The sequence below is a fragment of the Salvelinus namaycush genome, chromosome 11 (genome assembly GCF_016432855.1).
Source record: "Salvelinus namaycush isolate Seneca chromosome 11, SaNama_1.0, whole genome shotgun sequence".
NCBI lineage: Eukaryota > Metazoa > Chordata > Actinopteri > Salmoniformes > Salmonidae > Salvelinus > Salvelinus namaycush.
The window spans coordinates 41,753,352-41,825,440 of NC_052317.1; the positions used below are offsets into that span (position 1 = coordinate 41,753,352).

Here is a 72,089-nt window from a genome sequence, read left to right on the forward strand (position 1 = left end):
ATAACCAGAGAACGAATCTGGAGACGAACCGACGAACAGACTTTTGTACCCAACGAGGAGTTGAACTTGAGAATCAACTCCTGAATCTCTGTATGAATCATATTGTGCCCCTCTTAGCCCCTCCTCTTTCCTTGGTTCCCAGCGAGCTGATTGGTCAGTCCGCTGCCTGGGGGTTGGAACATAGGGACTGCTGGAGCAGCGCCCCGTGGTGGTGGAGAGAGGAGTAGCAGCCACTAATCCTGGCCCCCCTGTACAGAATACTACGATTACTACCGGCGGGACAGAGACACAACAAACCCTCTGCACCCTCCAACCGACCTGCTATTATTTTATACAGAAATAGAAATGATAACTATATATATAATTATGATTGATTATATATATGTACAATTATACATAGATATATACTGCAGCTTCAAACTATATTGTTAAAATGATTCACTCTCTTTACGTACCGGCATAGAGGAAAGTAAAGAGAGAGAGAGGTAAAGAGAGATAGTGAGAGATAGAAGGAGAGAGAGAAAGTTAGTGACTGTATCTACTGGATTACCATAGCAACCTGACAGCCACACAGAGTTGGGATCAGTTCCATTTTTCAATCCAGTCATTTTTCAGGGAGTGATTTCAATTCACGAATCGAAAATTAATTCATTTAGTTGTAATTTGATTCATTTAGCTGTAATCGACTTCATTGAACCTGGACTTGACCCTAACCCTTGCGGAAAGATAGAGAGCAGGTTATCGTTCTGTTAAAGAGAGTGAGAGAGAGAGGTGTAAAATGTGTAGTTTTGTTAAAGAGCGATGAATAGCATAACCCTAACTGAGGACCACTCCCCAGCCTCCGTCGGCCAACCGCCATCACGCCACACAAGCACATCTTTACCCACAAGGCCGCAGGGCACGACGCTCCCCAAGCCTAACAGGACTGAGTCTGACATGCTGGCTGGAATAAACCACAATGTTCATTTATACCTTGTAAATGCTTAGTGCTGTAGGGGTTTGATCTGTTGTATACGCAGTCTGTTTTCTATTTGTTGATAAATAACTGGAATTTAAAAAAAGATGTTGCTGGGAAAAAAATCTTGAATAAAGTTGAATAATTGTTGTTTTTTGGGGGGGAAAAAATTCCTTTTGTTTGTGATGTTTTTTGTCTCCCTCTCATTAAATAATGATTTGCTCTATTGTTATTGTGGCAGATATGACTCACATTTCACAGGAAATCGCAATACTGTGATCACTAACAATAGGGTCGTTCCACATCAAAACGCACAAGAAACAACATTTCAACACCCCACCATCTGAAATCATTTCTGTCGTTAGTAACAGATAAACAGGACGATTAGCATTCCAGGAAACATTATTTGGTGTAAATATAATTTGATCTCTGAGAAATTAAGCTAATTGATTGCACCCAAAGCAAATCAGGACAAACTGGAATTGTGAGGTTTCCCCGTGCCCTCAATCTATTGGTTTTCTACCCGAAGTTGTAAAGGAAATGATCTATTTAATAAACACAAGAGAACATCAAAATTAATTGTGGCAGTATAGCAGGAACAGTGACGTTGATTTAAAGGGGCTGTGCAGTCAAAACTAGATTTTCCTGTGTTTTTTATACACTGAGTGTACAAAACATTAAGAACACCTTCCTAATATTGAGTTGCCCATATTTCCCCCAATGTTGGCTGGATGTCCTTCGGGCGGTGGTCCATTCTTGATGCACAGGGAACTGTTGACGGTGGATAAACCCAGCAGTGTTGCAGTTCTTGACACAAACCGGTGCACCTGGCACCTACTACCATACCCCGTTCAAAGGCACGTAAGTCTTCTGTCTTGCCCATTCACCCTCTGGCACAAATACACAATCCATGTCTGAAGGGCTTAAAAATCCTTCTTTAACCCGTCTCCTCCCCTTCATCTACACTGATTGAAATGGATTTAACAGGTGACATTAATAAGGGATCACAGCTTTCACCTGGATTCACCTGGTGAGTCTATGTCATGGAAAGAAGAGGTGTTCCTACTGTGTTGTACATTCAGTGTACACTGGAGTTGCTTACCAAGACGACATTGAATGTTCCTGAGTGGCCTACAGTAGTTACAGTTTTGACTTAAATCGGCTTGAAAATCTATGGCAAGATTCAAAAATGGCTGTCTAGATATGACGCTTGAAGATTTTTTAAAAGAGAAATGTGAAAAATGTTGTACAATTCAGGTGTGGAAATCTCTTAAGAGACTTACCCAGAAAGACTCTCAGCTGTAATCGCTGCCAAAGGTGCTTCTACAAAGTATTGACTCAGAGGTGTGAATACTTATTACAATTACATATTTCATTTTCAGTACATTTGCAAAAAATTCAACAACAAAAAATGTACTTTGTAATTATGGGGTATTGTGTGTAGATGTGTGAGAGAAATGGAGGCTGCAACACATCAAAATGTGGAATAAGTCAAGGGGTATGAACACTTTATGTTTAGAAAATCGTTTTGAATGCAGTGGTTATTGACTATTCTAAATGTTAACATATTGCAGTTCACATGGAGCCAACCGTGGGGCAAATATATCTGCTGAAATCCCTACGTACGGAAAATACATCTGAACTTTTCCAAAACGTTGCGTCCTGCTGAATAGAGTACCACAGTGTGAGTCATAATACCCATAAAACCTAGCGGTCAAACAGAGAAATGGTTCCAATCATTTTTCCACCATACATTTTTTAAATACTTAAAATAATGGCTGTGTTTTGTGTAGACTTACCCTGGCGTTACGTTTTGATAACTGTGTAAATCTCTTTTGGACAAGGTCACTGTGGGGCTCTATCCCTGTTGTTGTGCCGGTACGTGACAGATGAAGGAGCTGACGAGCGACTGACTCACCACCCTGTCCGGAGCGCTGTGCTCTGATTGGCTGGAAGTCAACAAGGAAGGCACCAAGGTGAGGCGCAGAGAGCCCCTCCCTGATTGCCTGCTGAGCGCCCCCAACAGCAAGCTGCTGCTGGTCTGGAACCTGTTTGGGGGAGAACACATCCCTGGCGGATTGGACCAGCAGGACGTCCTGGAGAGAAGTCTGAAGCTGTTCAGTGTCAATGCTGCCGCGGCCTCGCTGCGGATCCTACGTCTCAGGAAAGAAACCTTCCTGTGAAGCTGAGACGCCATGCCAGGAGGCAGGCCGAGCCGGACCAGCAGGTACTGTAGTTACACAGTGCTGACAGTTGGTGGCACTGTTACTCTTTGTTGTAATGTGCTCTTTATAACGACTGTCTTGTAATATATACAGAAGTGAGAGAAACACTTTAAAATAACTACAGTGCCCTTAAAGGGGGATGCTATATCTCAATCAACTCCTATTTAACACATCTAAGGAGGTGCGATGTTATTCCCTCTGTACTTTACTACTTTTGACCAGAGTCATAGTGAGTAGTTCGCCATTTCAGACGCACCCTAACAGGTTGTTTTCCCCATTTCGTCAAGTCGAGTCCTGTGGTGGGGTTTGAGACCCTGGAGGGGGGGCCAGGTGGTCCTACGGAGCCCTGCAGGGGGGAGGGAGAAGCGGGGGGGGGAGCTGGCCGGGCTGTGTGTTTCCCCGCTAGGGAGCCCCGGCACGCGCCTCCTCCCGTCCTCGTCCTCCCAACCCACCAACCAGGATGGTACAGATTATTTATTTATTTTATTTAACTTTAAACTTTATTTAACTAGGAAAATCAGTTAAAAACAAATTATTATTTTACAATGACGGCCTACCCCTCCTACCCTCCCCTAACCCAGACGACACTGGGCCAATTGTGCGCCACCCTATGGAACTCCCGATCACGGCCGGTTGTGACACAGCCCGGGATCGAACCAGGGTATGTTGTGACGCCTCTAGCACTGAGATGCAGTGCCTTAGACCGCTGTGCCACTCGGGAGCCCTCGGGAGCAGTGGAGGAGGAGGGGGGAGGAGATGGAGCCGGATGGAGGACCCCTCGGGAGCAGTGGAGGAGGAGGGGGGAGGAGATGGAGCCGGATGGAGGACCCCTCGGGAGCAGTGGAGGAGGAGGGGGGAGGAGATGGAGCCGGATGGAGGACCCCTCGGGAGCAGTGGAGGAGGAGATGGAGCCGGATGGAGGACCCCTCGGGAGCAGTGGAGGAGGAGGGGGGAGGAGATGGAGCCGGATGGAGGACCCCTCGGGAGCAGTGGAGGAGGAGGGGGAGGAGATGGAGCCGGATGGAGGACCCCTCGGGAGGAGATGGAGCCGGATGGAGGACCCCTCGGGAGCAGTGGAGGAGGAGGGGGAGGAGATGGAGCCGGATGGAGGACCCCTCGGGAGCAGTGGAGGAGGAGGGGGAGGAGATGGAGCCGGATGGAGGACCCCTCGGGAGCAGTGGAGGAGGAGAGGGAGGAGATGGAGCCGGATGGAGGACCCCTCGGGAGCAGTGGAGGAGGAGGGGAGGAGATGGAGCCGGATGGAGGACCCCTCGGGAAGAGGGGACCCGAGGGGACCAAGGTGTCCCAGAAAAAATTGGACTGTCAGTTTCAGTTGATCCCGTAATCCTGCATCCAGGGTGAAATTCTCAGGTGGTTTAGAAGCAGGCTGTCCTCAGCTGTGGATCTGAAGATTAAACAGTGGAGGTTTAGAAGAAGCAGGCTGTCCTCAGCTGTGGATCTGAAGATTAAACAGTGAAGGTTTAGACGCAGGCTGTCCTCAGCTGTGGATCTGAAGATTAAACAGTGAAGGTTTAGACGCAGGCTGTCCTCAGCTGTGGATCTGAAGATTAAACAGTGAAGGTTTAGAAGAAGCAGGCTGTCCTCAGCTGTGGATCTGAAGATTAAACAGTGAAGGTTTAGAAGCAGGCTGTCCTCAGCTGTGGATCTGAAGATTAAACAGTGAAGGTTTAGAAGCAGGCTGTCCTCAGCTGTGGATCTGAAGATTAAACAGTGAAGGTTTAGAAGAAGCAGGCTGTCCTCAGCTGTGGATCTGAAGATTAAACAGTGAAGGTTTAGAAGAAGCAGGCTGTCCTTAGCTGTGGATCTGAAGATTAAACAGTGAAGGTTTAGAAGCAGGCTGTCCTCAGCTGTGGATCTGAAGATTAAACAGTGAAGGTTTAGAAGCAGGCTGTCCTCAGCTGTGGATCTAAAGATTAAACAGTGAAGGTTTAGAAGCAGGCTGTCCTCAGCTGTGGATCTGAAGATTAAACAGTGAAGGTTTAGATGCAGGCTGTCCTCAGCTGTGGATCTGAAGATTAAACAGTGAAGGTTTAGAAGAAGCAGGCTGTCCTTAGCTGTGGATCTGAAGATTAAACAGTGAAGGTTTAGAAGCAGGCTGTCCTCAGCTGTGGATCTGAAGATTAAACAGTGAAGGTTTAGAAGCAGGCTGTCCTCAGCTGTGGATCTGAAGATTAAACAGTGAAGGTTTAGAAGCAGGCTGTCCTCAGCTGTGGATCTGAAGATTAAACAGTGAAGGTTTAGAAGCAGGCTGTCCTCAGCTGTGGATCTGAAGATTAAACAGTGAAGGTTTAGAAGAAGCAGGCTGTCCTTAGCTGTGGATCTGAAGATTAAACAGTGAAGGTTTAGAAGCAGGCTGTCCTCAGCTGTGGATCTGAAGATTAAACAGTGACGGTTTAGAAGCAGGCTGTCCTCAGCTGTGGATCTGAAGATTAAACAGTGAAGGTTTAGAAGCAGGCTGTCCTCAGCTGTGGATCTGAAGATTAAACAGTGAAGGTTTAGAAGAAGCAGGCTGTCCTTAGCTGTGGATCTGAAGATTAAACAGTGAAGGTTTAGAAGCAGGCTGTCCTCAGCTGTGGATCTGAAGATTAAACAGTGACGGTTTAGATGCAGGCTGTCCTCAGCTGTGGATCTGAAGATTAAACAGTGAAGGTTTAGAAGCAGGCTGTCCTCAGCTGTGGATCTGAAGATTAAAACAGTGTTCATACCTATCGCATCCCATAAACAATCCAAAGACTTGACTTTCTTGCATAATATAATTGATTTCTTGCTCAGCGTGGTTAGTTCTAGTCAGAATAGCCAGTAGAATGCTCAGCATTGTGACAGAAGACGTTCTGTTAGAGTCTCTGTCTGCTGGTCCTACAGCCTGTATCTCTGCTTCAGTGGTACTGTATGTGACACCTTCAACACCTTCAACACCTTCAAGCCACTAGCTTTATATTTATATTTGTTTTAACCAGGTAAGTTGACTGAGAACACTTTCTCATTTACAGCAACGACCTGGGGAATAGTTACAGGGGTTATAGTTATATCTGTTCTCCTTCACGTATCTTCAATCCTTCTATCCTCCTTCAATACTTCTGCTCCGGTGGTGTTACACTATACATCTACTCGTCTCCTCTCAATCACTGAGGGCCTGATTCAGATTGAAAAGAGGTTGTGAAATGGTGTGAGTTTAGAATTTTCCCACAAAAGCAGGAATGAGAACAACAGGTAGAAGAATGAGAACAACAGGTAGTAGAATGAGAACAACAGGTAGCAGAATGAGAACAACAGGTAGTAGAATGAGAACAACAGGTAGCAGAATGAGAACAACAGGTAGCAGAATGAGAACAACAGGTAGTAGAATGAGAACAACAGGTAGCAGAATGAGAACAACAGGTAGCAGAATGAGAACAACAGGTAACAGAATGAGAACAACAGGTAGTAGAATGAGAACAACAGGTAGTAGAATGAGAACAACAGGTAGTAGAATGAGAACAACAGGTAGAAGAATCAGAACAACACGTAGTAGAATGAGAACAACAGGTAACAGAATGAGAACAACAGGTAGTAGAATGAGAACAACAGGTAGTAGAATGAGAACAACAGGTAGTAGAATGAGAACAACAGGTAGCAGAATGAGAACAACAGGTAACAGAATGAGAACAACAGGTAGTAGAATGAGAACAACAGGTAGCAGAATGAGAACAACAGGTAGTAGAATGAGAACAACAGGTAGAAGAATGAGAACAACAGGTAGTAGAATGAGAACAACAGGTAGAAGAATGAGAACAACAGGTAGCAGAATGAGAACAACAGGTAGCAGAATGAGAACAACAGGTAGTAGAATGAGAACAACAGGTAGAAGAATGAGAACAACAGGTAGAAGAATGAGAACAACAGGTAGCAGAATGAGAACAACAGGTAGTAGAATGAGAACAACAGGTAGTAGAATGAGAACAACAGGTAGCAGAATGAGAACAACAGGTAGTAGAATGAGAACAACTGGTAGTAGAATGAGACCAACAGGTAGAAGAATGAGACCAACAGGTAGTAGAATGAGAACAACAGGTAGCAGAATGAGAACAACAGGTAGTAGAATGAGAACAACAGGTAGTAGAATGAGAACAACAGGTAGTAGAATGAGAACAACAGGTAGTAGAATGAGAACAACAGGTAGTAGAATGAGAACAACAGGTAGTAGAATGAGAACAACAGGTAGCAGAATGAGAACAACAGGTAGCAGAATGAGAACAACAGGTAGCAGAATGAGAACAACAGGTAGCAGAATGAGAACAACAGGTAGCAGAATGAGAACAACAGGTAGCAGAATGAGAACAACAGGTAGTAGAATCAGAACAACAGGTAGTAGAATGAGAACAACAGGTAGCAGAATGAGAACAACAGGTAGTAGAATGAGAACAACAGGTAGTAGAATGAGAACAACTGGTAGTAGAATGAGACCAACAGGTAGAAGAATGAGAACAACAGGTAGTAGAATGAGAACAACAGGTAGCAGAGTAGCAGAATGAGAACAACAGGTAGCAGAATGAGAACAACAGGTAGTAGAATGAGAACAACAGGTAGCAGAATGAGAACAACAGGTAGTAGAATGAGAACAACAGGTAGCAGAATGAGAACAACAGGTAGTAGAATGAGAACAACAGGTAGCAGAATGAGAACAACAGGTAGCAGAATGAGAACAACAGGTAGCAGAATGAGAACAACAGGTAGCAGAATGAGAACAACAGGTAGTAGAATGAGAACAACAGGTAGCAGAATGAGAACAACAGGTAGAAGAATCAGAACAACAGGTAGTAGAATGAGAACAACAGGTAGCAGAATGAGAACAACAGGTAGCAGAATGAGAACAACAGGTAGCAGAATGAGAACAACAGGTAGTAGAATGAGAACAACAGGTAGCAGAATGAGAACAACAGGTAGTAGAATGAGAACAACAGGTAGCAGAATGAGAACAACAGGTAGTAGAATGAGAACAACAGGTAGTAGAATGAGAACAACAGGTAGTAGAATGAGAACAACAGGTAGCAGAATGAGAACAACAGGTAGCAGAATGAGAACAACAGGTAGCAGAATGAGAACAACAGGTAGCAGAATGAGAACAACAGGTAGTAGAATGAGAACAACAGGTAGTAGAATGAGAACAACAGGTAGCAGAATGAGAACAACAGGTAACAGAATGAGAACAACAGGTAGTAGAATGAGAACAACAGGTAGTAGAATGAGAACAACAGGTAGAAGAATGAGAACAACAGGTAGCAGAATGAGAACAACAGGTAGCAGAATGAGAACAACAGGTAGTAGAATGAGAACAACAGGTAGAAGAATGAGAACAACAGGTAGAAGAATGAGAACAACAGGTAGAAGAATCAGAACAACAGGTAGCAGAATGAGAACAACAGGTAGTAGAATGAGAACAACAGGTAGCAGAGTAGCAGAATGAGAACAACAGGTAGCAGAATGAGAACAACAGGTAGTAGAATGAGAACAACAGGTAGCAGAGTAGCAGAATGAGAACAACAGGTAGCAGAATGAGAACAACAGGTAGTAGAATGAGAACAACAGGTAGTAGAATGAGAACAACAGGTAGTAGAATGAGAACAACAGGTAGTAGAATGAGAACAACAGGTAGCAGAATGAGAACAACAGGTAGTAGAATGAGAACAACAGGTAGCAGAATGAGAACAACAGGTAGTAGAATGAGAACAACAGGTAGCAGAATGAGAACAACAGGTAGCAGAATGAGAACAACAGGTAGCAGAATGAGAACAACAGGTAGTAGAATGAGAACAACAGGTAGCAGAATGAGAACAACAGGTAGTAGAATGAGAACAACAGGTAGCAGAATGAGAACAACAGGTAGTAGAATGAGAACAACAGGTAGCAGAATGAGAACAACAGGTAGTAGAATGAGAACAACAGGTAGTTGAATGAGAACAACAGGTAGCAGAATGAGAACAACAGGTAGTAGAATGAGAACAACAGGTAGCAGAATGAGAACAACAGGTAGTAGAATGAGAACAACAGGTAGCAGAATGAGAACAACAGGTAGTAGAATGAGAACAACAGGTAGTAGAATGAGAACAACAGGTAGTAGAATGAGAACAACAGGTAGCAGAATGAGAACAACAGGTAGTAGAATGAGAACAACAGGTAGTAGAATGAGAACAACAGGTAGCAAAATGAGAACAACAGGTAGCAGAATGAGAACAACAGGTAGGAGAATGAGAACAACAGGTAGGAGAATGAGAACAACAGGTAGTAGAATGAGAACAACAGGTAGTAGAATGAGAACAACAGGTAGCAAAATGAGAACAACAGGTAGTAGAATGAGAACAACAGGTAGGAGAATGAGAAACAGACCTTCAGATGAGAACCTTGTAGACACCATCATACCAGCACACTTTATTTGATTTCTTATCTAACTTGAATTTTTCCAGGTTTGAGTTAAATTGGTTTAAACACCTTTTACATGACAATATACAGCTTGGGAGCTGGAGAGACGTTTGCAATAAAATGTCTGTCAGATGTTCTTTGTCACATGCTTCGTAAACAGCAGGTGTAGACTAACAGTGAAATGCTTTCTTACGGGCCCTTCCTAACAATGCAGAGAGAAAAAGAATAGTAAAATAATAACACGAGGAATAAATGAATACACAATGAGTAAAGATAACTTGGCTATATACACGGGGTACCAGTACCAAGTCGATGTGCAGGGGTACCAGGTCATTAAGGTAGATATGTACAGTCTGTTCAGAAAGTATTCACACCCCTTGACTTTTTCAACATTTTGTTGTCTTAAAGCCTGAATTTGTAACGGATAATATTGAGATTTTGTGTCACTGACCTACATACGTTTTAAACTGCTAAGTATGGTCTGAGTTCCATAAGGATTCCAACATGTCCTAAAATATTTCACAACTAGTAATACGTTAGCCTGATATGATCCACTATTTTTAACAATCCTCAGGAACAACCACACTAACATGACAGATGACAGAAAGGCAAAACTAACGATGTAATGGAATGATGCAAAATGTAAGGAAACACTGAAGTCAGTGACAGTTCTAAGTGTATGTGGGTATAAGTGACAGTTCTAAGTGTATGTGGGTATAAGTGACAGTTCCAAGTGTATGTGGGTATAAGTGACAGTGCCTACCGATAGTGGCTAATATTTAACATGATACAAATTGTAAAAATAAAATATTTAAAAAATACATAATTTACAGGACTTTAAGGTGGCACCTTAATTGGGGAGAACGGGCTCGTGGTAATGACTGGAGCGGAATCAGTGGAATGGTATCAAACACATGGTTTCCATGGTTTCCCGGTGTTTGATGCCATTCCATTTGCTCCGTTCCGGCCGTTATTATGAGCCCGTCCTCCCCTCGGCAGCCTCCACTGACATAATTAAAACAGGTAGGTTTAGCGCTGTACTGTCGTTTGTGCATGACTACAAAAGCCTATAGCTTGGCTCTCCAAATGTCATCCTTGCAACTGCGAGTTATACGGCCATCACTTTATAAACTTCACTGTGGAAAAGGTGATATGCTGATATGTTGATATGTTGATATGTTGATATGCTGATATGTTGATATGCTGATATGCTGATATGTTGATATGCTGATATGTTGATATGTTGATATGCTGATATGCTGATATGTTGATATGCTGATATGTTGATATGCTGATATGTTGATATGTTAATATGTTTCAGTTTGCTTCCATATGACTGGTTTCACATTTGGTCTCCAGCGATCGCAAATTCAAATAGATCTGAAACAATTGTCGTTTTTATTTACAATCCCCCTGATCCAAACCACTTACTCATTTACCTCGCTCTTATCCAATAGCTCTTATCAATAGCTCTTATCAATAACTCTTATCAATAGATCTTATCAATAACTCTTATCAATAGCTCTTATCAATAACTCTTATCAATAGCTCTTATCAATAACTCTTATCCAATAACTCTTAGCAATAACTCTTAGCAATAACTCTTAGCAATAACTCTTATCAATAACTCTTATCAATTTGTAAATTACAGTGCATGGAGAATGGTGTTATTTGTATCGGGAAGAAAGTAAATTAGATTCCACTTGGAACTGACAGGTTGCTTGACCTTATTCATCATTTCATTGTACGTAAAGTTAGTGGAATTATGAGGAAATTAAGTCAAGGTCAGAATACGTTATATCTGTAGACACACCTCCGTTTGTTTGATCTCCACCCCCCAAAACGAATAACGGGTGAATAGCACGCTGTTCACATGCTTAAATTCAGGGTCAGAATACGCATAGAGAGGAAAGTGTATAAAATGGGAATTATACAGAACAAAAATGTAAACGCAACATGGAGGGCATCGGCCCACCCACTGAGGAGCCAGGCCCACCCACTGAGGAGCCAGGCCCACCCACTGAGGAGCCAGGCCCACCCACTGAGGAGCCAGGCCCAGCCGCTGAGGAGCCAGGCCCACCCACTGAGGTGCCAGGCCCATCCACTGAGGAGCCAGGCCCAGCCACTGAGGAGCCAGGCCCATCCACTGAGGAGCCAGGCCCACCCACTGAGCAGCCAGGCCCACCCACTGAGGAGCCAGGCCCACCCACTAAGGAGCCAGGCCCACCCACTAAGGAGCCAGGCCCACCCACTAAGGAGCCAGGCCCAGCCACTGAGCAGCCAGGCCCACCCACTGAGGAGCCAGGCCCACCCACTGAGGAGCCAGGCCCACCCGCTGAGGAGCCAGGCCCACCCACTGAGGAGCCAGGCCCACCCACTGAGGAGCCAGGCCCAGCCAATCAGAATGAGTTTTTCCCTACAAAAGGTCTTCATTAGTCTCTCTCCCCCCCCCCCCCCCCCCCCCCCAGACGATCCTCAGGGGAAGAAGCCGTGTGTGGAGGTCCTGGGCTGGCGTGGTTACACGTGGTCTGCGGTTGTGAGGCCGGTTGGACATACTGCCAAATTCTCTAAAATTATGTTAGAGGCAGCTTATGGTAGAGAAATGAACATTAAATTATGGCAACAGCCCTACCACCCTGTAGGTGGTAGGGCCCCTGTAGGTGTTAGGGCCCCTGGCAACAGCTCTGGTGAAAGTTCCTGCAGTCAGCATGCCAATTGCACGCTCCCTCAAAACTTGAGACGTCTGTGGCATTGTGTTGTTGTGACAAAACTGCACATTTTGAATTGGAATTGTATTGTCCCCAGCACAAGGTGCACCTGTGTAATGATCATGCTGTTTAATCAGCTTCTTGATATGCCACACCTGTCAGGTAGACTGATTATCTTGGCAAAGGATAAATGCTCACAATTGTAAACAAATTTGTGCACAATATTTTTGAGAAATAAGCTTTTTGTCCGTATGGAAAATTTCTGCTATATTTTATTTCAGCTCATGAAACATGGGACCAACACTTTACATGTTACGCTTCTATTTTGGTTCAGCGTACATTCCATTTAAGCACGCTTAGCTTGGGTCGGAATTCCCCCCTTACAATATTATAATCCACGTCAATATATTGTTTTTTGTATCATTTGTTGAAGCTGAGTAAAAGTAGACATTCTAGAAGATGGCGTTAAACAAGATGCGAAACACCAACAGCTTCCTGCACTACAGCTTCCTGCACTACAGCTTCCTGCACTACAGCTTCCTGCACTACAGCTTCCTGCACTACAGCTTCCTGCACTACAGCTTCCTGCACTACAACTTCCTGCACTACAGCTTCCTGCACTACAACTTGCACACTCTCTAACAGCTTCCTGCACTACAGCTTCCTGCACTACAGCTTCCTGCACTACAGCTTCCTGCACTACAGCTTCCTGCACTACAGCTTCCTGCACTACAGCTTCCTGCACTACAGCTTCCTGCACTACAACTTGCACACTCTCTAACAGCTTCCTGCACTACAGCTTCCTGCACTACAGCTTCCTGCACTACAGCTTCCTGCACTACAGCTTCCTGCACTACAGCTTCCTGCACTACAGCTTCCTGCACTACAGCTTCCTGCACTACAGCTTCCTGCACTACAGCTTCCTGCACTACAGCTTCCTGCACTACAGCTTCCTGCACTACAGCTTCCTGCACTACAATTTACACACTTTATTTTGCTCTTTTCCCCCTTCCTCCTTACTTACTTGTTTTTACTCTAAAGACTCAGAAAGAAAGGGACCTCTGATCTCATTGATTTGCAGCCATACATGCTTATTAAGGTGTCAGACAGATATACTTGTCCCTGGCAGAAGGTGTCCAAATCATCCCATAGCACTTGTTCGTCAGCCAGAGACACAGACAGCGAGATTAACATGTCCAAAGTAATCAGACTAGCTGCGAGAACAACTACAAAAGAAGGGGGTAGGAGGAAAGGAGGGAGAGACAGGAGGAGGAATGAAGAGAGGGAAGAGGAGGGAGAGACAGGAGGAGGAATGAAGAGAGGGAAGAGGAGGGGGAAAGGAGGAGGAATGAAGAGCGGGAAGCGGAGGGGGAAAGGAGGGAGTACGAGTAGTTGGAAGAAGGAAAAGGAGGATAGGGCGGTGGAGCAACAGTTGGGAAGATAAGTATCTGAGAGGCTACATGCTCCAGTTAACTATTCTCCAGTACCCATCCCATCTAGCGATTCAAGCCTTTTCCTTTCTGTGGTCTCGCCCACTCTGTAGCCTGGCTGCGAATGGACTGGTGGAGGAACATACAGCTGGAGAGGTAAGTACAAGATCTGTTCTACTACTTTTGGGGTGCTACATTATCGGAGAAGGACTGGAGTCATGGTCCTACGTTACGTTACTTAGAGTTACTTAGCGTTACTTTACTTAGCTTTACGTAGCGTTACTTTACTTAGCTTTACTTAGCTTTATGTTACTTAGCTTTACTTGACTTAAAGTTACGTAGCTTTACTTGATTTAAAGTTACTTAACTTAGGGAACTGCATCAGTATAAGAGAGAAGAGTTTTGTGGATCTGAGCTGAACCTTACCTTTTCTTACTCAACAAGTCATATACAAATATGAGGCTCACTCATCACTTCTTCAATCAAGATGTGAATTTCTACCAGATTTAACGTTTGGAAGAGTCACCACAATGAGAGAGAGAGAGAGAGAGAGAGAGAGAGAGAGAGAGAGAGAGAGAGAGAGAGAGAGAGAGAGAGAGAGAGAGAGAGAGAGAGAGAGAGAGAGAGAGAGAGAGAGAGAGAGAGAGAGAGAGAGAGAGAGAGAGAGAGAGAGAGAGAGAGAGAGAGAGAGAGAGAGAGAGAGAGAGAGAGAGAGAGAGAGAGAGAGAGAGAGAGAGAGAGAGAGAGAAAACGTTTGGAAGAGTCACCACAATGAGAGAGAGGGAGAGAGAGACTGGTTTCCTTCCCCACTCCGAGGCCACGATGCTGGGCTTATCCCGTCGCCTGCTCCAGAGTTCAGCTGGAGAAAACGATGCTAGGCAGCTAAATCTGGATTAACAGACCCGGGCAGACAGTAAGGACATAGCTCCTTTTGTTAGTATAAGCTGGGAGCTTAGTGGGAAGGTGTTAGGGGCCCTGTAGGTGTTAGGGCTCCGGTAAAACTGAAATGCTGAATTGTTTCAATGAGCACTTTGTATCATCTGGTAGGCTGTTTGATTCAGTGCCCTCTGTCTCTGTACAACCCTGTGTGGATGAACCAGTGTCCTCTGTCTCTGTACAACCCTGTGTGGATGAACCAGTGAGAGCTGGTCAAACTTTTAGCTTTCTGCCATTCTCAGTGCAGGTGGTACATAAAGCCCTGAAATCCTTAGATCAAAGAAAGCCTGCAGGTCCTGATGTTTTGGATCCCTGCTTTTTAAATCTGGCAGCTGATTTCATAGCTGAACCACTTACATATCTGTTCAATCTAACCCTGGAATGTAATGAAATTCCAAAGATCTGGAAATCAGCATTTGTCCTACCACTTTTAAAAGGGGGAGATCCAACTCTTTTAAATAATTATAGGCCAATCTCAAAGCTGTCACCCCTGGTGAAAATACTTGAAACCCTTGTAAGTGAACAGCTAAAAGAGTTTTTATTTACTAACTCTATTTTATCAATGTACCAATCGGGCTTCAGGAAGAAGCATAGCACAATTACAGCAGCCATGAAGGTTTTAAATGATATCACTGAAGCCCTTGACAAAAAACAGCACTGTGTCTCACTTTTTATTGATCTCTCTAAGGCTTTTGATACAGTTGATCATGCTATACTGAGGCAGAGATTGTTGAGTGTAGGTCTTTCGGAGCATGCAGTTGCATGGTTTGCTAACTATCTGTCTGATAGAACTCAGTGCACTCAATTTGATGGGCTTATGTCTGTTAAATTGTCTGTCCTGAATGGTGTGCCCCAGGGCTCTGTACTTGGTCCTCTCTTATTCACTATTTATATAAATGATTTAGACAGAAATGTCCAAAATGCACAACTTCATTTTTATGCTGATGATACTGTTATTTACTGTTGTGCCTCATCTCTTACAAAAGCTTTCCAGAACTTGCAAACTGCTTTTTATACTGTTCAACATACCTTGTGTCAATTGAAGCTTATCCTCAATACTGACAAAACTAAACTAATGGTGTTTTCTAATGCAAGAAATAGACCTCTGAACCTTTCACCTGTTACTACCTGTCAGGGCAAGGAGATTGAGGTTAAATGTCACGAATTGTGAAAAACTGAGTTTAAATGTATTTGGCTAAGATGTACGACTTCAACTGTATCTCTATGTCATATGTCAACATACGTCATCACATGTGTCACCCTTGACGGCAGTAGTGAGTCTCAGCTGTGGCCTGAAGGATTACATGCACCACTACCTGGGCCTGGGCTGGCCCAGCAGGTCACTAGTGATTAACCTGTGTTAACCTGGGAGAAGTGATACCTGCCTGCCTGCCTGCCTGGGATTCCCTCTCTCTCTGTAGCCTTCCTGGCCCTGATACAGATATAGAGTTGAGAAACCCTCCTGGGTTGGAACAAAATGGGAGATGATATGTGCATGGGATTACCTACCTCTCTCTGCACAAAGCTTTCCTTACAACTCTGTGTTAAAGCTGGGCTGGAACTAAAACCTGAATGCTCAGCAGTTCTCCAAGGCTGGAATTGCACATCCCATGTAAAGAGTCGTATTTCTCGTGGACCGGCTCCGATTCCTGGGATGTTACTGACCAGCCCCTCACTGATTTATAGTACTGAGCTGGGAGAAAAGCTTTCCCGTTTCAAGGATCAGTTGAAGTGACCAGTTAGACAGATAAATTAAAAAGAAACCAAGTGCTAAAGAGCATGTTTGAGTCTGTAGGTGTGAAAACCTACTGTACATCCTCAGCCTGCCCATCACACCACACGGGTATAGACCTTAACCTACCAATCCCAGGTGTTAACCCACGTGACCCGTAGATAAACTGGGAGGCATTAGAGGGTAATCCAGCCTTGATCTTTGCAGTATGTCCACATTTCCCTTCAGAGCAGCTACTCTCTATCCCTGACCTTACCTCGTCTCTATCCCTGACCTTACCTCATGCCTTCTGATGTTCAGAACACAGGGAGAGGGAAGACAGGATGTAGAAACACTATGGAGCCTTTCTATTGGATACCGTTAGGTTGGTTCCCGCTTTTTAGCCATCTTAACTATCTGTCTCTCTGTTAGACCACTAGCTGTCTGTCTCTCTGTTAGACCACTAGCTGTCTGTCTCTCTGTTAGACCACTAGCTGTCTGTCTCTCTGTTAGACCACTAGCTGTCTGTCTCTCTGTTAGACCACTAGCTGTCTGTCTCTCTATTAGACCACTAGCTGTCTGTCTCTCTGTTAGACCACTAGCTGTCTGTCTCTCTGTTAGACCACTAGCTGTCTGTCTCTCTGTTAGACAACTAGCTGTCTGTCTCTCTGTTAGACCACTAGCTGTCTGTCTCTCTGTTAGACCACTAGCTGTCTGTCTCTCTGTTAGACCACTAGCTGTCTGTCTCTCTGTTAGACCACTAGCTGTCTGTCTCTCTGTTAGACCACTAGCTGTCTGTCTCTCTGTTAGACCACTAGCTGTCTGTCTCTCTGTTAGACCACTAGCTGTCTGTCTCTCTGTTAGACCACTAGCTGCCTCGCTGTCAAGGAACTGCCATAAATTATGTTTACGTAACTTGGATTATCTGCTGTTATGGTTAGAGTGGGGCCCTATCTAACTCTACGCTATCTCTGTAACCTGGATTATCTAATGTTATGGTTAGAGTGGGCCCCTATCTAACTCTACGCTATCTCTGTAACCTGGATTATCTAATGTTATGGTTAGAGTGGGCACCTATCTAACTCTACGCTATCTCTGTAACCTGGATTATCTGCTGTTATGGTTAGAGTGGGGCCCTATCTAACTCTACACTATCTCTGTAACCTGGATTATATAATGTTATGGTTAGAGTGCGCACCTATCTAACTCTATGCTATCTCTGTAACCTGGATTATATAATGTTATGGTTAGAGTGGGCCCCTATCTAACTCTACGCTATCTCTGTAACCTGGATTATCTAATGTTATGGTTAGAGTGGGCCCCTATCTAACTCTACGCTATCTCTGTAACCTGGATTATATAATGTTATGGTTAGAGTGGGCACCTATCTAACTCTACGCTATCTCTGTAACCTGGATTATCTAATGTTATGGTTAGAGTGGGCCCCTATCTAACTCTATGCTATCTCTGTAACCTGGATTATATAATGTTATGGTTAGAGTGGGCACCTATCTAACTCTACGCTATCTCTGTAACCTGGATTATCTAATGTTATGGTTAGAGTGGGCCCCTATCTAACTCTACGCTATCTCTGTAACCTGGATTATCTAATGTTATGGTTAGAGTGGGCCCCTATCTAACTCTACGCTATCTCTGTAACCTGGATTATCTAATGTTATGGTTAGAGTGGGCCCCTATCTAACTCTACGCTATCTCTGTAACCTGGATTATATAATGTTATGGTTAGAGTGGGCACCTATCTAACTCTACGCTATCTCTGTAACCTGGATTATCTAATGTTATGGTTAGAGTGGGCCCCTATCTAACTCTACGCTATCTCTGTAACCTGGATTATCTAATGTTATGGTTAGAGTGGGCCCCTATCTAACTCTACGCTATCTCTGTAACCTGGATTATCTAATGTTATGGTTAGAGTGGGCCCCTATCTAACTCTACGCTATCTCTGTAACCTGGATTATCTAATGTTATGGTTAGAGTGGGCCCCTATCTAACTCTACGCTATCTCTGTAACCTGGATTATATAATGTTATGGTTAGAGTGGGCACCTATCTAACTCTACGCTATCTCTGTAACCTGGATTATCTAATGTTATGGTTAGAGTGGGCCCCTATCTAACTCTACGCTATCTCTGTAACCTGGATTATCTAATGTTATGGTTAGAGTGGGCCCCTATCTAACTCTACGCTATCTCTATGACCCCAATGAGGACAGATACTGTAGCCTATTTTAACCTTTGATGTCGCTATCCCATGTAGGCCTGACTAGGGATTCATATTTTCCCTTCAATCTACCAAGTTTCAATACCGGGAATAATTAATATTTCTCCCGAGAGTCCCAGGAAATACAGCAGAAAATCGGGAAGTGCCCATTTTAAAGCGTTTAAACCCCAAATATGTTCACTATGCCCGGGTTCTCCCCAAATAAGAGGGGTGCTGCTCCACTATCTAAAGATTTCAGAGCAAATGAAACTGGTATTTAGTAAGGATAGTTACTCTATCTTTGACATTGTTGTGAGTTGCGAAACAGGCCGTTCATAAATTCCGAGCATTATAATGTTGATGAGCAATGAATTCAGCGCTTTTCAGCGGTAGGCTATCTCGACACAGAGCACACCCGGCGTATAGCAATGTGGAATCATACAAACATTGTAACTGCAGTCAAACAAAAGTCAAATGACTAAAGTTGCTAAACTTGCTAGATAACCTCCTTCAACGAAAGACAGAACATCTCCTATATTTGGCAACATCGAGTTGTATTATACAGATAGCAGATCAGCTCATGAATAACGGGGAGGAAAGTGGAAATAGTTTAAATATCAAGTTATCTTAAAGAAGACCAACTCTTTTAGAGAAATATCCATATCTACGTTTGTTGATCACACGTTCTCAGAGAAGAGAAGCGGGGGAGATGTTATAGTGACATTTTGACATGCGTAGACGAGAGACGTTCTTTTATGACGTTGGGACGGCAGGTATTCTAGTGGTTAGAGTGTTGGGTCAGTAACCGAAAGGTTGCTAGATCAAATCCCCAAGCTGAAAAGTAAAAAATCTGTCCTTCTGTCCCTGAAGGCAGTTAACCCACTGTTCCCCGGTAGGCCATCATTGTAAATAAGAATTTGTTCTTAAAACTTCTACTTCCTCCCAATCCCGGGTCCGGGAGCACCCCCACCAGTAAAAAAGCTGACTAGCATAGCCTAGCATAGCGTCACAAGTAAATAGTAGCATCTAAATATTGTAGCGACCCGCACAGACAGCTGTGTGTTATGTGTTAGGCTAGTAGGTGGTTGTGTTGTACTGACCAGTACCCAGTGTTCGCGGGGTCCGACATGTCAATCAACCTGCTATCTGCCAATCACGGGAATGCAGTAGCCTGTGTAAAGTTGGTTTAATAAACCGTCAATTCGCAAACTCAAGCCTCTGTCTGGACAATTGTTCATTTATGATCTAGTCAGGTCATTACATTGGTGTCAGAAGTAAAAACGTTGATAAAAGTTAGCCAGCTAGCTAGCTGACTTATGTGGCTAGCTACCGTAGGTGAGAACGGGGGTTGAAAATGCTTCGAGGGAATCCGAAAGTGAAGGTGGAGGTAGGGGACGATTATGGCCAAGGAGGTGCGTGTGCATGGACGTCGGAGGTTCTGGCTGAGGAGATCGCCAGGGCGTCGGAGCGCAGAGGCCGCTTGAGGGAGGACGCTAGAGTGATGGCGGCTGAAGCGGGCATGAGCGCCTCGTCGACTGTGTTTCGCGCGGATTCTGGTGGGCGGGCCGAAGTGGTGACGTCGACGCGGCGGGACGAGGAATCTGGGGCTCAGGATGTAAACAAACATGGCGGCGCCCAGTTCCCGGCTGCGTCCGTATCTGTTAAGACCCCAAAGTATTCCGGTAAGGCGGATTGGGAAGCTTTTCATGCTCAGTTTGAACTGTTAGCTCATTTTAGGGGGTGGTCGGATGAAGAAAGGGCACTGCAGTTGGCTTTATGCCTCACGGATGAAGCTCTGGCCTGTTTGATATTGATTAGCCCCGAGGACAGACATGATTATGGTGCTTTAGTGGGAGCGCTGAGGAGGCGCTATGGACAGTGTGTACAGCCCGGGCTACTGCGCTCCGAACTGAGTAATAGACGCAGGCAGCCTGGAGAGCCTCTACGGGTGTTAGCTAATGACATTGAGAGCCTCTCTCGGCGGGCATATGCTCACATGCCCCCCTCCGTGCAGAGCGAGCTGGCACGGGACCAGTTCATACAGGCGCTCTCTCCTACGGAGCTGCGCATACAGACCCAGCTGGCTCATCCTGAGTCATTGGAGATAGCCTTGGAGATGGCTTTGGAGAGGGAGCTGGTGTGGGCTGGGGTGGGGGTGCAGGGAGACACACCCTCTGTGCGAGCTGGGGGGCAGAGCAGCCCGGAGCCGGAAAAGCCTGCATGGGTGGCTGAAATGACAGAACTCATTCGTGCTGTGTCGCTACAGGCGGCACGAAACACACACCCTGGTCCCAGGGTCTGCTGGGGTTGTGGCCAGCCAGGCCATCTGCGCCGAAATTGCCCCATGTCCCCCAGAGCTCAGGGAAACGGCTCGGGGTCCGCATAGACCGGGTAGTGCGGACCCCTGGCTTTCTATCCCAACCACCATCATCTTCAGGAGGAGCCCACCGGCACAGACGGGGAAGCAAGGCTCCACTTCCCCCAGAAGCAGATGAGAGCAAGCGGATGGAGCCTGTTGTTGTGGTGGGCCGGACCTGTGTTGGGGACTTTTGTCATGTCCCTGTCACTGTGGAGGGGGTGCCCTGCTCCGCCCTGGTGGACACTGGGTCCACAGTAACCCTGGTGAGGCCAGATATTGTGCCAGGTTGGACTCAGTGTGAGCCTACAACTGTGCAGCTCCGCACAGTCACAGGTGAGCTGGCACCCATGAAAGGGAAGGGAATAATGACTCTGACAGTAGGGGGCAGGACTGTGCGTCATCCTGTGTGGGTGGCGGCTGTGCAGGACCCTTGTATCCTGGGGTTGGACTTTCTTAGGAGCACAGGCTGCCAGTTAGACCTAAATAGGGGCAAACTGAGCTTCCAGGGAGGGCCGGAAGTCACCATGGCCCCCCCTAATGTCACATTCACTCAACCCAACAAACCCTTTACTCCAACAGTTAAAGCAGCAGAGACTCATGGCTGCCCCCCCTCCCCCACAGCTGTGTGTGACTTTTCCCCAGCCCCCCTGTCACCTACGGCGGTGTGTTACATTCCCCCAGCTACCTCCATGACACAGCCCTCTGTGAGCCCAGGCCGCGCCCCCCCAGCCCAGCTACCCCAGATGGGAGAGGAGAGGACACTGTCTGCAGTGAGGGAGATATGGGGGAGGAACTGTGTTGGTCTTGACCCCGAGCAGCAGGAACGGTTGTGGCAGTTGCTGTTTGAATTCAGAGACAGCTTTGCGCTGAGTGAGGAAGAGGTGGGTCAGACTCATCTGGTGCAGCATGAGATCGACACAGGTGATGCTCGGCCCATGAAGATGCGTCCCCGCCGTATCCCGCTGGCACGCCAGGAGGCGGCAGACAAGGCTGTGTTGGAGATGCAGCGGGCAGACTTCATTGAGCCCTCAGACAGCCCCTGGGCGGCGCCAGTCGTCATGGTTCCGAAGAAGGGGGGCAAGCTGAGGTTCTGTGCGGACTACAGGCGGCTGAATGAGGTAACCAGGAAGGACTCATACCCCATACCACGTATCGATGAGTCGCTGGACCTGGTTAGGGGGTCCTCCTGGTTCTCCTCACTAGACCTCCGCAGTGGCTACTGGCAGGTGCCCCTCTCCCCAGAGGCCAGAGCCAAAACTGGGTTCTCCACTAACAGAGGACACTGGCAGTTCAAGGTCCTGTGCTTTGGCCTGTGCAACGCTCCAGCTACTTTTGAGCGTTTGATGGACAGGGTGCTGGATGGCATCCCCAGACAGCAGTGTCTGGTATACCTCGATGACATCCTGGCCCATGGCAGCTCCTTCCAGTCAGCCCTGGGGGCGCTACGGCGTGTGCTGGAGAGGGTGGCTGCCGCAGGTCTGAAGCTCCACCCCGAGAAGTGCCACTTCATGAGGAGAGAGGTGTCCTTCTTGGGCCACCGAGTGGGGAAGGAGGGGATCAGCACCATGGAGGACAAGGTAGGGGCTGTCAGAGACTGGCCCACCCGCACCGACCAGCGTCAGCTGAAGAGCTTCCTGGGCCTGGCCTCGTACTACAGGAGGTTTGTACGGGGCTTCTCAAGCGTTGCTGCTCCACTGAACCGCCTGCTGCCGAAGGACAAGGCTTTCACTTGGACAGTGGAGTGTGAGGAGGCGTTCAACACCCTCAAACGTGCACTGATCGAGGCCCCCGTGCTCGCCCCCCCTGACCTCACCTTGCCCTTTATCCTGGACACAGACGCGAGCAATGTGGGCATGGGTGGGGTGCTGGCCCAGGTGGGGCCAGAGGGGGAGAGAGTGGTGGCGTACTTCAGCAAAACATTTGACAAACATGAGCGCCGCTACTGTGTCACCCGGCGGGAGCTCTTGGCTGTTGTGGCTTCCGTCAAACACTTCAAGTACTACCTGGGTGGTCTGCCCTTTACGGTAAGGACTGACCACTCTGCTCTCCAGTGGCTCATGTCTTTCAGAGAGCCAGAGGGGCAGGTGGCACGCTGGTTGGAGGAGCTTCAGCCGTATGACTTCACGGTGGTGCACAGGGCAGGGGCACGCCACTCCAACGCCGACGCCATGTCCCGTCGGCCCTGTACTGCAGACGGCTGCCGCCACTGTGAACGGAGAGAGGGACGGGAGAGGGAGCTGTGTGCAGAGGGGGTCTGTGCCACAGTGTGTCGGGCGAGCGGGCCTGTCTGCTGTGAGCTGCAGACTGTCGACGTGGCTGAATGGCGGCAGCAGCAGGGACGGGACACAGACCTACAGCCAGTGCTACAGTGGGTAGAGGCGCAGGTGAGGCCACCATGGGAAGAGGTGACAGCGCTCTCACTCGCGACCAAAGGGTTGTGGTCAAAGTTTGAGAGACTGCGGCTGGCTGATGGCGTGCTACAGCGGGCATGGAAGGAGTCAGCTACGGGAGAGGAGAGGTGGCAGGTGGTGGTCCCAAAAGCATTGCGGGAGGCTGTGCTCCAGAGTACTCATGGCGGGGTGGGGACCGGACACTTTGGGGTCACAAAAACACTGCGCCGTCTCCGTCAGGGCTTCTACTGGGGGCAGCACAAGAGGGATGTGGAGGACTTTTGTCGCCGCTGTGACAACTGCACAGCGAGAAAGGGCCCCCCAGGCCGCTCTCATGCTCAGCTCCAACAGTTCCCAGTGGGGGCTCCCATGGAGAGGGTGGGAGTGGATGTAGTTGGGCCGTTCCCCACCACAGACAGTGGAAACCGCTGGGTGCTCACGGCCATGGACTATTTCACAAAATGGCCCGAGGCCTATGCTCTGCCTGACCAGGAGGCAGAGACCATCGTCGACGCCCTGACAGCGGGGATGTTCAGCAGGTTTGGAGCTGCAGAGTCCATCCACAGCGACCAGGGCAGAAACTTTGAGTCCCGTGTGTTCGCCACCATGTGTGAGAGGCTGGGTATGCACAAGACCCGCACTACTCCTCTCCATCCTCAAAGTGATGGCCTTGTGGAGCGCTTCAACAAAACGCTTGGACAGCAGCTGGCCATCGTCTCTTCCAAACACCAGCGTGACTGGGACAAGCACCTGCCTATGGTCCTTATAGCATGCCGCTCCGCTGTCCAAGACTCCACCTCCTGCACGCCTGCCCTCCTCATGCTGGGGAGAGAGATCCGCACCCCTGCGGAGATGGCGTTTGGTCGGCCCCTGGATAGCCCTCATGTTCCCCCGGGGCCGGAGTATGCCCGGAGACTCCAGGACCGCCTGGAGACAGCCCACACCTTCGCCAGAGAGCAGCTGGTGAATGCAGGTGTGAGGCAGAAGAGGAACTATGACGTGCACACCCGGGGAAGGCACTTTGTGGCTGGGGAGCTGGTTTGGGTCTACAGCCCGCTAAGGAAAAAAGGTAGATGCCCCAAGTTGGACAGTCACTGGGTGGGACCCTGCAGTGTCCTGGAGAGGGTAGGGGAGGTTGTTTACCGGGTGCAGCTTCCTCCCAGGGGGAGAAAGGTGGCACTGCACCGGGACAGGTTAGCCCCATACAGAGGGGCCTCTTCTCCCCAAACCCCAGGAACCCCCACAATTCCCCTCTCTGGCAATGCCATTCTCCAGGCACCCACCCCCAGGTGCCGCAGACAAGGCTCCAGACAGCCCACTCCCCCTGTCTCCCTCCCTGTGTCACCGCGTGGTTCCCCAGAGCCACGGACTGTATTACCCGTTCCCGCTTCCTTGTCCCCCATATCCCTGCCTTCATCCCCTGGTTCCCAGAGGGGCACTCTGTGACCATCACGGCCACGCAGGCAAAGGAGACCTCCGGGTCGCTTCAGAGACTTTGTTTGTTCCCTCGGGGACGAGGGACTTTGTGGTGGGGGGGCTGTGTAGCGACCCGCACAGACAGCTGTGTGTTATGTGTTAGGCTAGTAGGTGGTTGTGTTGTACTGACCAGTACCCAGTGTTCGCGGGGTCCGACATGTCAATCAACCTGCTATCTGCCAATCACGGGAATGCCTGGAATGTTCTGATGCCGGGCATCCTGGCGGTTGGCGGAGTGGCGTGGAGGGGGGTTGGGCAGGGGGATGGAGCATTGGAAGTTAAGACCAGGTTTCGCCTTTGTTCTCTCTCTTACGTCTGGGCTTCACAAGAGAAGGTCACGATTGGCTTGTGGGTTATCTGTCATTTATTTGGCGTGTGCTACGGCCAAAACAGTAGCCTGTGTAAAGTTGGTTTAATAAACCGTCAATTCACAAACTCAAGCCTCTGTCTGGACAATTGTTCATTTATGATCTAGTCAGGTCATTACAATATCATTAAATCACAAGTCCAAGACACCAGATGAAAGATACACATCTTGTGAATCCAGCCATCATTTCTGATTTTTAAAATGTTTTACAGGGAAGACACAATATGTAAATCTATTAGCTAACCACGATAGCAAAAGACACAACTTTTTTTGTCCACCATTTTTTTCCTGCATAGGTAGCTATCACAATTTCGACCAAATAAAGATATAAATAGCCACTAACCAAGAAACAACTTCCTCAGATGACAGTCTGATAACATATTTATTGTATAGCATATGTTTTGTTCGAAAAATTTGCATATTTCAGGTATAAATCATAGTTTACCATTGCAGCCACCATCACAACTCTCACCAAAGCAACTAGAATAACTACAGAGACCATCGTGTATTACCTAATTACTCATCATAAAACATTTCTTAAAAATACACAGCGTACAGCAAATGAAAGACACAGATCTTGTGAATCCAGCCAATATTTCAGATTTTCTAAGTGTTTTACAGCGAAAACACAATATAGCATTATATTAGCTTACCACAATAGCCAGAAACACAACACCATTTACCAGCAGCAAAGGTTAGCGATCGTAACAAACAGGCAAAAGATATATAATTTTTGACTAACCTTGATATTCTTCATCAGATGACAGTCCTGTAACATCATATTACACAATGCATATAGGGTTTGTTCGAAAATGTGCATATTTAGCGGCACAAATCGTGGTTATACAATGTGATTAGTGGCCAAAACTTCAAGCAATCTGTCCGGCGCCATCTTGGAGAGGCACCTATTCTAATCAATAAGTAATCATAAACTTGACTAAAAAAATACAGGTTGGACAGCAAATGAAAGATACATTAGTTCTTAATGCAACCACTGTGTTAGATTTTTAAAATTAACGTTACTGCGCAATACAGCGTGCGCTAAAGCGAGACCGCACCGAAATTCATGGCGGAATTATTATTTGACATTTGTCAACATAAATACGAATTAACAGCATAAAGACTGCTTACTATTAGCTGAGCTTCCATCAGAATCTTGGGCAAGGTGTCCTTTCTCCAGAACAATCGTCTTTTGGTTGAAAGATGTCCTCTTCTCCTGTAGAAATAGCAGCTAACGATAGCCACCCACTGGAGAGGTGTCCAACTCGTGAAAGCGCGTCACAAAGAAATCCCAGAAAATCACAATAAACTGATATAAACTGCTATAAGTCGGTTTAAATTAACTACCTTATGATGTCTTTAACACCTATAACGAATAAAAACATGACCGGAGATATAGAACTGCTAAAACGAAAGCTTTTGCAGGACGCCATTGTGATGTCCCTCTTGCGCCAGGCGCCCCGTTGAAAAGAACGGTACTTCCGTTCCATGAGCTTTTATAGTCCCCCAGATGGTGCAATCCACTCCATTCAAATTCTCACCGCTTACTGACATCTAGAGGAAGGCGTATGCAGTGCATGTAGCCACATAGCTTACATGGGGACTTATAAACTGACCTCAGAACAGGGACCTCGATTTCAGAAATCTCACTTCCTGACAGGAAATGTGCTGCAGAATGAGTTCTGTTTCACTCAGAGAAATAATTCAAACGGTTTTAGAAACTAGAGAGTGTTTTCTATCCAATAGTAATACTAATATGCATATTGTACGAGCAAGAATTGAGTACGAGGCAGTTTAATTTGGGAACGTAATTATTACAAAGTCCCAACAGCACCCCCTATTGAGAAAAGGTTAACTGACTTGCCTAGTTAAATAAAGGTTAAATTTATTTAAAAAATAATGCATACTATGAATTACAGAATTGGGTTTCAGTAGGATTGGATAGGAAAATAGCCTAGGCTCTAGGACAGAAGAAGAATGTCCCTTATGCCTCACTTGTATTTGATAGAGATGCCTATGTGCATAGGCATATCAAATTTGTGACCGTCTCAAGAGTCAAAATGACAGCTCAGAGAAACACAGAAAAACTCTATAACCTGTTACTTCATATGCCTTGACCCCGTGATACTGTATATTAGGCCAAAAGGACGAGACTTTAAGATGTCACAGTGGCAGAATCAATTCAACCACACCTTTTTGTTTCATCACAAAACCGGACAGCAACATCTGTCCGGTGAAGTCCACAAATCATTTTACATGTAACAAACAGTTACATGATCTACACTATGGTCAAGCAAGTTAATGTTTACGACATTTTTGGATTTCTAAATAACTATTTAGAAACCACGGAGATTTAACGCAAGTCGTAAAGAAAACAGGAGCTGCCTCCACTATTCCGGCACCATTTCAACTACAACATTTCAACATCATCTAATCCCCTAATGTTTAGTCTAAGTACAGTGACAACTAACAGATACCAAATAAATATTTAGTCCAATCAACGTAAGCTAAGCTAGCTAGCTAGCCACCGGAGGACAACAACACATCGAGATGCAACAATTCATGTTTTTTTCTTTCAATAATGACATTTGGTTTATGATGTGATTGATCTGAAGCCAAATCCAAACTGGCTTCGACACACTTTTTTTTTTTTTTGGTGTGCGAGGACCATTCACACCTGAGCTCATTCAGTTTAGCTCAACGCTGATTGAGGGAGGCCAAATGCTCGCTGGCTTCCCTTGCATTCATTGCTACTGGCGGTACCAATGTAATTCATACTCTTTCTGACCAGACAGCATCAGATAGATACGCTACACATATTGATACAGAAGGGGTGTTGTTTCGTTCGCTGGGATGCTTTCTCTGGTGAGATACATTCAGCTAGTGGTCTAACAGAGAGACAGACAGCTAGTGGTCTAACAGAGAGACAGACAGCTAGTGGTCTAACAGAGAGACAGACAGCTAGTGGTCTAACAGAGAGACAGACAGCTAGTGGTCTAACAGAGAGACAGACAGCTAGTGGTCTAACAGAGAGACAGACAGCGAACGCTGTTGGGGGATGCTTTCTCTGGTGAGATACATTCAGCGTCTTGCGAATTGGAAAGGACATTTATAAAACACAGAAAGACGAACTATCAATTATTTTGTATCTCCTTGGAAACCTGCCACTAGGGGGCAACAGTGAGCGCTGTTACCTTCAAGTTGGTATGGGCTTTGATAGGGCGTTGTGGACGAGGATGGTCTCTGATTCCAAAGGTTGCAAGTTCAAATCCAGTGACACAAAGTTGTTTTTTCATATTTTTTTAAGTATATTATTCTGACTTAATGCCTAAACTTAACCCTAACCTTAAAAATGTTGAGTTAATACTTACATTTAACCTTAAGACACTTTGACATTTCACACTTGGAACAACTTAGAAATGTGATGTTTCATAAACATGGATTCTGACGTTGAAACTGTGGGCTCTAGTTGCATTTCCTGGGTCTTGTCATTAAATAGAACTGGGGAACTGTGAGTAGTGTTCCAGGTACAGTCCCTGGATCCCGATTAGCCATGTTAATCCCTAGGCCTGACCCATATCATGTAGGACCCATGTTAATCCCTAGGCCTGACCCATATCATGTAGGACCCATGTTAATCCCTAGGCCTGACCCATATCATGTAGGACCCATGTTAATCCCTAGGCCTGACCCATATCATGTAGGACCCATGTTAATCCCTAGGCCTGACCCATATCATGTAGGACCCATGTTAATCCCTAGGCCTAACCCATATCATGTAGGACCCATGTTAATCCCTAGGCCTGACCCATATCATGTAGGACCCATGTTAATCCCTAGGCCTGACCCATATCATGTAGGACAGAGTAACCATTGAATTACATTTACATTGTGTGTGCATTCATGGGTGTGTGTGTAGGTGCACGCAGCGTGTGTGTGTGTGTGTGTGTGTGTGTGTGTGTGTGTGTGTGTGTGTGTGTGTGTGTGTGTGTGTAACACAGAGGCCATGATCTATATCATGGTGATGATTTTGAATGAAACAAAAACAGATGCTCTCCTCTCTAACAGATAGATCACTGCTGTCGTGTTGTTCCATCACACACACACACACACACACACACACACACACACACACACACACACACACTTTTACACTAACACTAACACACACACACACACACACACACACACACACACACACACACACACACACTTTTACACTAACACACACACACACACACACACACACACACACACACACACACACACTCTCACACACACACGGCACTGGTTTACATCTTCCATTCTCACAGACCGCAATTTCCTGTATCTCTCTGTCTGCCACTCCTCTCCATTCGTTACCTGTGAGAGGCTGTGAGAGGCTGTGAGAGGCAAAGCAGAAGAGGGAAGGCAAAAACAAACTTAATAAAATGTCCACCAGAGTTCAGTGACTGGTGGTCCAGTTTTCCTGGGACAACAGACTGTCCATTCAGTCAGCATGGTACTTCTATCATACACACAGCAGTCTTTGAAACGGACTGAATGTCTGGTATGAAACCGTCTCATTATAAGAAGAATTGGGATTATTTACGGTGTTAGTGCTGGGCAAGAACAAAAGCCTGCACAGCCAGTACTGCGAGTCTCCTGGACTAGGAGGGAAGTGTGTCTGCTACTGATGGTACAATAGAGCTCTGGTCGAACGTGTTTCACTAGAGAATAGGATGCCATTGGCCACGCAGTTATGATTGACCATGAATTGTCCATAAAGTTCATAACAATAACTAATCCAAATGATGATTCATCCGATTTATTGGTACCAAGAGCTTCGCAGCAGATGGATCTCTTGCAGAAAAGCGTCAGTGGTGACGATGTAAATGATGTGATTGAGAACAGTGGAATCAGCCTGTTGATAATGACTTCCTCAGTGACACCTGATGACTGAATGACTCCCTCAGTGCTGGACACCTGATGACTGAATGACTCCCTCAGTGCTGGACACCTGATGACTGAATGACTCCCTCAGTGCTGGACACCTGATGACTGAATGACTCCCTCAGTGCTGGACACCTGATGACTGAAAGACTTCCTCAGTGCTGGACACCTGATGACTGAAAGACTCCTTCAGTGCTGGACACCTGCTGACTGAAAGACTCCCTCAGTGCTGGACACCTGATGACTGAATGACTCCCTCAGTGCTGGACACCTGATGACTGAATGACTTCCTCAGTGCTGGACACCTGATGACTGAAAGACTTCCTCAGTGCTGGACACCTGATGACTGAAAGACTTCCTCAGTGCTGGACACCTGATGACTGAAAGACTTCCTCAGTGCTGGACACCTGATGACTGAATGACTTCCTCAGTGCTGGACACCTGATGACTGAAAGACTTCCTCAGTGCTGGACACCTGATGACTGAAAGACTCCCTCAGTGCTGGACACCTGATGACTGAAAGACTTCCTCAGTGCTGGACACCTGATGACTGAAAGACTTCCTCAGTGCTGGACACCAGATGACTGAAAGACTTCCTCAGTGCTGGACACCTGATGACTGAAAGACTTCCTCAGTGCTGGACACCTGATGACTGAATGACTCCCTCAGTGCTGGACACCTGATGACTGAATGACTCCCTCAGTGCTGGACACCTGATGACTGAAAGACTTCCTCAGTGCTGGACACCTGATGACTGAAAGACTTCCTCAGTGCTGGACACCTGATGACTGAATGACTCCCTCAGTGCTGGACACCTGATGACTGAAAGAGAAAAGTGTTGCTGCGCCAACAACAACAAAAAAGACACCGAATCATATAGTTTCCGTTTGGCACCTACTTTACTCCCGAGTGGCGCAGCGGTCTAAAGCACTGCATCTCAGTGCTAGGGCGTCGCTACAGACCCTGGTTCGATCCCGGGCTGTACCATAACCGGCCGTGATCGGGAGTCCCATAGGGCGGCGCACAATTGGCCCAGCGTCGTCCGGGTTTGGCCGAGGGTAGGCCGTCGTTAAATAAAAACATTATTAACTAAATACACCCTGCCACTGCATCTTGTTTGTTTCACTCAAGTACGAAATTCGATTCAAGATTACATTTGTATCTCATCCTGTTTGAGTTTTAATCTCATTTTCCTTTTCGAGGAAAACATTAAAGGATGCAATATGTGATTATTTATTCTAGATGATTCCGACTGAGACTGTGGTGCATTCAGGTCCTATGTGGTACTGTGGTGCATTCAGGTCCTATGTGGTACTGTGGTGCATTCAGGTCCTATGGGGTACTGTGGTGCATTCAGGTCCTATGTGGTACTGTGGTCTATTCAGGTCCTATGAGGTAATGTGGTGCATTCAGGTCCTATGTGGTACTGTGGTGCATTCAGGTCCGATGTGGTACTGTGGTGCATTCAGGTCCTATGAGGTATTGTGGTGCATTCAGGTCCTATGCGGTACTGTGGTGCATTCAGGTCCTATGTGGTACTGTGGTGCATTCAGGTCCTATGAGGTACTGTGGTCTATTCAGGTCCTATGAGGTAATGTGGTGCATTCAGGTCCTATGGGGTACTGTGGTGCATTCAGGTCCTGTGTGGTACTGTGGTGCATTCAGGTACTGTGGTGCATTCAGGTCCTATGAGGTACTGTGGTCTATTCAGGTCCTATGAGGTAATGTGGTGCATTCAGGTCCTATGGGGTACTGTGGTGCATTCAGGTCCTGTGTGGTACTGTGGTGCATTCAGGTACTGTGGTGCATTCAGGTCCTATGAGGTACTGTGGTCTATTCAGGTCCTATGGGGTACTGTGGTGCATTCAGGTCCTATGAGGTACTGTGGTCTATTCAGGTCCTATGAGGTAATGTGGTGCATTCAGGTCCTATGGGGTACTGTGGTGCATTCAGGTCCTATGGGGTACTGTAACTGCGTCCCAAACGGCGCCATATTCCGCATTACTTTTTAACAGGTCCCAGATGACTCTGGTCTAAAGTAGTGCACTATATAGGGAATAGGGCTCTGGTCTAAAGTAGTGCACTATATAGGGAATAGGGCTCTGGTCTAAAGTAGTGCACTATATAGGGAATAGGGCTCTGGTCTAAAGTAGTGCACTATATAGGGAATAGGGCTCTGGTCTAAAGTAGTGCACTATATAGGGAATAGGGCTCTGGTCTAAAGTAGTGTTCTATATAGGGTATAGCGTCCTGGTCTAAAGTAGTGCACTATATAGGGAATAGGGCTCTGGTCTAAAGTAGTGCACTATATAGGGAATAGGGCTCTGGTCTAAAGTAGTGTTCTATATAGGGTATAGCGTCCTGGTCTAAAGTAGTGCACTATATAGGGAATAGGGCTCTGGTCTAAAGTAGTGCACTATATAGGGAATAGGGCTCTGGTCTAAAGTAGTGCACTATATAGGGAATAGGGCTCTGGTCTAAAGTAGTGCACTATATAGGGAATAGGGCGCCGTTTGGGATGCACACTAAGACTTCGTTTCTGTGTAATTACATAATGAATATGACTTATTGATTGCATATGAAAACAATAATATCCCAGATTAATATAGCTATCAGAACGGGCTACATCTGTTTAGACTTAGACAGTGTTATTTACGGTGTTATTTACGGTGTTATTCACGGTGTTATTCACTGTGTTATTCACGGTGTTATTCACGGTGTTATTCACAGTGTTATTCACAGTGTTATTTACAGTGTTATTCACAGTGTTATTTATGGTGTTATTCACAGTGTTATTTACAGTGTTATTCACAGTGTTATTCACTGTGTTATTCACTGTGTTATTTACGGTGTTATTCACAGTGTTATTTACAGTGTTATTCACAGTGTTATTTACGGTGTTATTCACAGTGTTATTTACAGTGTTATTCACAGTGTTATTTACGGTGTTATTCACTGTGTTATTTACGGTGTTATTCACAGTGTTATTTACAGTGTTATTCACAGTGTTATTCACTGTGTTATTCACTGTGTTATTTACGGTGTTATTCACAGTGTTATTCACAGTGTTATTTAGTGTTATTCACAGTGTTATTTACGGTGTTATTCACAGTGTTATTTACAGTGTTATTCACTGTGTTATTTACGGTGTTATTCACAGTGTTATTCACGGTGTTATTCACAGTGTTATTTACGGTGTTATTTACAGTGTTATTCACAGTGTTATTTACGGTGTTATTTACGGCGTTATTCACAGTGTTATTCACGGTGTTATTCACTGTGTTATTCACGGTGTTATTCACTGTGTTATTCACAGTGTTATTCACGGTGTTATTCACAGTGTTATTTACGGTGTCATTCACAGTGTTATTCACAGTGTTATTTACGGTGTTATTTACAGTGTTATTCACAGTGTTATTTACGGTGTTATTTACAGTGTTATTTACAGTGTTATTTACAGTGTTATTCACAGTGTTATTCACAGTGTTATTCACAGTGTTAATCACAGTGTTATTCACAGTGTTATTCACAGTGTTAATCACGGTGTTATTCACAGTGTTATTCACAGTGTTATTCACAGTGTTAATCACGGTGTTATTCACGGTGTTATTCACAGGACAAGAAAAAAGAGAGAGCAGGGATAAATATTGGGTGACACAGGTTGATACAGACCCCAGCCCACAGGTTGATACAGACCCTAACCCACAGGTTGGTACAGACCCTAACCCACAAGCTGATACAGACCCTAACCCACAGGCTGATACAGACCCTAACCCACAGGCTGATACAGACCCTAACCCACAGGTTGATACAGACCCTAACCCACAGGTTGATACAGACCCTAACCCACAGGTTGGTACAGACCCTAACCCACAGGTTGATACAGACCCTAACCCACAGGTTGGTACAGACCCTAACCCACAGGTTGGTACAGACCCTAACCCACAGGCTGATACAGACCCTAACCCACAGGCTGATACAGACCCTAACCCACAGGTTGGTACAGACCCTAACCCACAGGCTGATACAGACCCTAACCCACAGGCTGGTACAGACCCTAACCCACAGGTTGGTACAGACCCTAACCCACAGGTTGATACAGACCCTAACCCACAGGCTGATACAGACCCTAACCCACAGGTTGGTACAGACCCTAACCCACAGGCTGATACAGACCCTAACCCACAGGCTGATACAGACCCTAACCCACAGGCTGATACAGACCCTAACCCACAGGCTGGTACAGACCCTAACCCACAGGTTGGTACAGACCCTAACCCACAGGTTGATACAGACCCTAACCCACAGGCTGATACAGACCCTAACCCACAGGCTGATACAGACCCTAACCCACAGGCTGATACAGACCCTAACCCACAGGTTGATACAGACCCTAACCCACAGGTTGGTACAGACCCTAACCCACAGGTTGATACAGACCCTAACCCACAGGCTGATACAGACCCTAACCCACAGGTTGGTACAGACCCTAACCCACAGGTTGATACAGACCCTAACCCACAGGTTGATACAGACCCTAACCCACAGGTTGATACAGACCCTAACCCACAGGTTGGTACAGACCCTAACCCACAGGTTGATACAGACCCTAACCCACAGGTTGGTACAGACCCTAACCCACAGGTTGATACAGACCCTAACCCACAGGTTGGTACAGACCCTAACCCACAGGTTGGTACAGACCCTAACCCACAGGCTGATACAGACCCTAACCCACAGGCTGATACAGACCCTAACCCACAGGCTGATACAGACCCTAACCCACAGGCTGATACAGACCCTAACCCACAGGTTGGTACAGACCCTAACCCACAGGCTGATACAGACCCTAACCCACAGGTTGGTACAGACCCTAACCCACAGGCTGATACAGACCCTAACCCACAGGCTGGTACAGACCCTAACCCACAGGTTGGTACAGACCCTAACCCACAGGTTGATACAGACCCTAACCCACAGGCTGATACAGACCCTAACCCACAGGTTGGTACAGACCCTAACCCACAGGCTGATACAGACCCTAACCCACAGGCTGATACAGACCCTAACCCACAGGTTGGTACAGACCCTAACCCACAGGTTGGTACAGACCCTAACCCACAGGCTGATACAGACCCTAACCCACAGGCTGATACAGACCCTAACCCACAGGTTGATACAGACCCTAACCCACAGGCTGATACAGACCCTAACCCACAGGCTGATACAGACCCTAACCCACAGGTTGATACAGACCCTAACCCACAGGCTGATACAGACCCTAACCCACAGGCTGATACAGACCCTAACCCACAGGTTGGTACAGACCCTAACCCACAGGTTGGTACAGACCCTAACCCACAGGTTGATACAGACCCTAACCCACAGGCTGATGCAGACCCTAACCCACAGGTTGGTACAGACCCTAACCCACAGGTTGATACAGACCCTAACCCACAGGTTGATACAGACCCTAACCCACAGGTTGATACAGACCCTAACCCACAGGTTGGTACAGACCCTAACCTACAGGTTGATACAGACCCTAACCCACAGGTTGGTACAGACCCTAACCCACAGGTTGGTACAGACCCTAACCCACAGGCTGATACAGACCCTAACCCACAGGCTGATACAGACCCTAACCCACAGGCTGATACAGACCCTAACCCACAGGTTGGTACAGACCCTAACCCACAGGCTGATACAGACCCTAACCCACAGGTTGGTACAGACCCTAACCCACAGGCTGATACAGACCCTAACCCACAGGCTGGTACAGACCCTAACCCACAGGTTGGTACAGACCCTAACCCACAGGTTGATACAGACCCTAACCCACAGGCTGATACAGACCCTAACCCACAGGTTGGTACAGACCCTAACCCACAGGCTGATACAGACCCTAACCCACAGGCTGATACAGACCCTAACCCACAGGCTGATACAGACCCTAACCCACAGGCTGGTACAGACCCTAACCCACAGGTTGGTACAGACCCTAACCCACAGGTTGATACAGACCCTAACCCACAGGCTGATACAGACCCTAACCCACAGGCTGATACAGACCCTAACCCACAGGCTGATACAGACCCTAACCCACAGGCTGATACAGACCCTAACCCACAGGCTGATACAGACCCTAACCCACAGGTTGGTACAGACCCTAACCCACAGGTTGGTACAGACCCTAACCCACAGGCTGATACAGACCCTAACCCACAGGCTGATACAGACCCTAACCCACAGGTTGATACAGACCCTAACCCACAGGCTGATACAGACCCTAACCCACAGGCTGATACAGACCCTAACCCACAGGTTGATACAGACCCTAACCCACAGGCTGATACAGACCCTAACCCACAGGCTGATACAGACCCTAACCCACAGGTTGGTACAGACCCTAACCCACAGGTTGGTACAGACCCTAACCCACAGGCTGATACAGACCCTAACCCACAGGTTGGTACAGACCCTAACCCACAGGCTGATACAGACCCTAACCCACAGGCTGATACAGACCCTAACCCACAGGTTGATACAGACCCTAACCCACAGGCTGATACAGACCCTAACCCACAGGTTGGTACAGACCCTAACCCACAGGTTGATACAGACCCTAACCCACAGGCTGATACAGACCCTAACCCACAGGTTGATACAGACCCTAACCCACAGGTTGGTACAGACCCTAACCCACAGGTTGGTACAGACCCTAACCCACAGGCTGATACAGACCCTAACCCACAGGCTGATACAGACCCTAACCCACAGGTTGATACAGACCCTAACCCACAGGTTGATACAGACCCTAACCCACAGGCTGATACAGACCCTAACCCACAGGCTGATACAGACCCTAACCCACAGGTTGATACAGACCCTAACCCACAGGCTGATACAGACCCTAACCCACAGGCTGATGCAGACCCTAACCCACAGGTTGATACAGACCCTAACCCACAGGTTGGTACAGACCCTAACCCACAGGCTGATACAGACCCTAACCCACAGGCTGATGCAGACCCTAACCCACAGGCTGATGCATACCCTAACCCACAGGCTGATACAGACCCTAACCCACAGGCTGATACAGACCCTAACCCACAGGCTGATGCAGACCCTAACCCACAGCAAAAAGGTTTCCATCATTTAAAGCTATTATATAATGTAATTACACTGCTTTAAACAGTTAAAACAGTTTCAACCCGCCACAATACCTGTTCCATTCCAACCTTCCAACCATTTTCCCTTAGATATTATTCTCTGCACCAGTCCGGACTTACGTTTGGTCCTCTGAGAACTTTCTCTCTCTCTCTCTCTCTCTCTCTCTCTCTCTCTCTCGCTCACACACACACGTTTTGTCCTCAGAGAATTATTCTCCTATCAAATCTGACAAACCACTTTGGAGAGTTCTGGTCTGGATTTGCTCAACTGTTAGTTTACTGTTTCCAGGCCTGGTCTGGGGAAATGTTCTGCTAGACAACACGCAAGAGAGAGACTAGAGAGAGAGAGACTAGACAGCACGTGAGAGAGAGACTAGAGAGAGAGAGAGAGAGAGAGAGAGAGAGAGAGAGAGAGAGAGAGAGAGAGAGAGACTAGAGAGAGAGAGAGACTAGAGAGAGAGAGAGAGAGAGAGAGAGAGAGAGAGAGAGACTAGAGAGAGAGGGAGATAGAGAGGGAGAGAGAGGGGGGAGAGAGAGAGAGAGAGAGAGAGAGGGAGGATAGAGAGAGAGAGAGAGAGAGCGAGAGATGATAGAGAGAGAGAGAGAGAGAGAGAGAGAGAGAGAGAGAGAGAGAGAGAGAGGCACAACTACGACAACATAACCAACAAAAACGTGTCACAACTCCTGCAGCTCTGTCGCACAATGAGTATCTACATAGTCAATGGTAGGCTTTGAGGGGACTCCTATGGTAGGTACACCTACAGCTCATCTCTTGGCAGTAGTACTGTAGACTACTTTATCACTGACTCTCTCAGAGTGTTCAGTCAGCCCACTGACACCCCTATCAGACCACAGACGAATCACTGTCTACTTGAACAGAGCAATACTCGACCATGAGATATCAAAGCCAAAGGAACTGATTAATATTAAGAAATGCGACAGATGGAAGGAAAGTAGTGTGGAAACCTACCAAAAAACATTTAGGCAACAACAAATTCAATCCCTTTTAGACAACTTCCTGGACAAAACGTTCCACTTTAATAGTGAAGGTGTAAACTTGGCAGTAGAAAACATAAACAGTATATTTGACCTCTCAGCTTCCCTGTCAAATGTAAAAGTTTCTAACAGAAAACCAAAGAAAATTAACAACAATGACAAATGGTTTGATGAAGAATGCAAAAACCTGAGAAAGAAATTGCAAAACATATCTAACCAAAAAGATAGAGACCCAGAAAACCTGAGTCTACGCCTTCACTATGGTGAATGATTAAAACAATACAGAAATACTCCATAGACTCTAACCACTTCTGAGAAAATTCGAACACACTTAACAAACATCACGAAGGAGTTATCTATCCAAAACGGAGATGTTTGGGTAAACCACTTCTCCAGTCTTTTTGGCCCTATAAAACAAAGAACAAACAGCAAAAATATATACATGATCAAATACAAATATTAGAATCAACTATCAAAGACCACCAGAACCCATTGGATTCTCCTTTTACATTGAATTAAAACTACAGGACAAAATACAATCCCTCCAACCCAAAAAGGCCTGTGGGGTTGATGGTATCATAAATTAAATGCTAAAATATACAGACCACAAAATTCCAATTGGCTATACTTAAACTCTTCAACATTACCCTCAGGTCTGGCATCTTCCCCAATATTTGGAATCAAGGACTGATCACCCGAATCCACAAAAGTGGAGACATATTTGACCCCAATAACTACCGTGGGATATGCGTCAACAGTAACCTTGAGAAAATCCTCTGCACTATCATTAACAGCAGACTAGTTTATTTCCTCAGTGAAAACAATCTATTGAGCAAATGTCAAATTGTCTTTCTACCAAATTACCATACGTCAGACCACGTATTCACCATGCACACCCTAATTGGCAAACAAAACAAAGGCAAAGTCTTTTCATGCTTTGTTGATTTCAAAAAAGCTTTAGACTCAATTTGGCATGAGGGTCTGCTATACAAATTGATGGAAAGTACACCAAATCCGTGTACACAAACAACAAGTGTGCGGATAAAATTGGCAAAAAAACACATTTCTTTCCACAGGGCTGAGGCAGGGATACAGCTTAAGACCCACCCTCTTCAAGATATTATCAATGAATTGGTGAGGGCACTACAACAGTCTGCAGCACCCGGCCTCACCCTCTAGAATCTGAAGTCAAATGTTTACTGTTTGCTGATGATCTGGTGCTTCTGTCCCCAACCAAGGAGGGTCTACAGCAGCACCTAGATCTTCTGCACATATTCTGTCAGACCTGGGCCCTGACAGACCTGGGCCCTGTCAGACCTGGGCCCTGACAGACCTGGTCCCCGACAGACCTGGGCCCTGACAGACCTGGTCCCTGACAGACCTGGTCCCTGTCAGACCTGGGCCCTGTCAGACCTGGGCCCTGACAGACCTGGGCCCTGACAGACCTGGGCCCTGACAGACCTGGTCCCTGACAGACCTGGGCCCTGACAGACCTGGGCCCTGTCAGACCTGGGCCCTGACAGACCTGGGCCCTGACAGACCTGGGCCCTGACAGTAAATCTCAGTAAGACAAAAATAATTGTGTTCCAAAAAAGGTTCAGTCGCCAGGACCACAAATACAAATTCCATCTAGACACCGTTGTCCTAGAGCACACAAAAAACGATACATACCTCGGCCTAAACATCAGTGCCACAGGTAACTTCCACAAACCTGTGAACGGAAGGAACATAAAATTCGACATACCAATTAGGATCAGGCTAAAAATACTTGAATCAGTTATAGAACCCATTGCCTTTTATGGCTGTGAGGTCTGGGGTCCGCTCATCAACCAAGAATTCACAAAATGGTCAAACACCAAATTGAGACTCATGCATGCAGAATTCTGCAAAAATATCCTCTGTGTACAACGTAAAACACCAAATAGCGCATGCAGAGCAGAATTAGGCCGATACCCGCTAATTATCAAAATCCAGAAAAGAGACATTAAATTCTACAACGGAGAGATGAACCTGGAGAAGAGTCCCCTAAGCAACCTGGTCCTGGGGCTCTGTTCACAAACAGACCCCAAAGAGCCCCAGGACAGCAACACAACTAGACCCAACCAAATCATGAGAAAACAAAAAGAGAATTACTTGACACATTTGAAAGAACTAACAAAAAAACTGTGCAAACTAGAATGTTATTTGGCCCTAAACAGAGAGTACACAGTGGCAGAATACCTGACCACTGTGACTGACCCAAACTTAAGGAAATCTTTGACTATGTACAGACTGTGAGCATAGCCTTGCTATTGAAAGAGGCTGCCGAAGGCAGACCTGGCTCTCAAGAGAAGACAGACTATGTGCACACTGCCCACAAAGAGGGGGAAACTGAGCTGCATTTCCTAACCTCCTGCCAAATGTATGACCATATTAGAGACACATATTTCCCTCAGATTACACAGATCCACAAAGAATTAGAAAACAAACCCAATGTTGATTAACTCCCATATCTATTGGTTGAAGTACCACAGTGTGCCATCACAGCAGCAAGATGTGTGACATTTTGCCACAAGAAAAGGGCAACCAGTGAAGAACGAACACCATTGTAAATACAACCCTTATTTATGTTGATTTATTTTCCCTTTAGTACTTTCACTATTTGCACATCGTTACAACACTGTATATATACATAAGATGACATTTGAAATGTTTTTATTCTGGTGGAACTTCTGTAAGTGTAATGTTTACTGTTCATCTTTATTGTTTATTTAACTTTGGTTTGTTATCTACTTCACTTGCTTTGGCAATGTTAACATATGTTTCCCATGCCAATGAAGCCCTTAAAATGAAATTAAGAGGGAGACTAGACAGCGAGAGAGAGACTAGACGGCGAGAGAGACAAGACAGCGAGAGACAGAGAGACAAGACAGCTAGAGAGAGAAACTAGACAGCGAGAGAGAGAGACTAGACAGCAAGAGAGAGAGAGACTAGACAGCGAGAGAGAGAAACTAGACAGCGAGAGAGAGAGAAACTAGACAGCGAGAGAGAGAGAAACTAGACAGCGAGAGAGAGAGAGAAACTAGACAGCGAGAGACAGAGAGACAAGACAGCGAGAGAGAGACTAGACAGCGAGAGAGAGACTAGACAGAGAGAGAGAGAGAGAGAGAGAGAGAGAGAGAGACTAGACAGCGAGAGAGAGACTAGACAGCGAGAGAGAGAGTCGAAAACAGAGGTGGTAATTATTTTAAATTGACAGCACCTACTATAGTGCCACAGTCCCTAAGGCCAGAGGAGAGAGGGAGGAGAGGGAGGAGGTAGAGGAGAGGAGAGAGGGAGGAGGTAGAGGAGAGGGAGGAGATAGAGGAGAGGGAGGAGGTAGAGGAGAGGGATGAGAGGAGAGGGAGGAGATAGAGGAGGTAGAGGAGAGGAGAGAGGGAGGAGGTAGAGGAGAGGGAGGAGAGGAGAGGGAGGAGATAGAGGAGAGGGAGGAGGTAGAGGAGAGGGAGGAGGTAGAGGAGAGGGAGGAGGGAGAGGAGAGGAGAGGAGAGGGAGGAGGTAGAGGAGAGGGAGGAGGTAGAGGAGAGGAGAGAGGGAGGAGGTAGAGGAGAGAGGGAGAGGAGAGGAGAGAGGGAGGAGAGAGGTAACAGCTTGTTTATATATAGACACATGTTCACTGAGGGACCTAGAATATGTAGCCCAAATGGTACCCTATGCTCTTTGGTCTTTGGTCAAAAATCGTGCACTATAATATGGACCAGGGTGCCATTTGGGAGACACAGCTAGAGGCTCTGCTGGAATTCTTCACGTAGCAGAACACGGTAGGTGTGGCTTACAGATTCCTGGTGGAGAACAAATTATTTTCCCTCTCTTTCTCTGGAAGCACATGACTTATATGCACACACCACATTCTTACACGTCAACAAGTAATGTAGGATTATTTTGTAGCTCCCCGATGGAGCTACAGCTCATTCTGGTTGAGCATGGCTCTTGTAATGCCAGGATTGTGGATTCAATTCCTCGAGCCACCCATCCCTAAAAAAATGTATGCAAACATGACGACTGTAAGTCGCTTTGGATACAAGCGTCTGATAAATGGCATATATTATTCTGCAGGCTAAATGAGTATTGGCATTTAGACTAAAAGCAAACTGACAGCAGAGTAATGGCATCTGACAAGAAAACAGTTATGTTAAGCCCTTGGCTCTTATGTTGTGTTGAACGAGGAATCTCAGCCATGTGAAAGAGATGAGGGAATAACAGGTAAATCATTGTTCAGTCCCCAAAACAAGACATATTTTCCATTTTAGGCTTTACAACAGTCTTCACACACAGTAGTGTAGCCAAACCTTCTAATAGTTCACAGGATTATCAAAGGTAAATGTTTCTACAAGATCACAGATGTAACAATGTGTTAACATATTCAACTGGTTCATTCTCTCTCTCTCTCTCTCTCTCTCTCCCTTTCTCTCTCTCTCTCTGTCTCCCTCTCTCTCTCCCCCTCTCTCTCTCCCCCTCTCTCTCTGTCTCTCTCTCTCTCTCTCTCTCTATGTCTCCCTCTCTCCCTCTCTCTCTCTATCTCTCTCTCTCTGTCTCCCTCTCTCTCTCTCTTTCTCTCTCTCTCTCTCTCTCTCTCTCTCTCTCTCTCTCTCTCTCTCTCTCTCTCTCTCTCTCTCTCGCTGTCTCCCTTTCTCTCTCTCTCTCTCCCTCTCTCTCTCTCTCTCTCTCTCTCTGTCTCCCCCTCTCTCTCTCTCGCTGTCTCCCTCTGTCTCCCTCTCTCTCTCTCGCTCTCCCTCTCTCTCTCTTTTTTCTGGCAGATTTTCAATGCTCCTCCAAATTCTAAGATGAAGTTATGGAAAGGTGCCACTTTTGTCTTCATGCTCTGTGCTACGTTACTGTTCCTCCACCTCACTAGAAACATCATGGTTACTACTGGACCTGCAAGACTTCAACCTAGGATAGCATCATCATCATCATCATCATCATTATCATCATCATTATCGTCAAAACCACTGTCGCTATCAGTGACAAAGCCAATACCACCCCCACCAGCATTATCTTCAGTAGCATTATCACCACCGTTATCATCATCATCATCACCATTATTATCATCATCACCATCATCGTCTTCCTCCTCATCCAGGATGAAGGCTGGGGTCCACAGAACAGTGCGGGCTGTAGACACCATCAGCTCTCTCCTCTCCCAGTGTAAGTTAAAATAAACAGTTTTTGTTTCCATAGCCACCGGGGTGTTATAGATGAGGTGGTGTGGGGAAGGGTTGTCATGGCGCTGACAGTGGGGCTTAGTGACTCTGGTTGTGTCCTATAAACCTATTTGGGCACACAGGCCTCAGATAAAAGAACAATTCACTGCATAGGGAATGTTGTTGACATAAGGACAGAGACACAATAACCTGTCGTCACATCACACATCACCTCACAACACCTCACACATCACCTCACATCACCTCACACATCACATCACCTCACACCTCACATCACCTCACACATCACCTCACATCACCTCAGACATCGCCACACACCTCACATCACATCTCACATCACCTCACATCACCTCACATCACCTCACACATCGCCACACACCACCTCACACATCACCTCACACATCACCTCACATTACCTCACACATCACCTCATATCACCTCACATTACCTCACATCACCTCACATCACCTCATACATCATCTCACATCATCTCACACATCACCTCACACATCACCTCATACATCACATCACCGCTCACCTCACATCACCTCACATCACCTCACACATCACATCACCTCACACACCACCTCACATCACCGCACACATCACCTCACACACCACCTCACATCACCTCACATCACCGCACACATCACCTCACACACCACCTCACACATCACCTCATACATCACCTCACACATCACATCACCTCACATCATCTCATACATCACCTCATATCACCTCACACACCACCTCACACATCACCTCATACATCACCTCACATCACATCACCTCACACATCACCTCACATCACCTCACATCATCTCATACATCACCTCATATCACCTCACAACACCTCACACATCACCTCACATAATCACCTCACAACACCTCACAACACCTCACACACCACCTCACACATCACCTCACATTACCTCACATCAGCTCATACATCACCTCATATCACCTCACATCACCTCACATCACCTCACACATCACATCACTTCACATCACCTCACACATCACCTCACATTACCTCATACATCATCTCATACATCACATCACCTCACACATCACTTCACACACCACCCCTCACATCACCTCGTATATCCCCTCACATCACCTCACACATCTCCTCACACATCACATCACCTCACATTACATCACCTCACATTACATCACCTCACACATCACCTCACATAACACCTCACACATCACCTCACACATCATCTCATACATCACCTCATACATGACTTCATACATTACCTCACACATCACCTCACATTACCTCACATCACCTCACTTTACCTCACTTTACCTCACATCACCTCACACATCACCTCACTTTACCTCACTTTACCTCACAACACCTCACACATCACCTCACAACACCACACCCATAACCTCACATCATCTCACACCACCTCACACATCACCACATATCTCCACACACCACACCACATCACCTCATATCTCCCTGCACTGCCCAGGGTGCTAGGCCTAGACTAGAAATGAAGGTAACAGGTAGTGCTGTACTTCATGTTGTATGATCCTTCAACACAGCTTTTAATAGGCTGATGATGTGTTATGTGTTTCTATCCAGCAACATTAGACAGGAAGGAAATGATATCTGCTGAATGCTGAAAGTCACTGGGATGTGGCAGAGGTTCTGGTTTGAGTCAATAACTATCTCTTTTTCTGTGTCCGAGGCCTGAGGGGAGGTGTGGAATAGATTGTTGTTATCTCAAGCCTCCCTGTCTGCCTCCCTGTCTGTCTGTCTGTCTGTCTGTCTGCCTCCCTGTCTGTCTGTCTGTCTGTCTGTCTGTCTGTCTGTCTGCCTCCCTGTCTGTCTGTCTGTCTGTCTGTCTGTCTGTCTGTCTGTCTGTCTGTCTGTCTGTCTGTCTGTCTGTCTGTCTGTCTCCCTCCCTCCCTCCGTCCGTCCGTCCGGCCGTCTCCCTCCCTCCCTCCCTCCCTCCCTCCCTCCCTCCCTCCCTCCCTCCCTCCCTCCCTCCCTCCCTCCCTCCCTCCCTCCCTCCGTCCGTCCGTCCGTCCGTCCGTCTGTCTGTCTGTCTGCCTCACTTTCCCTGTCTCTGTACCTGTTTCTCTACCTTTATCTAACTGTCCTCTCTCTCTCTCCGTCTCCTTCCAGTCTCCCACCTTCTCCAGAGCTTCACCGAGGGAGAACTGCAGAAGGTGATCGGGACTCTGATTGACAGGAGTAGCAAGAGGAGAGGCAGGAACAGCAGAGAGGAGAGCCAGGAGAGCTCCTCCCGGAGGACCAAGGGAGCTAAGAGTGGGCGCAGGAGGAGGTTAAAGCCGTGCTCTCTGCGGGAGGTGGAAGTGACGGTGGGGGAACTGGGGCTGGGCTACGACAGCGACGAGACTCTCCTCTTCAGGTACTGCAGCGGCAGGTGCACCGCTCGCCGACGACGCAACTATGACATCGCCCTGGAACACACGAGGAGGGCGGGGCACATTAAAAAGGGGCGGAGAGACAAGGTGCAGTACAGCCCGTGCTGTCGGCCTATCGCGTACGAGAAGGATATCTCCTTCCTGGATAACAACAGTAGATACCACACGGTGCAGGATGTGTTGGCGCGGGAGTGTGGCTGTGCGTGACCCTGGGGGAGGTGTGTAAACGTTTACTAACGACCACATCCTCTGAACCACCAATGAATACTGGCTACTGGGATGATATCATGAGAGAATAATATGATGTCTCGGTGTGGATACAATGCCTCATGAAAAGCGAGACTTGTCATCGCAGGTGTTATGGCCACATGATGCAGGAAGTGTCTGCTCTGGAGGCGTTGCTGTGCGCGATCTCTGAACATGGGGCCTAGTCGGAAAGCTCAGTGGAGTTTTCCTTTATCCATCTCGTTGTACTGGCAGCTTTGCCTTCGAAGGCAGCGTTCAGGAGGACCCAGCATTAAAATAAAACAGCAATATGCTATATCAAATAGAACAGAGTTCATTGTTATGTACAGTATTTCTGTTGGATACATGGATATTACCCACGGATACTGGATTACAGTGAAAACGGGACGATGCCTTCTGGATGACCTTTGACACTGGGCCAATTCAGGAGGGCGACATGTTGGCGAACATTCAGACAGATATGATCGTCTGTCACGTGGAATATAGGGACTGTATCGTATGGAACAGATATGATCGTCTGTCACGTGGAATATAGGGACTGTATCGTATGGAACAGATATGATCGTCTGTCACGTGGAATATAGGGACTGCAATCAGCTCTGTGAATTCCATTCCTATCTGCAAGGCTGTGAACCTTTTCACCTCATGGAATGTGAGTCTGCCCCCTGGTGGCGTTGGAGCTGCAGGACCTCCATGTAGTTGAGGAGGAGCACCAATGCCTGCTTCTGGGATATCATGTCAGGTCTAGTTCATTTGTCATGTGGCACAGGATACACATGGTACGCATGTACAATGAAATGCTTACTTGTAGATTCATTCACGGCGATGCGACATAATAAAAAAGACAGGAGTAAAAAATGTTAAGAATAATAAAAAATAAGTTAAATGTAAATATCGTCTGACTTTCCGGGCCCATGGATACTGGGTACGGGAAGATAGAGCAACAGGATGACGTCTCTGAATATGGATCTGTGTGGATGTATTCAAGGATTTTGGGTACTGATCAGCTTGAGCTTGTAGACTCTGGCATTTTTACTACGCATAGTCCAAAATCTGTGCAATGGGATATTTTAATAGAAAAAGATATCTAGCCAGTGGGATAATTGGGTATATTTTCTTCTAGCCCGGTCTAAAAAGTACAAGCCTCGGGCTATTTGTATGGAACTGGTTGAGGGCAACACACCTGTAGTGAACTTCTGAGAATCATGAGAGCATGGACCCAGTCACTAGAACAGTACTGAGTATGGACCCAGTCACTAGAACAGTACTGAGTATGGACCCAGTCACTAGAACAGTACTGAGTATGGACCCAGTCACTAGAACAGTACTGAGTATGGACCCAGTCACTAGAACAGTACTGAGTATGGACCCAGTCACTAGAACAGTACAGAGTATGGACCCAGTCACTAGAACATTACAGAGCATGGACCCAGTCACTAGAACAGTACTGAGTATGGACCCAGTCACTAGAACATTACAGAGTATGGACCCAGTCACTAGGACAGTACTGAGTATGGACCCAGTCACTAGGACAGTACTGAGTATGGACACAGTCACTAGAACAGTACTGAGTATGGACCCAGTCACTAGAACAGTACTGAGTATGGACCCAGTCACTAGAACAGTACTGAGTATGGACCCAGTCACTAGAACAGTACTGAGTATGGACCCAGTCACTAGAACAGTACTGCGTATGGACCCAGTCACTAGAACATTACAGAGTATGGACCCAGTCACTAGAACAGTACTGAGTATGGACCCAGTCACTAGAACATTACAGAGTATGGACCCAGTCACTAGAACAGTACTGAGTATGGACCCAGTCACTAGAACATTACAGAGCATGGACCCAGTCACTAGAACATTACAGAGTATGGACCCAGTCACTAGGACAGTACTGAGTATGGACCCAGTCACTAGAACATTACAGAGTATGGACCCAGTCACTAGGACAGTACTGAGTATAGACCCAGTCACTAGAACAGTACTGAGTATGGACCCAGTCACTAGAACAGTACTGCGTATGGACCCAGTCACTAGAACAGTACTGAGTATGGACCCAGTCACTAGAACATTACTGAGTATGGACCCAGTCACTAGAACAGTACTGAGTATGGACCCAGTCACTAGAACAGTACTGAGTATGGACCCAGTCACTAGAACATTACAGAGTATGGACCCAGTCACTAGAACAGTACTGAGTATGGACCCAGTCACTAGAACAGTACTGAGTATGGACCCAGTCACTAGAACATTACAGAGTATGGACCCAGTCACTAGAACAGTACTGAGTATGGACCCAGTCACTAGAACAGTACTGAGTATGGACCCAGTCACTAGAACAGTACTGAGTATGGACCCAGTCACTAGAACATTACTGAGTATGTGGCATGATCAATAGAGAGAAACTCTTCTGTATTTGAAATCAGAAAGGAATGATCAATAGTTCATTCAAAATATTACTTGAATATTAAGTTGTTGATCAATGACCTTTACTGGACCATTATCAAACAACTTCCCTTCCCCCTCCAACTGCATACAAACCCTCCATGGAGATATCACAAAATGTCTGATGTCTAAATATCACAAAATGTCTGCTGTCTAAATATCACAAAATGTCTGCTGTCTAGATATCACAAAATGTCTGCTGTCTAAATATCACAAAATGTCTGATGTCTAGATATCACAAAATGTCTGATGTCTAGATATCACAAAATGTCTGCTGTCTAAATATCACAAAATGTCTGATGTCTAGATATCACAAAATGTCTGCTGTCTAGATATCACAAAATGTCCGCTGTCTAAATATCACAAAATGTCTGCTGTCTAAATATCACAAAATGTCTGATGTCTAGATATCACAAAATGTCTGCTGTCTAAATATCAAAAAATGTCTGCTGTCTAGATATCACAAAATGTCTGCTGTCTAAATATCACAAAATGTCTGCTGTCTAAATATCACAAAATGTCTGCTGTCTAGATATCACAAAATGTCTGCTGTCTAAATATCACAAAATGTCTGCTGTCTAAATATCACAAAATGTCTGCTGTCTAAATATCACAAAATGTCTGCTGTCTAAATATCACAAAATGTCTGCTGTCTAAATATCACAAAATGTCTGCTGTCTAGATATCACAAAATGTCTGCTGTCTAAATATCACAAAATGTCTGCTGTGTTATCTTCTCAAAAAATTATGAGATGTTCTGTGGGATTTTCGTCTAAGGGTATTCCAGCAAAAACACAAGCATTATATCTTTGTTATTTCCATTCGAGGCTTTTATCTAGTACTCTTCAAAAAATAACTTTCTCCAAACCCAATCACGGTCAGTAACTCACTGACACAATGTCCTCCTAAGCGTTTGCCAATACATTATGTAAGAACTCACTGTTTGATTTTACTGCTGTGGTTTCAGATTACAGGTTACATAATTACAGAATATTCTTCAACTTTGAAGTGCTGAAAGAAATATATAACCTTATAAAATAATCCATTATATAATTCACAGCCCTGATTAATGTGAACAATAAGTCTATAGACCCTATGGGCCCTGTTAGTAGTGCACTATTATGGGTGCCATTTTGTATGCACACATACAAAACTAATCAATATGTTACAGTCGGCCTACAAGCAAAGCAGCAGCAAGGCAGTGCATCTTTCTTTATGGATTATATTTACAGTGCCATTCTGAAAGTATTCAGACCCCTTGACTTTTTCCACATTTTGCTACGTTAGAGGCCTTATTCTAAAAGGGATTCAATAGTTTTTTCCCCCCACTCATCAATTTACACACATTAACCCATAATGACAAAGCAAAAAGGTTTATAGACATTTTTTGCTAATTTATTTAAAAAAATAAAAAACAGAAATATCACATTTACATAAGTATTCAAACCCTTTACTCAGTACTTTGTTGAAGCACCTTTGGCAGCGATAACAGCCTCGAGTCTTCTTGGGTATGACGCTACAAGCTTGGCACAAATGTATTTGGAGAGTTTCTCCCATTCTTCTCTGCAGATCCTCTCAAGTTCTGTCAGGTTGGATGGGGAGCGTTGCTGCACAGCTATTTTCAGGTCTCTCCAGAAATGTTCGATCTGGTTCATGTCCGGGCTCTGATTGGGCCACTCAAGAACATTCAGAGACTTGTCCCAAAGTCTCTCCTGCATTGTTTTGGATGTGTGCTTAGGGTCATTGTCCTGCTGGAAGGTGAACCTTCGCCCCAGTCTGAGGTCCTGAGCGCTCGGGAGTAGGTTTTCATCAAGGATCTCTCTGTACTTTGCTCCGTTCGTCTTTCCCTCAATCCTGACTAGTCTCCCAGTCCATGCCGCTGAAAAACCATCCCCACAGCATGATGCTGCCACCACCATGCATCACCGTAGGGATGGTGCCAGGTTTCCTCCTGACGTGACGCTTAGCATTCAGGCCAAAGAGTTCAATCTTGGTTTCATCAGACCAGAGTATCTTGTTTCTCATGTTCTGAGAGTCTTTAGGTGGCTTTTGGCAAACTCTAAGCGGGCTGTCATGTGCCTTTTACTGAGGAGTGGCTTCCGTCTGACCACTCTACCATAAAGGCCTCATTGTTGGAGTCCTGCAGAGATGGTTGTCCTTCTGGAACGTTCTCCCATCTCCACAGAGGAACTCTAGAGCTCTGTCAGAGTGACCACTGGGTTCTTGGTCACCTCCCTGACCAAGGCCCTTCTCCCCCGATTGCTCAGTTTGGCCGGGCGGCCAGCTCTAGGAAGAGTCTTGGTGGTTCCAAACTTCTTCCATTTAAGAATGATGGAGGCCACTGTGTTCTTGGGGACCTTCAATGCTGCAGAAATGTTTTCGTACCCTTCCCCAGATCTGTGCCGTGACACAATCCTGTCTCAGAGCTCTACGAACAATTCCTTTGAACTCATGGCTTGGTTTTTGGTCTGACATGCATTGTCAACTGTAGGACCTTATATAGACAGGTGTGTGCCTTTCCAAATCGTGTCCAATCAATTGAATTTACCACAGGTAGACTCCAATCAAGTTGTAGAAACATCTCAAGGATGATCACTAGAAACAGGATGCACCTGAGCTCAATTTTGAGTCTCATAGCAAAGGGTCTGAATACTTATGTAAATAAGGTCTTAAGTGTTTTTATTTTATTTTTTATTTATAAAATGTCTAACAACCTGTTTTCACTTTGTCATTATGGGGTATTGTGTGTAGATTGCTGAGGAAAAACATGTATTTAATTCCTTTTAGAATAAGGCTGTAATGTAACAAAATGTGGAAAAAGTCAAGGGGACTGAATACTTTCTGAATGGCACTGTATAGGGCCATGAGGTTTACCTGACCTGGGAAATCTCTGGCGCCTGATTCTGTCTGTATTTATTTGGAAGTAAATGATGGTTTGAAGAATATTTATTTAGTAGACATAGCAGCTTACCCATTTGTTGAGCAACTGTGCCAAAAATGTTTTTTTTATCTAACATACTGACTGCTGAATAACCCTTATATCTATTTCAAAGACTTCCATCATCATTATTTATTTCCCTCTTTTCTAAACACACAATTTCGTTTTCTCCATCTTGTTTATATTACCCTACATGGATTTAATTGTGTTAACCAGCTGCTATACTGGACAAATTCCCAGTGGTGGAAAAAGTACTCAATTGTCTTGAGTAAAAGTAGATTCCCTAATAGAAAATGACTCCAGTAAAAGAGAAAGTCACCCAGTGAAATACTACTTGAGTAAAAGTCTACAAGTAATATGGTTTTAAGTGTACTTAAGTACAGTCATAGTGCTGGAAAATGTACTCAAGTATCATACTTGAGTAAAGGTAAATGCTATACATCAAATTCCTTGTATTAAACAAACCAGACAGCACCATTTTCTTGTTTTTCTTTATTTATGAACAGCGAGAGGCACACTCCAACACTCAATTATTTGCAAAAGCTGTATTTGTGTTTAGAGAATCCGCCAGGTCAGAGGCAGTAGGGATGACAACACGTTATATTGATAGTAGAGGTCTTCTCGGGTCCAAGATGTTGGACCTGAGGACTATCAAATCCGGACTAGAACCGTTTCTTAAGTGACCCGAGTGACAAACAAATTATTTTTGTCAGCCAAGTTGCTCTTCTGGTTAACGAATAGTTATTTATATGTTGGCTAGGGCTTTTATAATTAAATAAATTCACCGTATTAGCGTAAAATAAAATATGCTACAGGCTATGTAGAGCTGTGGTTAGGTCTATTCGGGTCCACTCGGGATCGATCAGCTGTAGTTACAGTACATAGATCCGATTGACAATCAAACAGGACCAGACCCGGCCCGAGGGAAAAATTTGAATTTTGTACCCAGACCCGCTCTGGTCACTGGTTGGGTCTCATATAACCGGGTTCAGGTGGACCCGTGAAGACCTCTAATTGATAGGTGTGTGAATTGGACCCTATTTCTGTCCTGCCTGCGCATTCAAAATGTAACGAGTGCTTTTTGGTGTCATGGAAAATGTATGGGAGTAAAAAGTACATATTGTCTTCAATAGTGAAGTAAAAGTAAACATTTTCAAAAATATCAATGGTAAGGTAAAGTACAGATTTTCCCCCAAAACGACTTAAGTAGTACTTCAAAGTATTTTTACTAATTACTTTACACCACTGCAAATGCCTTGCTATGATACTGTAACGAAACAGCAGGGAGCAGGTTTCGAACCCTCGACCTTCTAGCCCGAAGTCCAGCGCGCTATCGACTGTGCCGCAAAAGAATGTTCAAACGACAGAGTCGATATCCGTGCTTATAAACCCGGGTTGTTACAGTACTCCCTCCTTTCAAGGGTCGTTACAATACTATAGATGTCATTTTCCACCACGCATAATCTTTTTCTGACAACGTATTATCCCATCTCTATCCCAAATCCTTTATCTACTTTTTCAGACGTGGTCCGGAATCATCCATCCAGCGTTTTCAACATCACACCTGAAACCTATGACCCATTCTAGGCCTTCTACTGCTTACAATTAATTATCTCACTATCATAACATTACAGGTATCGAGAATAGGGAGCCATTTTGGGACAGACACATTTTTTTTTTTTAAGCTCTACAATTCGATGGATTTTCCCTTTGTACAACTTTACCGCCTTCCTTACCGCGAAAATCGAAAATGATCTAACAATCGTTACTGGTAATGACACGAGTGGGCCGCTGGTCTGAAGTGTACGGTAAAGAGAAGAGGAGGAGGCGTGCGCTATTCATATCATCCATCACTACATTACGCACCGACAAACTAGAGTGGAACAGGTGACAAGAACACTAGGTGAGACCACTTTCTCTTCACACGCAAACACTTGCAACAAGTACCATTTTTGTTGGGTAATCGTATACTTCATAATTGCTTAGATTTGGTATGTCAGTTGAATTATTTTTGGTGGTTTGAAGTTATGGCATTGGAAAAAAAGGTGTGGTTGTTGTGTAAGTGTTGTCTAGACAACAGGAGTAATACGTTTCGTTTTTCTTTTATGAAAGTGGTGTAAATTAAGCAAATTAGGGAGACATTTTGGATATGATACTGGATATGAACATTAAAATACCTAATGCAATTGCAATATGAACATATCTGTAATGATGTCGGTTTAGGATTCATTGACTATCGAACTGACTTGTGATGGCTTGGTGCGCATGTACATAGTAACAGGTCTCTAGGGGAGGGGTGTAGCCTAGTAACAGGTCTCTAGGGGAGGAGTGTAGCCTAGTAACAGGTCTCTAGGGGAGGAGTGTAGCATAGTTTGACTCTCTTTTTTCTCCTTGCTTGCTCATTATACTTCCTCTGTTACAATTCATAAAGTTCAACCTACATCTGAATACACATTAACTAAGCAGATGGTGTATTTTACTCCATATTTTACAGTAACACAGAAGACATGGCATCAGACACCAAGGCCACAGACCCACTGGAGGTACTGAGACAGCAATGTCTGGCCAGGGGAGCGGCTGGCATCAAGGGACTGGCAAGGTAAGAGCAACTCATTAAAAGACAAAGCAAAACATCAACAACAATTATTTATTTTTTTACTTTACAATAACGATTTCTTATCTTATTGTGATATTCAGTCACAAGTGAAAATAGTCTGCATACAAAAGGCCAATAATAATTCAGAATAACTTATTCGTAATTGATTATTACGTTTAAATAGATATCCAGAGACGGATGGTTAATCTCTCCACATCCTCTCTCTTCCTCTCCGTCCATACAGGACGTTCCGCATCATGGACGACGATGGCAGTAAGTCTCTGGACATGCAGGAGTTTATTAACGGACTGGAGGACTATGGTGTGGTGGTGAGCAGAGAGGAAGCCCGGCAGATCTTCACACTGTGTGACAAGGATGGCAGTGGCACCATCAACTTCAACGAGTTTCTGGAGAATCTGAGGGTAAAATTACAGAGTAGAGACACAAAAACGCATTGATTATGCACATTTTATTCATTATGGACAGTGTATAATAATGGTTCTCTCATAATAATAGTATTTGAACGAGCCAAAGTACATCTAATAATTGCATGATAAAGGTGCAGTGATGTATATTGCTGTTTTCACGTGTTTGTGTTTCTTTCAGCCTCCTATGTCCAGTGCCAGGATCTCTGTGATCGGTCAGGCCTTTAAGAAGTTAGACCGGACAGGGGACGGGGTGGTGACTGTGGAGGACCTGAGGGGGGTCTACAACGGCTCACAGCACCCCAAATATAAGAGTGGGGAGTGGACAGAGGAACAGGTCTTCCTAACCTTCCTCAGCAGCTTTGATTCCCCCAACGACAAAGACGGCAAGGTAATAAATACATTTGTAATTTACTGGAATGATGAACTGCTAACCTGGGTACCAGTCTGTTTGTGCTAACATTCCACTCCTTGCCACTCCTTGTCATGCCAAACAGTCTGGCCTTTCTCCAATCTTCAAATTTGAACATTCTATCAATAATGAGCTCAAAGAGAACTGAGGAGAACAGACGATGCCATATCTTAGGCATATGGCACGGAGTACAAGGACTGGAATGTTATCACAAAACTGGTCTGGGCCCGGTTGTATAAAACATCTTAAGTTAATTTCCCCCTTATCTTTTCATTTAAAGTGTCCTTAACTTTAAGTCAGATGCACAAAACATTTTAAGGTGAATTTCTCCCTTAAATGCAGTGAAAAGGTTAAGGGTTCCCATGAGGTATATAAGATTATTTTGAAGATAAATACACAATGCAGAGTTTGAGAGGACGAGAGTACTAAACTAAATATAGTACTAATGGTCAATAGGGAATTGTAAATAGGAGTTGGGTCTCAGTTCAACAGCTGTTTAGAATCTGTGGAATGTCAGTCCTGAACTCAGAGCTACGTTCTGTACATTGAGTCTGGAGCAGGATACTTGTTATTTGGCCATTGGCCAAGTTGTACTGCAAGGATTTCTGATTGGTCAACCCCAGGCTAGGGCGTGGGGTAATAAATGACATCCTGTTCCTTTGATCGGGGGAAAAGCTGAGGACAGGGGAGACTGAACATCTGAACATCTACCTCCCAGCATAACATCTTGATTTGTCCTTCTCAAATAAACCTATTTTTCTCCCCCTGATTTGCTTTGGAGTTTGTTATTGAAGAATAACATCAATTGCTAACAGGTCTTTTTAGGTGCTTCATTCAGTATGAATATCAATGTAAGCAGCATTTATGGAGGTGAATGTTGCTTTCCTCTGTCCTGGTTTCAAAAGGAAAACATCCACTAGTTAGCTAGGTAGCTGATCAAGGTGCACAATCCATGGTTACAAAGCTAGCTTGCTAGCTAGCTACCTACTCTGTAAGTTAGCTTGACATGCTAGCTGGCTAGCTAGCTACCTACTCTCTAAGTTAGCTTGACATGCTAGAAAGTATTAGAAACAAGTTGAGAAAAAAAAGTAACTATTTTATTATCTTCAAAATAAATGTGTTTGTCCTGTCTTGAACAGTGAATCAAGTCATCTCCATGGTAACCAGAGACTCTGCCTTACATGCCTTCAAACTACCCATAAAACCCTTAAATTATGACCTTACGTGTTCAGTGGCTCTATTCAACCCCCTTAAACGATTCCCTTAGGTAAAGGGAAATTATTCCTTAAGGGAAACACTTAAGATGTTTTATGCAAACAGGCCCTGGATTTCAGGCTAATGAATTGTAGCTGATATTACATAAACAACAAAAAAAACGAGGTAAAAAAATTTACTGAACTATTTACATACAAAAGGAAGGAGCATATATTTTTGGCTTGGTTACTTGGTTTTGTACATTATGTAAATGAGTTGTCTTGTCCTTCTCCTTTAGGTAACTCGGGAGGAGTTTATCAACTACTACAGTGGAGTGAGTGCCTCTATCGACAGCGACGGATACTTTGTTACTATGATGCAGAATGCCTGGAAGCTGTAGGCACCACTGGCTAGCTACATTTATGTCTATTCTACTAATATATTTGGCTAATCATAAAAAGGCTGCTTTGCTTTCATTTAGAACTTCTGTATGTGGACATGTGAGAAAATAGACAAATGTTAGTTTATAGTTTTTCAATGGAACAGACTAGCTTTAAATGCACAGATACAACCTATTTCTACTGAATGATTTTTATATATTACAAAATATTAATCACGTTCCTTTGTGCCATATTGCTTTGTCTTGTTAAGATCGCTCTTATGGTTAAAGCTACATCATAATTATGCAAATGTTTGCCAAATAGACTATCTTTCTCGTAGCACAATGAGTGTTCCTTTAAATGCTTTATCTACCTGTACACAAGCTCACTGATCGGGACCACCGTGTGCTGAATGCAGTGAGTAGCGAGGTCCATACAGAAATGTTTTCTCGAGATCGGTTTGGAAGAATCTGACTGGCCTTCAGCTATTTGTTAGTCAGCTTGTCTATAATTAGATATAATGAGAAATGAGAATCTATGTTTCCCGGGAAGACTAAATAAACTCTTGCTCACCAGAATAATGTAATACATCGATATAGTGGATGCTTCAACGTAGTTGACATCGGTAACACAATGAGTGTTTATTTAAATGCTTTATCTACCTGCACAAGTACAGTATATGTGGATCCAAGTTCTGTGCTAGGCTAATAACCATAGCTACTATGCATAGCAAAAGCAATGTACTGAGAATCCCCAGACTCTCTAACCCAGACTCTATTGTAATCGAGTGCATGCAACTCAGAGGTCCTATACCGCCTAAGCGTGAAATTGAATTATGAGTGCATATGCACTGTTATAATTTGTTATTATGGTTTCAAAGCCCAATGTCGTCATTGCTAGTCTTCTGCGCTTTAATTAACTGTGGACAATTAGGCGATATGTCAAGTCTGCAATTCAGGGAGCTGTCAAGGGTACTGAAATGTAATTGATAATCAGCCCAGCGTTCCCCTTATAGGACACTGTATTGCCGGCAGAGGGAGCAACAGGGCAACGTTTATTATTTGATTCCTATAGGCCTACAGGTATAATAGCACGCATGCCAACATTTACCTGTAAATAGTTCTGAGAAAGTAGATTTCTTATCTCCCGGTTCGTGAAAATATTGATTCAGGATTAAACATATTTTTGCAAACACATTTTTGCATTCTGTTTTCTATTTTTGCAGGTCTTTGTAAAATGTCGTGCAGTGAAATTAAACATCTTTCCTGTTGCCTCACAAAATTGTTTCAGATTACTCAATTGAGAGGTTAAAAAAAGGTATTGCTTCCCAAATCCTGATAACTTTTGAATGTGAGATGACATGGGCCAGCCGAAGCCTAATCCCCTAGTCAGGCATCGCTCCCATCCTGCCCGGGCCAGCCGCTCAGCAGCTCAAGGGCAAACGGAGGTTTTAGGACTTTCCACTCTCAGCGCAACGGCTCAGGAACACGCATGAATTACAACCGTGCGCACCATAATTTCTCGTGCGCTTTTTGTGTCTATTTGAAGTTTTCTCAGGACTGACATTTTGTGGCAATCAAATGGAAAGGAAGGGTATTTTGGGTGAGTCCGTAGGCGGGCGTTGACCCTGTAGCACCGAGTGAAGCGCGGTTCAAAATGCCTCACATCAGGGGATTTGACAACTGGCATTCAACCGGGAGTCACTTTTAAACGATAACCTCTGGATTCGGCCTCGCTACATAACAGGCGCCATTTTCAGTCTCCGTAACGTGTAATTGAAGTAATTTATCGATTTAATAATCAGGATCTTCCTGGAGACAAATGAAACATGGATTCTACTTGGGTTTTCTGGTCATTCTGTTCTCTAAAAACTGAAAAACGAAAGTCTGGAAGCTATGCTACAGAACACGGAGTTTCACACGTAAGTATTCATTCTTTATTCATGCTTTATCATGTATTTTTGCAGGCCTATACAGTTTAATTTTGTAGGTGCTATTTGACCAATATGGAAAAATCATAGTGTTTAATGAATGCAGGGGCCTGCCTTACAATTAAGCATAGAACGAGTGCATTTTGATGGAAATTGGACTGGGCCTAATAATGTTTTCACTCGTAATTTTCAAAACCAACAAAAAAATATTGATTTGACAAAAGCCACAAACTTCTTTAACATGAAACAAGAAGGTAGGCTAATAAGCGACAAAGACAACGCAACGAAAAAGTGCACTTGATATCAATGTAGGCCTAATTTAACAATTCAAAAAGTTACCATTGTCACTTCTGTTGGTAAAAGCTCAAATTTATAGATTTGCTCTGTGCTAAATCATCTGTCAATTTCATTGAGAATGTACCCTACATTTCATTGAGAATGTACCCTACATTTCATTGAGAATGTACCCTACATTTCATTGCAGTCATCAAATAAAAAGCAAATGAACTTTGTCAGAGAATGTCGTTTTTATACTTCACAGTCACAATTGATCAAGTCAAACCATTGCATGTATCCAGCCCAATTAAAAACTAATTGTAGAGCATTTTTAAATGGTAAATGGAGAGAGTTTGTTGCACAAATATATTCAAACACCAATCTTCCACGCAGGCTAATTGCTTTTCTAGAACATGTACAGCCTGAATTAAAAAGGCTAGCTTTTTGGAATTTGCACATTCACCTCCTTTACCTGTCTATATAACATCCCTCTATACAACATCCCCTTCGGGGCGTCAGGTAGCCTAGTGGTTAGTAACTGAAAGGTTGCTAGATTGAATCCCCAAGCTCACAAGGTAAAAATCTGTCGTTATGCCCCTGTTCCCCGGTAGGCCGGCATTGTAAATAAGAAGTTGTTATTTTAACTGACTTGCCTATTTAAATAAAGGTTAAATAATAAATTAAAAAACAACATTAAAATAAATGCATCGAGATACACTACATGACAAAAAGTATGTGGACACCTGCTTGTCAAAAATGTCATTCCAATATCATGGGCATTAATATGGAGTTGGTTCCCTCTTTGCTGCTATAACAGCCTCCACTCTTCTGTGAAAGCTTTCCACTAGATGTTGGAACATTGCTGCAGGGACTTGCTTCCATTCAGCCACAAGAGCATTAGTGAGGTCGGGCACTGATATTGGGCGATTAGGGGTGGTTCGCAGTCGGTGTTCCAATTAATCCCAAAGGCGTTCGACGGGGTTGAGGTCCCTCTGTGCAGGCCAGTTAAGTTCTTCCAAACCGATCTTGACAAACCATTTCTGTATGGACCTCACTTTGTGCACCAGGGGCATTGTCATGTTGAAACAGGAAAGGGCCTTCCCCAAACTGTTGCCACAAAGTTGGAAGCACAGAATCGCCTAGAATGCCATTGTATGCTGTTAAGATTTCCCTTTACTGGAACCAAGGGGCCTAGCCTGAACCATGAAAAACAGCCCCAGACCATTATTCCCCCTTCACCAAACTTTACAGATTCGTCTGTCGGACTGCCAGATGGTGAAGCGTGATTCATCACTCCAGAGAACACGTTTTCACTGCTCCAAAGTCCAATGGCGGCAGGCTTTACACCACTCCAGCCAATGTTTGTCATTGCTCATGTTGATCTTCTGCTTGTGTGCGGCTGCTCGGCCATGGAAACACTGCCTTCCATTCTGCTAGCAAACGTGCAATCTTTGGAAAATAAAATCGATGACCTACGCGGAAGATTAAACTACCAACGGGACATTCAAAACTGTAACATCTTATGCTTCACAGAGTCGTGGCTGAACAAGGACATTATCAACATACAGCTGGCTGGTTATACGCTGTATCGGCAGGATAGAACAGCGGCGTCTGGTAAGACAAGGGGTGGCGGACTATGTATTTTTGTAAATAACAGCTGGTGCACAATATCTAAGGAAGTCTCAAGGTTTTGCTCGCCTGAGGTAGAGTATCTCATAATAAGCTGTAAACCACACTTTCTACCTAGAGAGTTTTCATCTGTATTTTTTGTAGCTGTCTAAATACCACCACAGACTGATGCTGGCACTAAGACCGCACTCAATGAGCTGTATTCCGCCATAAGCAAACAGGAAAACGCTCACCCAGACGCGACGCTCCTAGTGGCCGGGAACTTCAATGCAGGGAATCCGTCTTTCCAAATTTCTATCAGCATGTTAAATGTGCAACCAGAGGGGAAAAAACTCTGGACCACCTTTACTCCGCACACAGAGAAGCATACAAAGCTCTCCCTCGCCCTCCATTTGGCAAATCTGTCCATAATGCTATCCTCCTGATTCCTGCTTACAAGCAAAAATGAAAGCAGGAAGCACTAGTGACTAGATCAATAAAAAAGTGGTCAGAGGAAGCAAATGCTAAGCTACAGGACTGTTTTGCTAGCACAGACAGACAGTTCCGGGATTCCTCCGATGGCATTGAGGAGTACACCACATCAATCATTGGTTTCATCAATAAGTGCATCGATGACGTCATCCCCACAGTGACCATATGCACATACCCCAACCAGAAGCCATGGATTACAGGCAACATCTGCACTGAGCTAAAGGCTAGAGCTGCCACTTTCAAGGAGCGGGACTCTAGCCTGGAAGCTTATAAGATATCCCGCTATGCCCTCCGACGAACCATCAAACAGGCAAAGCGTCAATACAGGACTAAGATCGAATCGTACTACACCGGCTCTGACTCTCGTCGGATGTGACAGGGCTTGAAAACTATTACAGACTACAAAGGGAAGCACAGCCGAGAGCTGCCCAGTGACACGAGCCTACCAGACGAGCTAAACTACTTCTATGCTCGCTTCGAGGCAAATAACACTGAAACATGCATGAGAACACCAGCTGTTCCGGAAGACTGTGTGATCACGCTCTCCACAGACGATGTGAGTAAGACGTTTAAACAGGTCAACATTCACAGGGCCAGACAGATTACCAGAACGTGTACTTACATGCGCTGACCAACTGGCAAGTGACTTCACTGACATTTTCAACCTCTCCCTGTCCTAGTCTGTAATACCAACATGTTTTAAGCAGACTACCATAGTCCATGTGCCCATCAACACTAAGGAAACCTGCCTAAATGACTACCGACCCGTAGCACTCACGTCTGTAGCCATGAAGTGCTTTGAAAGGCTGGTCATGGCTCACATCAACACCATTATCCCAGAAATCCTAGACCCACTCCAATTTGCATACCACCCTAACAGATCCACAGATGATGCAATCTCTATTGCACTCCACACTGCCCTTTCCCACCTGGACAAAAAGAACACCTATGTGAGAATGCTGTTCATTGACTGCAGCTCAGTGTTCAACACCATAGTGCCCTCAAAGCTCATCAATAAGCTAAGGACCCTGGGACTAAACACCTCCCTCTGCAACTGGATCCTGGACTTTCTGAAGGGCCGCCCCCAGGTGGTAAGGGTAAGTAACAACACATCGGCCACACTGATCCTCAACACAGGGGCCCCTCAGGGGTGCGTGCTCAGTCTCCTTCTGTACTCCCTGTTCACTCATGACTCAGACACGACTCCAACACCATCCTTAAGTTTGCCGATGACACAACAGTGGTAGGCCTGATAACAGACAATGACAAGACAGCATATATGGGTCAGAGACCTGGCCGTGTGGTGCAAGGACAACAGCCTCTCCCTCAACATGATCAAGACAAATGAGATGATTGTGGACTACATGAAAAAGAGGACCGAGCACGCCCCCATTCTCATCGACGGGGCTGTAGTGGAGCAGGTTGGAAGCTTCAAGTTCCTTTGTTTCCACATCACCAACAAATTAACAAGCACACCAAGACAGTCGTGAAGAGGGCACGACAAAAGCTATTCCCCCTTAGGAGACTGAAGAGATTGGGCATGGGTCCTCAGATCCTCAAAATGTTCTACAGCTGCACCATCCTGACTGGTTGCATCACTGCCTGGTATGGCAACTGCTCGGCCTCTGACCGCAAGGCACTACAGAGGGTAGTGCGTACAGCCCAGTACATCACTGTGGCCAAGCTTCCTGCCATCCAGGACCTCTATTACCAGGCGGTGTCAGAGGAAGGCACAAAAAATTGTCAAATACTCCAGCCAACCTAGTCATAGACTGTTCTATTGCCAAACCCTCCACGCTGGGGCAATTGTGCGCTGCCCCATTGGTCTCCCGGTCGCGGCCGGCTGCGATAGAGCCTGGACTTGAACCCAGAATTTCTATTTGGCACAGTTAGCACTGCGATGCAGTGCCTTAGACCACTGCACCACTCAGGAGGCGGTCCAAGAGGCTTCTAAACAGCTTCTACCTCCAAGCCATAAGACTCCTGAACATCTAATAAAAAAATGGCTAACCAGACTATTTTCATTGCCCACCCCCCCTTTTATACCGCTGCTACTCTCTGTTGTTATCATCTATGCATAGTCACTTTAATAACTCTACCTACATGTACATATTAGCTCAATTACCTCGACTAACCGGTGCCCCCGCACATTGACTCTGTACCGGTACCCCCTGTATATAGCCTCCACATTGACTCTGTACCGGTACAACCTGTATATAGCCTCCACATTGACTCTGTACCGGTACCCCCCTGTATATAATCTCACTATTGTTATTTTACTGCTGCTCTTTAATTACTTTTTCATATATTTTTTAACTGCATTGTTGGTTAGGGGCTCGTAAGTAAGCCTTTCACTGTAAGGTCTACACCTGTTGTATTCAGCGCATGTGACTAATAGAATTTGATTTTATTTGAAACCCATTTCATGAGTCTCTCAACGAACAGTTATTGTGCTGACATTGCTTCCAGAGGCAGTTTGGAACTCGGCAGTGAGTGTTGCAAGCTAGGACAGACATTTTTTTTTACGCTCTTCATCACTCAGCAGTCTTGTTCTGTGAGCTTTTGTGGCCTACCACTTTGCGGCTAAGCCATTTTTGCTCCTAGACGTTTCCACTTCACAATAACAACACTGACAGTTGACCGGGGCGGCTCTAGCAGGGCCAAAATTTGACGAATTGACTTGTTGGAAAGGTGGCATCCTCTGACGGTGCCACATTGAAAGCCACTGAGCTCTTCAGTAAGGGCCGTTCTACTGCCAGTGTTTGTCTATGGAGATTGCATGGCTGTATGCTCGAATTGTATATACCTGTCAGCAACGGGTGTGGCTGAAATAGTCAAATCCACTAATTTGAAGGGGTGTCAACATACTGCTGTTTATACAGTGTATCTCACATAACAATGTTTTATCTACAATAATGCCCAGTCATTCTAGCAATTCCCATTCGTTTCATACCTTTTCCATTTCCCTCAGTCAGAATTAATATTTTCCATTAGCCGATGTTGTGGTATTACTGTGTTGAAATCATTATAGCTGTGTTGTGTATTAAGTGATTCAGTATTGTCTGCAGTAATCATAGCAAAAGGTTTTCAGGATAGGAATAATTAGGTCACTCAGGAGATCCGTGGTGTTATACGGTACCTCTGCTGGTTTAGTAATCTGACAGTCCCACCCACATATAGTGTACAATCACAACATCATAGACATCAGCTGACCACGTATAGTGTACAATCACAACGTCATAGACATCAGCTGACCACATATAGTATACAATCACAACATCATAGACATCAGCTGACCACGTATAGTGTACAATCACAACATCATAGACATCAGCTGACCACGTATAGTGTACAATCACAACATCATAGACATCAGCTGACCACGTATAGTGTGCTCTTTCCATGACATAGACTGACCAGGTGGATCCAGGTGAAAGCTATGATCCCTTATTAATGTCACTTGTTAAATCCACTTCAATCAGGGGAGGAGACCGGTTAAAGAAGGATTTTTAGGCCTTGTGACAATTGAGACATGGATTGTGTCTGTATGCCATTCAGAGGGTGAATGAACAAGACAAAATATTTAAGTGCCTTTGAACAGGGTATGATAGTAGGTGCCAGGCACACCTGTTTGGGTGTGTCAAGAACTGCAACGCTGCTGGGTTTTTCAGCTTCCTGTGTGTATCAAGAATGTTCCACCACCCAAAGGAAATCCAGCCAACTTGACACAACTGTGGGAAGAATTAGTCAACATGGGCCAGCGTCCCTGTGAAGGAGGGGGGAGGGGGTGCAACTCAATATTAGGAAGGTGTTCCTAATGTTTTGTACACTCAGTGTATACTGTACAATCCCAACATCATAGACATCAGCTGACCTGGAAAGACTTTATACTGTAGTGAGACAGACACCATGGTCGCCATGCTGGAAAACCTGTATTCACACATTTCAGAGACAGGGGGGACCTGATCCTAGATCAGCACTCTGAGACACTTTGTGAATAAGGGGCCCTGGCCTCTGTCAGCGGTTGAAGTGGGAAGTTTCTGACTACTATGGAGACCTGAAATCTCTATAATCCTTAGTAAACAGGCTCTAAAATGAGTAAACATGTAAGAGGCGTCTCTTCACATCTTCCCACTTCTAGGGATGCATGACATTATTCTGGTTTTACACCAACTGATACATTAAATGGATTAGTTTAGCTGATAAAGAGAGAACATAAAACATCAGCCCAACTAAGCAAATGGTGTTGTTGTTGGGTTTTGGTGTTGTTTTGGTGTTGTTGTTGGGTTTTTGTGTTGTTTTGGTGTTGTTGTTGTGTTTTGGTGTTGTTGTTGTGTTTTGGTGTTATTTTGGTGTTGTTGTTGGGTTTTGGTGTTGTTGGGTTTTGGTGTTATTTTGGTGTTGTTGTTGGGTTTTGGTGTTGTTGTTGAGTTTTGGTGTTGTTGTTGGGTTTTGGTGTTGTTGTTGGGTTTTGGTGTTGTTGTTGGGTTTTGGTGTTGTTTTGGTGTTGTTGTTGTGTTTTGGTGTTGTTGTTGGGTTTTGGTGTTGTTGTTGTGTTTTGGTGTTATTTTGGTGTTGTTGTTGGGTTTTGGTGTTGTTGTTGGGTTTTGGTGTTGTTGTTGTGTTTTGGTGTTGTTGTTGTGTTTTGGTGTTATTTTGGTGTTGTTGGGTTTTGGTGTTGTTGTTGGGTTTTGGTGTTGTTTTGGTGTTGTTGTTGTGTTTTGGTGTTGTTGTTGGGTTTTGGTGTTGTTTTGGTGTTGTTGTTGGGTTTTGGTGTTGTTGTTGGGTTTTGGTGTTGTTTTGGTGTTGTTGTTGGGTTTTGGTGTTGTTGTTGGGTTTTGGTGTTGTTGTTGTGTTTTGGTGTTATTTTGGTGTTGTTGGGTTTTGGTGTTGTTGTTGGGTTTTGGTGTTGTTTTGGTGTTGTTGTTGTGTTTTGGTGTTGTTGTTGGGTTTTGGTGTTGTTTTGGTGTTGTTGTTGGGTTTTGGTGTTGTTGTTGGGTTTTGGTGTTGTTTTGGTGTTGTTGTTGGGTTTTGGTGTTGTTGTTGGGTTTTGGTGTTGTTGTTGGGTTTTGGTGTTGTTTTGGTGTTATTTTGGTGTTGTTGTTGGGTTTTGGTGTAGTGTTCTTTTTGGGGGGGGTTGAAGGTTAGAGTTTGGTGAAGGCCAGGGTAGGGTTTTGGTTGAAGGGTAGGATTTTGGTTGTAGGGTAGGGTTTTGGTTGAAGGGTTTTGGTTGAAGGGTAGGGTAGGGTTTTGGTTGAAGGGTAGGAATTTGGTTAAAGGGTAGGAATTTGGTTAAAGGGTAGGGTTTTGGTTGAAGGGTAGGGTTTTGGTTGAAGGGTAGGATTTTGGTTGAATGGTAGGATTTTGGTTGAATGGTAGGGTTTTGGTTGAAGGGTAGGGTAGGGTAGGGTTTTGGTTGAAGGGTAGGAATTTGGTTAAAGGGTAGAGTATTGGGCTCCTGTCCAAAGTCTAGTTGCCGTAGCAATCAAGTTTCTGCAGTTTAATTTGAGCTTTGTTGGGCATACAATCACTCCGTCAACGACACCAGGAATGTCATGGACAGGATGGACAGCCCACATCAAATGGACAAGAGATTTGAAAAGCTTCAACAAAAATCAGTCATTCAAAAGAGAAACAAATTTAATAATAATAATAATAATGAAGAAAAAAAAGAATAAGAATGTAGATCTCTCCCTTGAGCTTCATCCGTGTCCCGGGCCTGAAAACCCACTGAGATAAAGTCAACAGTACACCAAGGTTGGATTATTTCACAGGTTATAGTAGTAATGAATTAGCAAAACACTTATTGTGTGAGTAGGATTACATGCAGCTAAGTAAATTGACATCAGTATGCATGGCCAAGAAACACACACAAAGGACCAAGAAAGAAAATGGAGACGTTTGACATGAACTATTACAGAAATAGGATAGATTGTGTGTCTGTGTTTTGATGGAAGAGGAGGAGAAAACATTGATTGCTGTGGATTTAGTTTGCCCTGAGATAACCTCAGTGTGAACTCATTTGAAGGGTTACAGAGGAAGAACCAGAGTCTGAAATCAGATGTTGTTTAGAGGAAGTACCACTAACACAGAGGACTATTTGGACAAGCCCAAATTAAAACACTCACATTGTGAGTAGAGATTATTCTTCACACATTCTTCTCTACTAAAAGGCATCCAGCTAGTTTTAAATCCCAACTGAAGGCAAACAACTTCTATCATCAATATGAATCTGAAACATTTACTCTATAGTGTCAAAATTTACCTCAAATTGTAAATAAGATAATTTTGGTTCATAAAATCAGTCTCATCCAAAACGTAGTTTTGTATGTGAGTTCGTCATGACTTACTCGAGGATTGGGTTTTGATTTCGACAATGCTCACTTGTCCGCTAACGCGGGATACACAGCTGCGGTGATTTGTGTTCTATCCAATCCTACTGCAGAACACAGACCGTGAGACAGACTGACCAGCAGAGCAGCGGATCAGTCTTTGTTTACATTAAACAACGCGTTGCAAATGTTTTAACTTGAGAAGTAGTGCGCCAAACACCTTCACTAGATGTTAAACTAAAAACCTCCTCGGCAAAAAACGTCCACATTTTATGACAGATGTCTTGAGTTAGATTAATTCAGACTATTTTAAAGGAGTGATACTGTCTTTGTTCCTATGGTGTCTCATGGGGGACAAACATCAGTAACTGACACATCGAACCACACCCCCAAGACTGAATTCTTGTTTTTCCATAATGAACAACAGAAAAACACATGCAGAATCGATGCGTTCAGGCGATCTTTAATGTTGTCATTTCAATAACCTTTTGGTTTTTCCCAGAGCGTTGAGGACGATGCCTCTTTCAGTTGTTAGTGTCTCTGGCACCAGTTTAATTGCAGTGTCCCCCTATATGGCCTGTAGATGCTGATATCAATCAACACACAGTTGATTAAAAGCCCAACGGAGCTGTTTTTATCTCAAGATCAAATCATTTCTGGGTAACAATTAAGAGCCTTACTGCTGTGATTGTTTTCAATTAAAGTTTTCAAGTATATACACTGCTCAAAAAAATAAAGGGAACACTTAAACAACACAATGTAACTCCAAGTCAATCACACTTCTGTGAAATCAAACTGTCCACTTAGGAAGCAACACTGATTGACAATAAATTTCACATGCTGTTGTGCAAATGGAATAGACAAAAGGTGGAAATTATAGGCAATTAGCAAGACACCCCCAATAAAGGAGTGATTCTGCAGCTGGTGACCACAGACCACTTCTCAGTTCCTATGCTTCCTGGCTGATGTTTTGGTCACTTTTGAATGCTGGCGGTGCTCTCACTCTAGTGGTAGCATGAGACGGAGTCTACAACCCACACAAGTGGCTCAGGTAGTGCAGCTCATCCAGGATGGCACATCAATGCGAGCTGTGGCAAGAAGGTTTGCTGTGTCTGTCAGCGTAGTGTCCAGAGCATGGAGGCGCTACCAGGAGACAGGCCAGTACATCAGGAGACGTGGAGGAGGCCGTAGGAGGGCAACAACCCAGCAGCAGGACCGCTACCTCCGCCTTTGTGCAAGGAGGAGCACTGCCAGAGCCCTGCAAAATGACCTCCAGCAGGCCAGTTACATTGTGTTGTTTAAGTGTTCCCTTTATTTTTTTGAGCAGTGTATATAAAAAAAAAAGCTTCCTAGCAAAGAACAATTTCTCAAGCAATAATTTTACTAGGACTTTCTGGGAGTGGTCTGAGCGAGAGGCCTAATTGGACACGCATAATGGGAGGGATATGTATTCTGAAAACTAGCAGAAAATTGGCAGAGCGGTTTGAAACTCTCTGTTATTGGTCGATTAACTTTTGTAAAGCCTGGTGGAAGTCCATCCCACCAAAACAGGCAGACATTTCAGGAGGTATTTTCAAACAGCTCTCGAACACACAGAACAATACAATACAGCACACACAGCACAATACAATACACACAGCACAATACAATACATCACACACAGCACAATACAATACATAACACACAGCACAATACAATACATAACACACAGCACAATACAATACATAACACAATACAATACACACAGCACAATACAATACACACAGCACAATACAATACATAACACACAGCACAATACAATACATAACACAATACATAACACACAGCACAATACAATACACACAGCACAATACAATACATAACACACAGCACAATACAATACATAACACAATACAATACACACAGCACAATACAATACACACAGCACAATACAATACATAACACACAGCACAATACAATACATAACACAATACAATACACACAGCACAATACAATACACACAGCACAATACAATACATAACACACAGCACAATACAATACATAACACAATACATTACGCACAATACAATACATAACACACAGCACAATACAATACATCACACACAGCACAATACAATACATCACATAACACAATACAATACACACAGCACAATACAATACATAACACACAGCACAATAAAATACATAACACACAACACAATACAGCACAATACAGCACAATACAGCACAATACAATACAGCACAATACAGCACAATACAGCACAATACAATACAACACAATACAGCACAATACAGCACAATACAATACAACACAATACAATACAGCACAATACAGCACAATACAATACAGCACAATACAGCACAATACAATACAACACAATACAGCACAATACAGCACAATACAATACAGCACAATACAGCACAATACAGCACAATACAATACAGCACAATACAGCACAATACAATACAGCACAATACAGCACAATACAATACAGCACAATACAATACAGCACAATACAGCACAATACAGCACAATACAGCACAATACAATACAACACAATACAACACAATACAGCACAATACAGCACAATACAATACAACACAATACAATACAGCACAATACAGCACAATACAATACAGCACAATACAGCACACACAACACAATACAGCACAATACAGCACAATACAATACAACACAATACAATACAGCACAATACAATACAGCACAATACAGCACAATACAGCACAATACAATACAGCACAATACAGCACACACAACACAGTACAATACAGCACAATACAGCACACACAACACAATACAATACAGCACAATACAGCACAATACAATACAGCACACACAACACAGTACAATACAGCACAATACAGCACAATACAATACAGCACAATACAGCACAATACAGCACAATACAGCACAGCACAATACAGCACACACAACACAATACAATACAGCACAATACAGCACAATACAGCACAATACAATACAGCACAATACAGCACAATACAATACAGCACAATACAGCACACACAACACAGTACAATACAGCACACACAACACAACACAGTACAGCACAATACAATACAATAGAATTTATTTTATTTATTTATTTATTTCACCTTTATTTATCCAGGTAGGCTAGTTGAGAACAAGTTCTCATTTACAACTGCGACCTGGCCAAGATAAAGCAAAGCAGTGCGACACAAACAACAACACAGAGTTACACATGGAATAAACAAGCGTACAGTCAATAACACAATAGAAAAAGTATATATACAGTGTGTGCAAATGAGGTAAGATAAGGGAAGTAAGGCAATAAATAGGCCATAGTGGTGAAATAATTACAATATACCAATTAAGCACTGGAGTGATAGATGTGCAGAAGATGAATGTGCAAGTAGAGATACTGGGGTGCAAGATAAATAAATAAATAACAGTATGGGGATGTGGTAGTTGGATGGGTTATTTACAGATGGGCTATGTACAGGTGCAGTGATCTGTGAGCTGCTCTGACAGCTGGTGCTTAAAGCTAGTGAGGGAGATATGAGTCTCCAGCTTCAGTGATTTTTGCAGTTCGTTCCAGTCATTGGCAGCAGAGAACTGGAAGGAAAGGCGGCCAAAGGAGGAATTGGCTTTGGGGGTGACCAGTGAGATATACCTGCTGGAGCGCGTGCTACGGGTGGGTGCTGCTATGGTGACCAGTGAGCTGAGATAAGGCAGGGCTTTACCTAGCAGAGACTTGTAGATGACCTGGAGCCAGTGGGTTTGGCGATGAATATGAAGCGAGGGCCAGCTTTGGTGACAAAACGGATAGCACTGTGATAGACTGCATCCAGTTTGCTGAGTGGAGCGTTGGAGGCTATTTTGTAAATGACATCGCCAAAGTCAAGGATCGGTAGGATAGTCAGTTTTACGAGGGTATGTTTGGCAGCATGAGTGAAGGATGCTTTGTTGCGAAATAGGAAGCCGATTCTAGATTTTATTTTGGATTGGAGATGCTTAATGTGAGTCTGGAAGGAGAGTTTACAGTCTAACCAGACACCTAGGTATTTGTAGTTGTCCACATATTCTAAGTCAGAACCGTCCAGAGTAGTGATGCTAGGCAGGCGGGTGCGGGCAGCGATCGGTTGAAGAGCATGCATTTAGTTTTACTTGCATTTAAGAGCAGTTGGAGGCCACGGAAGGAGAGTTGTATGGCATTGAAGCTCGTCTGGAGGTTAGTTAACAGTGTCCAAAGAAGGGCCAGAAGTATACAGAATGGTGTCGTCTGCGTAGAGGTGGATCAGAGAATCATCACAATAGATTAAGACGATTAAGGAAATACCCAGACTTCCTAGAACTCTTCTGGATGGGATGTGACCTAGTCTCTCGGCTGACAGGACAGACAAACACACACACGCACACACATGTACACACACACACACACACACACACACACACACACACACACACACACACACACACACACACACACACACACACACACACACATACACAGACAAACAGAGGAACGTTAGGACTCTGTGTGACTCCGAGGAATGTCAGTGTCTCAGCAGGACAGGAAGTGGGACATGATGTTCATTTTACAGCAGACTAACAGTGATGAACTACTACAGTAGCTATGACCTGCTCTGCTCTCTGCCAGACAAGATGGGGGCCGGCTGATTCCCCTCCAATCACAAGGAATACTCAAGTGTAGACTCCCTTTTTTTTAAACCAGAAACTTTTCAATGTACATGTATTTCAGACTGTATAGCATTTAGGCTACGTCCCAAATTGAACTCCATTCCCTTTATAGTGCACTACCTTTGACCAGAGCCTATATAACCATATTCCCTTTGTAGTGCACTATTTTTGACCAGAACCTATAGAACCCTATTCCCTTTGTAG

At 44.9% G+C, this 72,089-nt stretch overlaps 3 protein-coding genes across 4 annotated transcripts in view; all 3 read left to right on the forward strand.

The window, feature by feature from the left end:
• Window positions 1–1,129, forward strand: part of LOC120055420 (receptor-type tyrosine-protein phosphatase F-like) — a 218,477-nt gene extending 217,348 nt beyond the window's left edge. The window contains exon 32 of the mRNA XM_039003282.1: window positions 1–1,129. This exon is cut by the window's left edge and continues 1,017 nt beyond it. The gene's annotated coding sequence lies outside the window, so the exon portion shown is untranslated.
• Window positions 1,130–12,764: 11,635 nt separating this feature from the next.
• On the forward strand, window positions 12,765–46,113 carry LOC120055421 (neurturin-like). The gene is made up of 4 exons (XM_039003283.1): window positions 12,765–12,934; window positions 13,090–13,275; window positions 43,416–43,480; window positions 45,644–46,113. The coding sequence occupies exons 1-4, from the start codon at window positions 12,765–12,767 to the stop codon at window positions 46,111–46,113; spliced, it is 891 nt and encodes a 296-aa protein (XP_038859211.1).
• Window positions 46,114–53,399: 7,286 nt separating this feature from the next.
• On the forward strand, window positions 53,400–57,689 carry capsla (calcyphosine-like a). Of its 2 annotated transcripts, XM_039003563.1 has the most exons (5): window positions 53,400–53,441; window positions 54,033–54,137; window positions 54,379–54,556; window positions 54,741–54,950; window positions 56,464–57,689. In XM_039003563.1, the coding sequence occupies exons 2-5, from the start codon at window positions 54,046–54,048 to the stop codon at window positions 56,563–56,565; spliced, it is 582 nt and encodes a 193-aa protein (XP_038859491.1). In that variant the 5' UTR covers window positions 53,400–53,441; window positions 54,033–54,045; the 3' UTR covers window positions 56,566–57,689. The 2 variants fall into 2 exon arrangements, with proteins under 2 accessions (XP_038859491.1, XP_038859490.1); XM_039003562.1 differs by lacking the exon at window positions 53,400–53,441 and having other exon boundaries at window positions 53,975–54,137.
• The last annotated feature ends 14,400 nt before the right edge of the window (window positions 57,690–72,089 follow it).

What these genes read in the sequence shown, in the direction of transcription:
- LOC120055421 (XM_039003283.1), top strand. Translation starts at nt 12,765, where the DNA reads ATGGCGTTAAACAAGATGCGAAACACCAACAGCTTCCTGCACTACAGC. An exon ending in TTCCTGCACTACAGCTTCCT is followed by an intron (nt 13,276 to 43,415) that starts GCACTACAATTT and finishes CTCCTCATCCAG; the next exon opens with GATGAAGGCTGGGGTCCACA. An exon ending in CAGCTCTCTCCTCTCCCAGT is followed by an intron (nt 43,481 to 45,643) that starts GTAAGTTAAAAT and finishes GTCTCCTTCCAG; the next exon opens with TCTCCCACCTTCTCCAGAGC.
- capsla (XM_039003563.1), top strand. Translation starts at nt 54,046, where the DNA reads ATGGCATCAGACACCAAGGCCACAGACCCACTGGAGGTACTGAGACAG. An exon ending in GGCATCAAGGGACTGGCAAG is followed by an intron (nt 54,138 to 54,378) that starts GTAAGAGCAACT and finishes CCGTCCATACAG; the next exon opens with GACGTTCCGCATCATGGACG. An exon ending in CCAACGACAAAGACGGCAAG is followed by an intron (nt 54,951 to 56,463) that starts GTAATAAATACA and finishes CTTCTCCTTTAG; the next exon opens with GTAACTCGGGAGGAGTTTAT.